This window comes from Salmo salar, chromosome 11 (genome assembly GCF_965601325.2).
Source record: "Salmo salar chromosome 11, fSalSal1, whole genome shotgun sequence".
Classification (NCBI taxonomy): domain Eukaryota; kingdom Metazoa; phylum Chordata; class Actinopteri; order Salmoniformes; family Salmonidae; genus Salmo; species Salmo salar.
In genome coordinates this window covers 105,397,976-105,470,064 of record NC_138301.1, presented here as the reverse complement: position 1 = coordinate 105,470,064, position 72,089 = coordinate 105,397,976, and the positions used below count along the sequence as shown (strand labels likewise).

The 72,089-nt window shown below is 41.7% G+C and overlaps 4 protein-coding genes and 1 long non-coding RNA gene across 5 annotated transcripts in view; 4 read left to right on the top strand and 1 right to left on the bottom strand.

Annotated features, from left to right (window-relative positions):
• LOC106563472 (cornichon family AMPA receptor auxiliary protein 2) overlaps positions 1-8,107 on the bottom strand; it is an 11,730-nt gene extending 3,623 nt beyond the window's left edge. The window contains exons 1-5 of the mRNA XM_014129086.3: positions 7,225-8,107; positions 5,851-6,498; positions 2,011-2,079; positions 1,607-1,654; positions 75-187 (exon numbers count right to left, since the gene is read on the bottom strand). Of these exons, the coding sequence (XP_013984561.1) occupies positions 75-187; positions 1,607-1,654; positions 2,011-2,079; positions 5,851-5,931 (311 nt within the window). The 5' untranslated portion in view covers positions 5,932-6,498; positions 7,225-8,107. The remainder of the gene's footprint in view (positions 1-74; positions 188-1,606; positions 1,655-2,010; positions 2,080-5,850; positions 6,499-7,224) is intronic.
• A 715-nt stretch (positions 8,108-8,822) lies between these two features.
• LOC106563473 (WD repeat-containing protein 74) lies at positions 8,823-12,267 on the top strand. Its single transcript, XM_014129088.3, has 10 exons — positions 8,823-8,984; positions 9,192-9,298; positions 9,450-9,574; positions 9,914-9,977; positions 10,127-10,270; positions 10,384-10,485; positions 10,786-10,942; positions 11,277-11,419; positions 11,551-11,604; positions 11,713-12,267. The coding sequence occupies exons 1-10, from the start codon at positions 8,924-8,926 to the stop codon at positions 11,893-11,895; spliced, it is 1,140 nt and encodes a 379-aa protein (XP_013984563.3). The 5' UTR covers positions 8,823-8,923; the 3' UTR covers positions 11,896-12,267.
• Positions 12,268-15,629: 3,362 nt separating this feature from the next.
• On the top strand, positions 15,630-19,965 carry LOC106563474 (uncharacterized). Its single transcript, XR_001319265.3, has 2 exons — positions 15,630-15,974; positions 19,257-19,965. It is a non-coding gene; the product is annotated as an uncharacterized LOC106563474 (long non-coding RNA).
• A 12,240-nt stretch (positions 19,966-32,205) lies between these two features.
• Positions 32,206-59,982, top strand: ehd1b (EH-domain containing 1b). The gene is made up of 5 exons (XM_014129089.3): positions 32,206-32,953; positions 39,122-39,219; positions 58,277-58,689; positions 58,850-59,014; positions 59,169-59,982. The coding sequence occupies exons 1-5, from the start codon at positions 32,565-32,567 to the stop codon at positions 59,688-59,690; spliced, it is 1,587 nt and encodes a 528-aa protein (XP_013984564.1). The 5' UTR covers positions 32,206-32,564; the 3' UTR covers positions 59,691-59,982.
• Positions 59,983-71,870: 11,888 nt separating this feature from the next.
• Positions 71,871-72,089, top strand: part of LOC106563477 (adenylosuccinate synthetase isozyme 2) — a 7,961-nt gene continuing 7,742 nt past the window's right edge. The window contains exon 1 of the mRNA XM_014129090.3: positions 71,871-72,089. This exon is cut by the window's right edge and continues 39 nt beyond it. Within this exon, the coding sequence (XP_013984565.3) occupies positions 71,904-72,089 (186 nt within the window). The 5' untranslated portion in view covers positions 71,871-71,903.

Sequence of the window (72,089 nt, the reverse complement as noted above, 5' to 3'; positions counted from 1 at the left end):
TGTTGTGTCTTGTTGTGTCATGTCTTTTTGTATCGTGTTGTGTCATGTTGTGTCGTCTTGTGTCGTGTGTGTACCTCCAGAGATGGTAGAAGAGCAGGGGGATGTTTAGGCCCAGGGTGACCCACTCCCCAGCGCACATGAACATCAGGCAGAACAGCCCATGGATGGAGTACTCTGGCACCACCAGCTAGAAATAAAACATACAAATAGGGTGCACACCACACAAATGCAAATGTCGTTATCAGAAACACTTCAGGACAAAATGCTTTAAAAAAGCTGCAATTTTCATATGGAATGAGAGTGGCAGGGATCAGTTCTGATTTTCATTTGGAATGAGAGTGGCAGGGATCAGTTCTGATTTTCATATGGAATGAGAGTGGCAGGGGTCAGTTCTGATTTTCATATGGAATGAGAGTGGCAGGGATCAGTTCTGATTTTCATATGGAATGAGAGTGGCAGGGATCAGTTCTGATTTTCATTTGGAATGAGAGTGGCAGGGATCAGTTCTGATTTTCATTTGGAATGAGAGTGGCAGGGATCAGTTCTGATTTTCATTTGGAATGAGAGTGGCAGGGATCAGTTCTGATTTTCATTTGGAATGAGAGTGGCAGGGATCAGTTCTGATTTTCATATGGAATGAGAGTGGCAGGGATCAGTTCTGATTTTCATATGGAATGAGAGTGGCAGGGATCAGTTCTGATTTTCATATGGAATGAGAGTGGCAGGGATCAGTTCTGATTTTCATATGGAATGAGAGTGGCAGGGATCAGTTCTGATTTTCATATGGAATGAGAGTGGCAGGGATCAGTTATGATTTTCATATGGAATGAGAGTGGCAGGGATCAGTTATGATTTTCATATGGAATGAGAGTGGCAGGGATCAGTTATGATTTTCATATGGAATGAGAGTGGCAGGGATCAGTTATGATTTTCATATGGAATGAGAGTGGCAGGGATCAGTTATGATTTTCATATGGAATGAGAGTGGCAGGGATCAGTTATGATTTTCATATGGAATGAGAGTGGCAGGGATCAGTTATGATTTTCATATGGAATGAGAGTGGCAGGGATCAGTTCTGATTTTCATATGGAATGAGAGTGGCAGGGATCAGTTATGATTTTCATATGGAATGAGAGTGGCAGGGATCAGTTCTGATTTTCATATGGAATGAGAGTGGCAGGGATCAGTTCTGATTTTCATATGGAATGAGAGTGGCAGGGATCAGTTCTGATTTTCATAAAAGCCTGCTGGCCTCCAGGTGTTCCCTCCTTCAATCTCCCCTCATCGGCTCTACAGCTTGTCCATTAACACTGACAGAGAAAATTAGGGAGTGGTGGCAGTATAGAAAGCCAGGTAATTATAATGTGTGTGTGTGTGTGCGTGCGCGCGTGTCTGCGTGTGTCTGAGAGTAAGAGAGAGAATGAGAAGGTGGGCTACAGGCAGGAAGGGAAGATGTGAATCAATCCGTCTCAGCCCTGTAAATAGATGCGTAGATCTTTTCTCCCACAAGGTGTGTGTGTGTGTGTGTGTGTGTGTGTGTGTGTGTGTGTGTGTGTGTGTGTGTGTGTGTGTGTGTGTGTGCGCGCCTTGGAGCCACTTACTGACCTTCCGCAGCAAGTTGCATATTCTTTCAATATTCAGAATTCTTTCCCTCTGAAAAGTGAACAGAGAGAAAGGAGAGTCAGATACAGAACGTTATTGTGTAGCTATATGAGATGAAGGAACCCTCAGCAAAAATATCACTGGCAAAATAGAAGCTACGTTACATTGAGTAAATGCTTCACACATGATAAATAAATAGATCAAACATGATAAATAAACCATTCAAAATAAGACAAAGGTTTTTCTATTTGAATAAGTAGCCATGGTCTATGTGTGTCTGTCTGTCTGCCTGTCTGTCTATAGTGCTCTACTCTTCACAGCTGAGTGGCCGTGACTGTAGATGGGCTCATAGAACTGGGTCACACTTCACAGAACTCCAGTCCCTTTCATAAAGCAGGGGGCCTTACCGCTCTGGTGGGGTTGCTCTGATCGATTGGGTTCTTGAAGTCTGTGCACAGCTCGTCAAACGCAATAATCTAAAAACACATGTACAGTGGATAATATGGTTAAACTTTCTGTCATTTGCATTAGATAAAGATAAATGAATATTGAACGTAAATGGATGGTGTTTTCTTTCACATTCACAATGTGTTATTCTCGTTAAATTCCAATCATATCCCTTTTAGCCTCTTTTCACAAGATTTCTTATCATCTTAAAGAGGTAATCTGCAGTTTCTGCAACCATTTTTGGACTTGTAAATGAATGATATGTAGCCATTGATTCTTGCCGAATATAATTTATAATGCCTCATGAGTTTAGCTCAAATGTCATACCCCATCAGAACCCAAAATATAAGCTTGTTTTACTCCAATGTTTTTAAACAAAGTCGATGTAAACAAACACTATATAGCCTCAAAACATGGTTAAAGCTAGAATTTTGGTCAGTCCTTGCATCCATAGCTACATTTTTCCAGCTCCATCCCTCAGCTTTTTACCAAATGAGGGGCGGGGAGTTCTTTTGTTATTGTTTCAACTGCTGATTGCCGCATTAAGTTTGCAATTCCCATACCTGCATTCATCCTTTTATATCTTTCAAATTCTTAGTCTCTCTCGGTTTCTCTCTGTTTCTTAGATCTCCATCTAAGCATCCCTCTCTGCCTCTCAACATTCCTCTCTTCCTGTGACATCCATCTTTCCCTTTCAGAGACCAATGTAACTCTCCACATCTGTATTTTACTTTCAACAACACCTTTCCCCCTTATAGATCTAAACCACTCCCTCTTCTCGGCCCATGCTATCTGGGATCCTTGGAACGTCCCTACCCCTTTGAAGTTGAAATGTAAAATGGTTAAGGTAAGCGTTAGCGTTAGGTAAGGTTTATGGTTAGGTTAGGGGTGAAGGTTAGGGTTAGGGTTTAGGGTAGGGGTGTCCCAAGGATCCCGGAGAGCACAACCCCCTATTCTCTGTTTCACGCTCCTCTTCGTAGTAAACAGATACAGTTTCCATAGTGATCTGATGAGCCCCTTAGCGGGCACCATGGTTACTATAGAAGTGAACAAGCCATGTCATTGGTTGAAAGACACACAGCGATGGGGGGGGGGAGGCGCAAACCATGGATGGAGGCAGATGGGGGTAAGGGGTGGAACAAAATGATAGTTTGATAAGCATTCTAAATAACATGGTTCGTTGCTGACGCATACACACACTCTATACCACCTTTTACCTTCCCCTTCTCTCACACAGGCACATACACACGCATCTCTCCCACAAACACAGACACATACACACACATTGACTGACTCACATGCAGTGCAGTCTCACCCACTAGTCAATTTAGTAGTCAGTACTTACAGTAATTTCAAACCAGTCTTTTGTAATGATCTGATAATGCTGTGTTGAATTTGAAATGAACAATGTCTCCCTCGACAGAAGGCTATAGCTGAGAGAGATGAGCTCTGGCCTTTGTGCAGTCTGTGTCTGAGGCTTTAGACATGTAGAATACTGATTGTGAAGAAGTCTCCAGTGACGCCTGTACAAATTCCTATCATAGTTCTGCAGTCAGTAGGCTGGTCCTTATGATGAGGGTTGCATTAATGCACCTATATCTCTCTCGCCCTCCATCTAATTGTCTCCCCATTCATACTCAAATTGAAATTCCTTTTCACTAGCTCATATTAATAAACTTCCTGTTTGTGGTGCCATACAGTGCCATCGGAAAGTACTCAGATCCCTAAAGTTTGTGCTCCCGAGTGGCGCAGCAGTCTAACGCACTGCATCTCAGTGCAAGAGGCGTCACTACAGTCTCTGGTTTGAATCCAGGCTGTATCACATCCGGCCGTGATTGGGAGTCCCATAGGGCGGTGCATAATCAATCAATCAAATGTATTTATAAAGCCCATCTTACATCAGCTGATGTCACAAAGTGCTGTACAGAAACCCAGCCTAAAACCCCAAACAGCAAGCAATGCAGATGTAGAAGCACGGTGGCTAGGAAAAACTCCCTAGAAAGGAGCATTGTCCGGGTTTGGCCTTAGTAGGCAGTCATTATAAATAAGAATTTTTTCTTAACTGACTTGCCTAGTTAAATAAATAAATGTCCACATTTTGTTACATTACAGACTTATTCTAAAATGGATTTAAAAAATAATAATCCTCAGCAATCTACACACAATACCCCATAATAACAAAGCGAAAACCGATTTTTTTGATGTTTTTGCTAATTTATTTATTATTTATAAAAAATGTAAAAAAACATTATTTACATAAGTATTCAGATCCTTTGCTATGAGACTCGAAATTGAGTTCAGGTGCATCCTGTTTCCATTGATCCTCTTTGAGATGTTTCTACAACTTGATTGGAGTCCACATGTGGTAAATTCAATTGATTGGACATGATTTGGAAAGGCACACACCTGTCTATGTAAGGTCCCACAGTTGACAATGCATGTCAGAGCAAAAACCAAGTCATGAGGTTGAAGAAATTGTCCGTAGAGCTCTGAGACAGGATTGTGTCGAGGCACAGATCTGGAGAAGGGTACCTAAAACAGTTCTGCAGCATTAAAGGTCCCCAAGAACACAGTGACCTTCCTCATTCTTAAATGGAAGAAGTTTGGAACCACCAAGACTTTCTTAGAGCTGGCCGCCCGGCCAAACTGAGCAATCGGTGGAGAAGGGCCTTGGTCAGGGTGGTGACCAAGAACCCAATGGTCACTCTGACAGAGCTCTAGAGTTCCTCTGTGGAGATGGGAGAACCTTCCATAAGGACAACCATCTCTGCAGCACTCTACTCCTCAGTAAAAGGCACATGGCAGCCCGCTTGGAGTTTGCCAAAAGGCACCTAAAGACTCTAAGATCATGAAAAATAAGATTCTCTGGTCTGATGAAACCAAGATTGAACTCTTTGGCCTGAATACCAAGTGACACATCTGGAGGAAACCTAACTAGTCAGGATCAAGGCAAAGATGAACGGAGCAAAATACAGAGAGATCCTTGATGAAAACCTGCTCCAGAGCGCTCAGGACCTCAGACTGGGGCAAAGGTTCATCTTCCTCCAACAGGACAACGACCCTAAGCACACAGTCAAGACACCGCAGGAGTGGCTTCGGGACAGGTGTCTGAACTTGAACTCGATTGAACAGCTTTGGAGAGACCTGAAAATTGCTGTGCAGCAATGATCCCCATCCAACCTGACAGAGCTTGAGAGGATCTGCAGAGAAGAATGGGAGCAACTCCCCAAATACAGGTGTGCCAAGCTTGTAGTGTCATACCCAAGAAGACTCGAGGTTGTAATCACTACCAAAGGTGCTTCAACAAAGTACTGAGCAAAGGGTCTGTTTTTGCTTTGTCATTATTGGGTATTGTGTGTAGATTGATGTGGGGAAAAAACGATTTAATCAATTTTAGAATAAGGCTGTAACCTAACAAAATGTGGAAAAAGTCAAGGGGTCTGAATACTTTCCGAAGGCACTGTACATGTGCTTATTATAACAACAGAGAGAGAGAGAGAGAGAGAGAGACACTTACAGTACTGATATTAATAAAATAAATTGTGAGTCACAGATGGGCACGTGGGCACACATTCACACCAACCACTGGCTAGACTACAGTGATTACATTGTCTCATCCTACTATTACATTCAGTAGTCTTCACCCAGAATTCTAGGTATTTCTCAGACCAACCAATTCTTTATTTCAGGTATGAGTCACAAAGCAAACAAGAGAATATTGCTGAAACATGGTTTAACCGCCATCACCCAGAGTTTATAAACATGATTAAGGTGAGTGAGTGTGTGTGAGCTCAACTCACCTGCCAGATGACGAAGAAGATGAGTGCGGCACACAGCACTAAGGTGAGCATGTAGCAGAAGGCCGCGAAGGTGAAAGCCATGGCTGTGTCAGCCAGCCTGACAACGAGTTGGGTCGAGAGAGGGGGAACTTCCCCTCCTCTCTCTCTCTATTGATGACTATCTCTCCTTCCTCAGGAGGTTTTTGTCTGTTCTTCCACTCCCTGCCCTTGACTCTATGACTCCCTTCCCTCTTACGTTGTATTGAGAGCCCGTATTGTCCAGGTGAGGAGCTGAAGTACTGTGTTGAAAGAAAAAATACCTGCTCCACTCTCCAGTCTATCAGCTGTGGTCTCTCTATTTCTGCTTATCTAGGTTGCTCCTTCTGCTTGAGTTCCTCTTTCCTTTTCATGAGTCTGTGCAAAATATTTTCTTCTCTGTCACACATACAATTTGCAAAGCGTTCAACAGGCACAGTTGTTCATGGAGAACAGCTCCAGCTGAGTAATGTTCTTTCCTCTGGTCCCAGCCTCCTCTGATTCTGACAGACAGGGGTTTTGTGCACTTTATGTGTCTGTTCCCTCCCCCTTCCAGTAACCTCCACTTTGCACAATATCCACACACCTTGCTCACAGTGACACAGCTAGTAAGTGGCTCCCTGACACACTGGACTGTATGTAAAGTAAAGAGAGGAATGATTATTGTGAGGTGGGAGACAGTATGGCTTGTGGTTGTTATAGCAGAAGTTTGTAGTGTTATGGCTTATTATTATTATTATTATTATTATTATTCAGTTGCTTAGAAAAAAATCATGATGGCACATATTTCAAGAACAATATAATTGTTAGCGCACATCTGTAATAGGCAAATGTATTTATTTATTTACATTTTAACTACAAACATTGATAGTTGTAATTGGTATTAGAGATTATTCAAAAGAGATTTGTTTTTGGTATATTCTGATATTTCTGTTTTTAAATGGAGCAGATATGCTGTCAAGAGAGAAAGGACTGTTTTGTAGGCATATAATAATTGTCCACTAATGTAAAGAGAGAGGATATTTTGTTTTTCATACAATAACAGCAATTCATACATGTGCCCCATGAATATTCTTACGATGACAGTTATTAGTGATAATTTATAATAACAAAATAAGCAAAGATCACTATCTTACAGTCAAATGATCAATTTGATAATAATAGCTTGCAATGATTTGAGAAATGGTGCTGTAATGTATAGAGTAGAATATAAATAAACAGCAATATGATAGAATACTTAGGCACTCCACACTGAGGTCTCAAATCAATAAAGACTGATGAACGATGTATCAGGATAATGATAATCTGTGATGATGACGATGGATATTTTGATTGATCTTAATATTGATCAGAGTGTACCTGTGTTTGGTGGTAGATGCGTCTATCACTGAATATCCAACTCCTTCCTCTTCCCACTCTGTCAATTTGGGTCGACACCATGTCAGTATTCTCTGCCTTGCCTTTCTCTATCTATCTCAGTCGCGTCCATCAGATTTCTTCACGCATATGCTTTTCAGTGCTCACTTGCAGGGTGGAAAAACAACATTTAGAGAATCAACAATGTTTAGATGTTAAGACATTTTTGGTTCTTATTTGGGTACAAGTCTTTTTCTTAAGAAAGGAAAAACATCACAGCCCTTAGAAGTCTCTAAGTTAATTAATTCCCCTCTTTCTCTTGTCCCCCTCCATCCTCTTTCGCTTTTCTCTCTCCAAAGCTCCCCCTTATGTTTTCTCTTCTCTTTCTCTAAAAAAAGAATGGAATGATTTTCAAAACAGAGCGAGAAAGACTCTCCCTCATGTTCTGTCCTCCTCAGTCTCTTCTTCTTCTCTCTCTCAGACGGTCTGATAAAGCAAGATTTGGATCACCCTAGAATATACCGGCCAAGTGCATTCAACAGTCTCTTCCTCGCTCTTTCTCTCTCTGTCCCTCTCTCCCTGGCTTTGAACCGTTGCCGTATTCCCTTGTTCCCCAGAGATGGTTGAGGGGGCAGGGGAGGCTCCAAATATTTTTTTTGTCGGCTTCCCTTGTTTGTCTCTATCTACCCCTCCCTCTGCTCCCTTTTTCTCTCAATACCGCTCTCTCTCTATCACTCTCTCTTTCTCCTCTCTCTCTCACTCTCTCTGTATCACTCTCTCTCTATCTCTCTCTCTCTCTCTCTCACTCTCTCCTGCTCTCTCTCTTTGTCTCTCCCTCTTCCCCTCTCATTGTGTCATGATGCCGTGTCTCCTATTCTTCTGTAATTTCCAGAAAGATGAAAAGGCTCTCTCTCTTTCTTTTAAGTATATGATTATTTCTCTTACTTTCTTTCCCTCCCCTTCTCTGTTCTCTCAAAGCTACCTCTATCTTTCTGTGGTCTTGCAGTTTTCGCTCTCATCCTTTTCTACCCTGCTATTACCAGTCTCTCTGGCACTCTTATTCTCATTGGAGTATTTCTACAACTTTTTAATTCCCACAGTTCTTTGGCTTTGGATATTAAAGTGCCCATGCTGTTTTCCCCTAATCCCTATCCCTGTCCCCTCTTTTGTCACCCACTAAATCCATGCCAATAGCTCATCTCTAGTAAATCCTCCAGGGTGACCTGAAGTCCAATTTTCTCTTCTCTTCCTTCTCCTCTGCCTGTCCCCTGCTCTACCTCACTCCTGAGTGCCACTCTAATGATTACAAACTTGAACATTTGAAAAACACCAATAGCATCAGAAAAAACACCCTTTTGAAAATGAAGTCAGTGAATCTTACATAATGTAAAAACAACAGCAAAATGAATGTGTTCTCCTTTAGTGTCTTGTGGGTTGCTTCTGTGTACAGCCCTTATCTATTAGTCTGACTGATACTGTAAATATTATACTTTGTCTGCAATACTGGCTGTGGATTTTGAATAGATGCAGTGATGTAAAATGTAAAGTTCAAGAGCACCATCTCCTGGAAATTGTATACAAGATCATTTTGGTCGGAACAGAAGTACGATGACTAGTGTTTCCCTACGGAGGACATTCTGGACACACCATAACGTGTTAGAATTTTGGTTTTGTTTTCTTGACAATCTTTTCGTTCTTTTTCATGGCAGACAAAAGTCAAGTGTGCTCAGTATGGGTGGGATCGGAAACAGGGATATTAAAGGGTAAAAATGATGTATCTCAGTAAACTTAACCATGCTGTGCTTATGTGATGGTTTGTTAGCGCTAGCTAACAACCCCACGTGTTTGCTAGCTAGTTGTAGCTAGCTTGATAGTACATTACCCAATGCGACACAGATTGTTTTGGGAATGATGATCATCATCAGGATATTTAAATGTCTATCATTTACTCTGTCTGTCTGTTTCGTTAGGAGTGAGCCTATCCAAAAAACAGGCTTTCAACTTCTGTGAGATGAGCTGCCTGAGCCGGGACCAGGAAGTGTGTGTCCTAGGCTGGGGAGATCAACATGAGACTGAGGTGTGTGTGGGGGCTCTAGAAAGTAATGGAGCTCTTGATGATGTCTGATCTGTTGGTCATTGATGTGTTGGCTAAGAGTGGACGTAGGTCGGAAAGTTTGCATCATGAGTGTTGTGCCATTCAGTTATTTACCTGAGTGTCTCTGTTCTAGGTACTGGTGGGGTCTGTGAATGGCACAGTGAAGACATTTAGCACAGAGAAGGGCATCTTCACTGAGACCAGACAGTGTGGGGAGAGCACCCAGGGCAGGTTCACAGGACTTGCTGTCACAGACAGGTATAGTCTTGTAGATGAAGACAACAAAACCGTACACACCAGCAGCTTCCGGGTCATGTGTTGAGGATACTGGGGTGTATTCATTTGTCGCAGGCTGTAGTAAAACATTTGGTCTGTTTCAATGTTTTGTAACAGAAACCATAACAGAAAATGTTTTGCAACTAAAACTAGAGTTTCTATTGGACAAATGATCCCTCCCCGTTTCGTTTTCTTCCTACAGTAAACGGTTTCCATTGCAAAATGTTTTGCAACAAGTCAATTGTTTTGCTACGGTCTGAGACTAATGAATACACCCCTGATGTTGACACTGAACTACACACTCCCTTTGTGTCTCTGCAGTGCTCTGATCACGTGTGTGGAGGCAGGACTGCTGAGGGTCTGGAAGGAGGGCAGCACAGACACAGTGAGTGACACTGCCAGAATACCACTTGGGCCCCCTAGGGGTTGTTACATTGCTGATGGATACTAGATACTTATTCATGAACAAGGTTCACTGTCTGCCATTTTGTGCACTGCCAGTTCCTTGAACATAACCTCTGTCCCTATATCCAGGTTGAGATAAATGCTGGGACGAATGTTTGTCGGATGCGGCAGAATCCCTCACAGCGCAACCAAGTGGCCACAGGAGGGAAGGAGAATGGCCTAAAGGTCTGGGATCTGGAGAGGCCTGAAACACCCATTTTCACCTCCAAGAATGTAAGAGTGTTAACAACTACATGTCAAGGAATTACAGTGGGAATGTCTACATAGTATGTTATTATTGTTAGGCGATTTTGCATTAAGACAGTGCTGTGTTTTTGATGTTGCAGGTACGTAATGACTGGCTGGACTTGCGAGTGCCAGAGTGGGTCAGAGACATGGTCTTCATCCCAGACTCCAACAAGATCGTCACCTGCACAGGTCACCACCAGGTCTGTCTGCATGTCTGTCTCTTCCTGTATAAGCCCTGCTCTTAGACTAGGTCTGCTGGTGTTCTCACCCACTGACCCAGAGAAAAGTACTCAAATCATTTTTCCAGCTGCAGTTTGCTCAGTAGTGTGAAAAGGGACTCTTAAAGGTTTTAATAGTCCCTTTTCTGTAAAGATTTTAATTCATATTGGTCAAGTTCAGGTACCAGGATGAATGACTTGGATCACGTCTCTTTGCCTCATTTATCTAATGACGTTACAAAAGTCATCTATTTTTACTCATCTGTTTGTTCTCTCTGTTAGGTGCGAGTGTATGACCCAGCCTCTCCCCAGAGGCGTCCGGTTCTGGAGGCTCATTTTGGGGAGTACCCCCTCACAGCCCTCTCCCTCCCTGCCAACCAAGACAGTGTTGTAGTGGGCAACACACATGGAGAACTCGCCATCTTAGATTTGCGGAAAGGTGAATGAGGCAAAGGATGTCTACTTGTTGACATGATTGTGCATTTGCTTAGCCATCTGCTTAGAACATTTCCATGTTAGCCTCTATCAGTTTGCTCATGTATTTATTTGTCATTGTACTACATTAGAGAGGCATTTTGCTATATTTGCTCTTTGAAGCGTCTATTTGGCTTTATCGTTCTTTGCCTGTAGTGATCAGAATGATTGTCTTCTGATAGTCATGTAGAGATGGAGCTTTGTATGTGTGCGAGTGCATGTTGCGTGAGATCCTCTCCTTGACTACAGTCTGTTGGTTGTATAACCCTGCCGCCTCTTCTCCTCTCCATTCGCTGCAGGTCTGGTGCGTGGGTGTTTGAAGGGGCTGGCAGGAGGAGTGCGGGGGCTGCAGTGCCACCCCTCTCTCCCTCTGGTGGCTTCCTGTGGTTTGGATCGCTTTCTGAGAGTACACAGCCTGGAGGACCGCTCCCTACAGCACAAGGTACACTATCTCTCTCTTACACTCTCAGTACACTTGAAGCCAGCTACACAAACCATCATTAGGGAAGCATCCTAGAGTTGTTTTTAATAATTGTGTTCAAGATGTTCTCTCTCTCTCCGTCTCCCTTGCAGGTGTATCTGAAGTCACGACTCAACTGTGTGCTTCTGTCCAGCAAAGATCTAGAGGTAGGGGAGAATTTAAAGTGCTATGAATTATACTTTTGCTGTGAACATGTGATATTGCTGCAACAATATACTGTAGTGTGTTTACAGTCTCTCCGTCCTCCATTTCAGCTGAGCAGTTCAGCAGTAACCGGAGATGTGGAGGAAGTGAAAGAAGAGGGAGGTGAAGTGGATGAGGTGTGGGACACTATGGAGATGATAAATGACCAGGCTAAGAAGAGAGCAACAGAAGAAGAGGAAGCCGTAGTTACAGGTGTAGAGAAGACTACGAAGAAAAGAAAAGTGGTCAAATGACCTGCAGTGGAGAGCTTAAGGAAAGGGCTGTGTTCTCTATGAGAAACGCAGAAGCTCTAGAGGTCTGCCAAAAGTCTGTGTTGCGGATGTACAGACTGTTTTTCTGTTGAGTCTGTACTGAAATAGCTGTAGTTTTCCTATTAAAACTAAACTCACTCTGGAGTTGTTTGCATGCCCTTCTATACCAACTTCCTTGAAATGTAGCTAACATAAATAATATAATATTTTTGGCACACAAAAAAGTGTATTGTATGTACAATATCCCCAGGGCTATTACAATATCCATAGAACCCTGAACAGGACTGGTTCTTTTAAGTGTGTGTGACAGCGAGAGTGCAACGCCCCTAATAAAAAGACCGATGGCGTCTGGTACCATTGGTCGGCTTGTTTCTGTTTTGGTGTCAGCTGGAATGGAGTAGAAGGTACTGATTAGGAAAATCACTCAGCATGATGGGTGTCTTTTTAAAGGGGGGCTGAACTTCCTGATATGACCTCGTTTCTTGGCTTAGTCATTAAGAAATGCAACGGCCGTGACTGAAGCCAAGCGAGTTGTCTTGGGGGTGTGGTTTAATGTGTGTGTTCGTGCGTGGTGAGCGTTTGTACATTCACTCTGCTAAGTTCAGTAGTTACAGTCACTCACCCTCCTAGATAACTTGAAACAGTCCAACCAGGTCTTGTCTTGAAGTCGCCTAGGCTAGCTAATGCTAGCCAACTTCGCCAATTAGTTTGAGCCGGCTGGTGTGTGACCGTGGCAAAGTCGGTTTGAAGTTGGATAGCCTATCTCTGGGGGTCATTAGGAACAGTCAATCATTTACACAATGTAAATGGGACAATGTGTTCATGTTGTACATATTTTAGTTGTCGCTTTAATTATTTGTATATGAATTTCTACAATGTGTATCGTTTTTAGTTTTTTTAAGAGCTATTGACATGTAAATGTTGTCCCTTGTACATTGTGTAATTGACTGATGCTCCTTAACTAGCACCATAGGGTTATCGACTATCAAACCAAATATACTTGGGTTAATTTGACCAAATGGACCATGGGTATTATGATCGGGTCGTGTGAAGCTGCGCTCAGAATTTATGATTACTTGGGTGCTGTGAGCAGGATTAAAATAAACCCAGCCAAAGGAAAAGTGTCACGGTAACCTTCATTCTGTTACAGTACCCTTCATTCTGTGACATACCATGTTTTCCTATCTCACAAATCTCCGTTTTGGAAGAGACTGACTTTATGACCAAATTTATCGTATTTACACTAGTAAATTTTGACACTAGTATAAATGTTTCTGACTTGTATCAATTCCACATAGGCCGATTTCAAAATTAGAAGTTGCTTTTTAGGGGAGGTTGCTCTTTAAAACTGAAGTTAGCCCAGAAGTGTTTTATAATTTGTGTTTGTCAGTTTGAGTAAATATATCTCTGTTAATTGTTTAGATTTTAGCCAGCAGTGGTGTGTTCTGTGGAAATTGATGTTTGTAAGCCTAGGGGGTAAGGGTCTAATGAATGATTCAATTTAATTGCTACCTTATTCAAGAGATAGGCCTGTCTTACATTTAGGGAATCAAGGTATAATAAACCTTGGTGTAACGATAAGTGTTGGTTGAATGGATTAGTTATAACCATGATTGAGCAATCACTTGTGTAACCTATCACTGTGGTTGACAAAGTACATTATTGCAGTGTGAGTTTCATTAGGTTTTATGTCTTCAAATTGACATGCTGGGATTTAAGAGTTGCTTGTGACCTTGTGGGTGTATTGAAGACAGCACCACGTTTCTCTAATGTCATGGAGAGCAGTGTGTGTTAGATAAGATACCTGTGTTCGACTCATTCTGAGACTGGACTCTGTACACAGACACACCCATTCCTTAACTCCCGATAAGATAAGACCAGACTGAATAAAGGAGGAAACAACTTAAAAGAAAGAAGAGTTTTCTCTTTATTTGTCAGTTGAAAATAAATTGCTGCTCAGCATTTACTTTCAGTTCAAAAATGACATTCAAGGATAAGTACTTTTTTTGGTCCCAAAAGAAATAATACCCTGAAGAGGTGTCATGTTCTCTCAGGGAAATAACACATCCACACGGGCTTTTGCAACATGCCATGTGTCTAATAAAATGTGAATGACGTTTGTCACCTGATTGTCGATAGACCGCAATAAGGACAAGTTAGAAAGGGTAACTAGTTTAGGTTCAGATGGCACAAAAAGGAAAAGATTGTTGCTAAACTGGCCAAATGATGTACTTGATCCTAAGACCTCATAGGGTGGAGGAAGGAATGTTTAAGTATTACAAAACCTATTGGAGGGGAGGGGGCCTCAACACAAACCATGTGTTTGTGAGACTCATGTTTTCAGTGTCCTCATATCAATGGTGTGGAGCTTATTTAGTATTTTCTTTCTGCTCGTCTAAGCAGGGATTCATATTTTTTATACATGACGATAAACGATGCTGTGGGAAGTTTTCATTACAATCATCTCTTAGTTCTCAGTAGACATTCACACTTTATGAGGAGAGATGAAATTTTACTGCAATGGCCTGTTGGATTAAGTAGGAACTGAGAAACCAGAGGATGTTGCTGAATTGAATTGTAAAAGGTCTGTGCTATTAGAAATGAAGTAAAATATATATGTAACTTTAGATATGTTTTATATCTCTGCACTGATAAAAGAAATGTGTACCCTTTAACCCTGTTGATAACAACCATTAACACTTCAAAAGCATTTTTATTATGCTATTATAAAATCTGTTTCCCTTGTTCAGTGTTTAGAGTCCAGAGTCTTGTGCTTCCTCCTGCACTATTGCCTCATGATCTCACTGAGTTTCATCTTTTCTTACTCCAGTAATTAAGAGCCAGTGAGTGAGTGAGTGTGTGTGTGTGTGTGTGTGTGTGTGTGTGTGTGTGTGTGTGTGTGTGTGTGTGTGTGTGTGTGGGGGGGGGGGATATTTTTGGTTTTACTATCCTTGTGGGGACCAGAAGTTCGGACATTTCGCTGGTCCCCACGAGGAAAAGGCTATTTTAGGCTTAGGAGTTAGGTTTAGGGTTAGAATTAGGATTAGGTTAGGGTTAGGGGTTAGCGAAAATAGGATTTTGAATGGGAATCAATTGTTTGGTCCCCACAAGAATAGTTAAACAAGCATGTGTGTATGTTGTGTGTGTGTGTGTGCATGAATTTGTTTCACCCCTTTTGCATTTCTTTCACAGTATGTAACAAACATTTTTGACAAAACGCCGCCAGCTTGTCGACCACTGAATAGTTTGGGATGTTTCTGACTTTAGTCTAGTGACTCCAAAAAACACAAACTAGAACAAAAGTTTATCCAACCACACCAGTGTTTTTTCATTGAAACATTTTATATTTTCGCTCAGAGCACTGATTCAGAGTTGGTGGAGAAATCTGACATTGATCAAGGTGCAGAGTTCCACTCATTTGTATACTTTAGTACGGGTTTAATGATAAATCAGTGCTGCCACATAACATGGAGATCACACTGATGAGCCAATGAGATCAAGTGCATTCATGGGAAGTCACGTTGAGGTCAAATAATCATACATTCAGTGGTAATGACAAATGGAATGGTGGATTTACAAATGCGTTTTACAATGTGTGCTATGCTGTCATTGGCACCGTTTTTGTGTGTTGACTGTGTGTTTGTGAATGGAACAAACGAGAATTACGAGTGTGTTTCACTGTAGCCCTACCTTGAGTGTGAGTCTGTGGAATCAGGATGTTGGATTGAGGGGCAGGGCATTGAGACTGTTAAATATTGACTGGGAGTGTAATAATTAACTTGGCTCCCACTCCTAATCTCTCTTAAACTGGCCACTCTCTCTGCCATGGCATTGCTGACAAACGCACCCTAAACTCCTTCTCCTTTCTACCTCTCCTCTTAGTGAGGCTGTCTTTGTATATGTTCATCACTGTTTTGCCTTCTATCAGACGTTTCTGCTACATTAGACTGCTCTTTCCTTATTTATGCCTTTCTATCCTTGCACCCCCCAAAAGCTGACGCTCCCTAACCTCTGGCCTCGTGCTCTGAAAGCCACCGGGCCAGGCACGGCTGCATCTGAAGGTGAGTACTGCGCTTGTATGATGTTTGTCTGTGTGAATGTGTTAGCACATATTCAGGACTTACATTTCCTACAACTGTACATTCACAAGACATGTTAGATAGGATAAGAATAATGTTAAGGCCTAGTTCAGTCAAAAACGTGATTATCCTGTGTTTCATATATATTTCCACATTATGATGTTGGAATAATACTGTGAAAGTAAAAATTATGATAATGCTTTTTTAATGTAAGAACTGCTTGAAAAGACCGGCTAAAATTTCAGCCTGTTTTGTAAGGATGGCGTTTTGGCCAATTCGTTAATAGACCAATAAGAAAGAGAGTTCCAAACCTCTCTGCCAATAACAGCTAGTTTTCCCCTCCCCACTCAGACCTCTCCCAGACAGTTCTAGCTAAATTCTTGCTTGAGAAATTGCTCTTTGCTAAGAAGCTATTTTTGTTTCTTTTTGACCATTTTAATTGAAAACAATCACAGTAAGGTAGTTAATTATAACCCAGAAATGATTTGATATTGAGATAAAAATGTCTGCATTGGACCTGTAAAGGCATGAAACTGAGATTCCTATGTATCCATCCACAAAAGGTGTCAACCCATCCCATGCCAACCTTTGTTCGTAAGATAAACTCTCAACATCAGTCTTTGCCTTAAAATGGAAAACATAACGTTATTATGTTACAAACCTCAGTACTTGATTTTTCTACTTCCAGTTTCAAAGGGTAAACGGCTGTCCTAACAAGAGGCTGTTTGAATAAGGGGACAAGTTTCGCCACATAGGCCTACAAACATCATTTGACATTCCACTGTTTTATACAGTGACAGCTGGAGTAGAGCAGTTTCAGGGAAAACAGATGGTTTAAAATCAGTTCCCTACAAACAGAGAGTATTTCAAGATATACATTTAACAGATTTAATTATATTTCTGTCATTCAATGTGTGTGTGTGTGTGTGTGTGTGTGTGTGTGTGTGTGTGTGTGTGTGTGTGTGTGTGTGCGTGTGTGTGACAGAGAGTGCAGGAGAATGGCATGTAATACATTATATCTATTTTAAAGCATTTGAACTAACCCTAAGCTGGGCCAGCGTTTAAACATGAAGACCAATTGACAAAGTTGTTAATATATAAGAAGAAGAGACGCTCTTGCTGCTGGTGATTCTCTGATCCACCTCTACGCAGACGACACCATTCTGTAAACTTCTGGCCCTTCTTTGGACACTGTGTTAACAAACCTCCAGACGAGATTCAATGCCATACAACTCTCCTTCCGTGGCCTCCAAATGCTCTTAAATGCAAGTAAAACTAAATGCATGCTCTTCAACCGATCGCTGCCCGCACCCGCCCGCCCGTCTAGCATCACTACTCTGGACGGTTCTGACTTAGAATATGTGGACAACTACAAATACCTAGGTGTCTGGTTAGACTGTAAACTCTCCTTCCAGACTCACATAAAGCATCTCCAATCCAAAATGAAATCTAGAATCGGCTAAAAGATTTCGCAACAATGCATCCTTCACTCATGCTGCCAAACATACCCTCGTAAAACTGACTATCCTACCAATCGTTGACATCGGCGATGTAATTTACAAAATAACATCCAACCCTCTACTCAGCAAATTGGATGTAGTCTATCACAGTGCCATCCGTTTTGTCACCAAAGCCCCATATACTACCCACCACTGCGACCTGTATGCTCTCGTTGGCTGGCCCTCGCTTCATATTCGTCGCCAAACCCACTGGCTCCAGGTCATCTATAAGTCTTTGCTAGGTAAAGCCCCACCTTATCTCAGCTCACTGGTCACCATAGCAGCACCCACTCGTAGCACGCGCTCCAGCAGGTATATTTCACTGGTCATCCCCAAAGCCAACTCCTCCATTGGCCTCCTTTCCTTCCAGTTCTCTGCTGCCAATGACTGGAACAAATTGCAAAAATCACTGAAGCTGGAGTCCTATATTTCCCTCACTAACTTTAAGCATCAGCTGTCAGAGCAGCTTACCGATCATTGCATCTGTAAATAGCCCACCCAACTACCCCATCCCCATATTGTTATTATTTTTTTCTCCTTTGCACCCCAGTATCTCTACTTGCACTTTCATCTTCTGCACATCTATCACTCCAGTGTTTAATTGCCAAATTGTAATTATTTTGCCACTATGGCCAATTTATTGCCTTACCTCCCTAATCTTACTACATTTACACACACTGTATATAGATTTTTCTATTGTGTTATTGACTGTACGTTTGTCTATCCAATGTGTAACTCTGTGTTGTTTGTGTCGCACTACTTTGCATTATCCTGGCCAGGTCACAGTTGTAAATGAGAACTTGTTCTCAACTGGCCTACCTGGTTAAATAAAATTAAAAATAAGAAGAACGTAGGCCATTGAGCAGAAGCTTTTATCCAAAGCGACCTACAGTCATTTTGACATTTTAGTCATTTAACAGACGCTCTTATCCAGAACAACTAGGGTTAAGTGCTTTGCTCAAGGGCACATTGACAGATTTTTCACCTAGACAGCTCAGGGGTTCGAACCAGCAACCGTTCGATTACTGGCCCAACGCTCTAAGTTACATTTTACATAGGGTTGGCCCCAGCAGGAACCAAACCCATGACATTCAGCATTGCAAGAAACATGCTCTACCGACTGAGCTACATGGCCAACACACAATGATAAATGGATGAGAGATAGAACATGTGAAAAAGGCAGTGTTTGAGAGTGTGCCTGACAACAAGTGCGATGAGTCAGACGGGGGCGTGAGGGTCAGTGTCCCCGTTTTTTAATTGCTTTATTGTTTTGTTTTTCCCTAGATAGAGAGGTTTACTGCAAGGAAAAGTCTTCAGAGATATCAGAGCAGGAGAGGGAATGCTGAGCATGATAGGGAAGAGAAATAAAATAAAGAAATGAGTAACAATATTCCATCAGGAATAAATGATCAGTATACCAAACACTAAATACATTTGATGGTGAAGTAAAAGTAGGATTAAAAAGGGAACATAGTTATTGAGAAGCCAGACACACCATTATGTTCAACTTGTGTTCACAATCCTCAATGCACCCTTATGTTGACAGCCACCATAAAAAGCCTGTTATCTAGACAGGCCTTGGCCCTTGTGTGCTATGATGTTGACTATAGCCAGTCATAAAGATGGTAGAGGGGGAATGACAGGTCAAAGTCAGTTGCTATTGCAGGCTCCTCACATGTACCAGTACCGAATGACTAAGTCAGAGTCCTAGACTTAACCCCACGTAAATTCCCTGTAATTGACCTTATATGTACTTCTGTTTCAGGTATTTCAAAGTGAGATATCATACGCCCACCAGAAACAACTGAAGGTGTGACCTCAATATATGGGCCTAGCTCAATGTTGCATGAATGCAGTAATATCGTTATCCTGTAGGAGGCAGAGTGTGCTATGAACAGCTTGTGGACAAATCTGGTGCTTGCTGGCTGTAACAGCAACTCCATGTGGAAGTTGTCTGTGTTCCAGTGGAGATGCTGTTACCTGCAGAGAGTCACCCCCTAGCCAGCTCTGACATAGAATCAATGTTTAGAATATCACAGTCCTTTCGGTTGAACTCAGTTATATCTGCTTTTACCACATTGTCATGGATTTTTTTATGATAAATGTTGTATTATTTAGAACAGTCTCTAGATCATTCAAGAGATATGTGCTCCTTGTTTTCTATGACAACATCATGTGAAGATATGTATGCCCTCCAAACTTTGGTTTGAATTCAGAGTAGGGATGCATGGTGATGACCTATGAATTGACAGCCAGTGTTTGCAACACAACTGCCTGTCAGTTCTGTAGGCCACTGCTGTGTCTATCCTACTGAGCACACACAGGGGTTTATATGGAGCAAAGGAACTCATTGATATGTTTGATAAATTGTCAGAAACCTATGATAATATTCTGTATAGTATACATTTGCAAGTTATTTGAAGACAATACAATTGTTTTGTTGCTAACCTTGGAAATAAAGACTGAAAACACTCTCTGATTGTTTAAATAATATAATTAAGCAATAAGGTCTGAGAGGGTGTGGTATATTGCCAATATACCACAGCTAAGGGCTGTTCTTAAGCGCGACGCAACACGGAGTGCTTGGATACAGCCCTTAGCCGTGGTATATTGGCCATATACCACAAACCCCCGAGGTGCCTTATTACTATTATAAACTGATTACCAAAGTAATTACAGCAGTAAAAATAAATGTTTTGTCATACCCGTGTCAACCAATCAGCATTCAGGGCTCAACCACCCAGTTTATAATACCTGTTATAAGTGCATGAAAGTTAGTGAAAAAAAATGTCTCTCTAAATTCAAGAATTTTACAGACGTCTTAGTATTCCTGAGTGTTGCCACAGGGTGAGGGGTGTTTTAACACAAACCTGCCAGGGAGGGGCTATTAAAAGTGAAAGCAAAAATATTCCCAGATGTACTATTATAAGACTCTCCACTCCCACTCCCACACCTTTTACCCAGCCTTACCTTATCTCTTAGCTCTACTAATCTTCCTAAGGTCTCTTCAGTTTATATGAAATCACCATTGTGCTGGGGAAACACCCAAAAACGTCATGAACTTACTTTAATTGTCACATTGCGGTCCCTGGATGAGTCACTTCAGGAATCTCACAGTGATATTACCAGTCAGAGGAGTTTCATAGTGCACTTAATAAGAAATATATTTTGTGTGTGTGTGTGATATGTCAACAGTGTCAATAGTTTGACCTCAACAGTAAACTCCATGAAGAAAGAGGACTGACTAAGTAGAGTTAGAAAAATGTAAGTGTCACTGTCACAGTGATACAATAATACCAAATCCAGATTTTTTTTAAACCACATTGTAGAACACTGAAATTGAGTTTTGAGACACTAAAAACAATTATAGTCACACATGGTACAGGTGTCATCTATAATGCATGGAAAACAGAAAGGAAAACACAGCACACTGCTGCTCATGTTCCCAGGTGATATTTATTTAGCCTGTGGATCCAGAAAGATTCCCTTTGAATAAGTTTCCGGTAATAAATGTGTCCAACAGGTCTATTTCTTATACATGTTCACCTACCCTAGGTAAGGGATTATCATTTGTCCCAACACAGGCCAAGGACTTTGATACATTTATAGACTTTCAAACATTTTCTACCGTTTGAGATTGACTGAGTTTTTTGGTAATGGGGTTGCTACCTATGCACCTGCCAATGTTAATCTATTGAACGATATTAATAACCAGACAGGAAACAATGCTAATGTTTTTCCCATTGATAACCTGAATGACAATTGATAACCTGACTCTCGCCCTGAGGACATGATAAGGGAAAATACATATTTTAAGAGGAAAAGCACATTTTTACTACCCAAAAGAAATCCCTCTCTTGAAACATATTTCCGCCTAGTTGAGAAAGATGTACATAATCTCCTGGCTAAGAAAAAACAGTACAAGGTATTCCACAATATGTCCAAAGCAGAGAAATAATCTCTTATGGAACTGAAAAATGACTCCAGTATCATTATAAAACCTGCCGACAGAGGTGCAATAGTGATACTAAATGCAGCAGACTATGAAAAGGAAATTCTGATGATGAATTTTACAAAAGACTCCCAAAGGACCCTTCTAATCAATTGAAATCGCTGATCCATGATAAAGTGTCACAGTTTTTTGAATGAAGGGGAAATTACAAAGACAGAATATGAGTTTATGAAAGTTGACTGTCCAACCACACCTGTCATATACGCTCTACCCAAAATTCACAAGAGCATGACACCACCTATACCAGGCAGGCCCATTGTGAGAGGTAACGGATCTCTGACAGAGAATATCTCTACCTTTGTAGACCATTTTGTGAAACCCTGGGCGATCTCCCTCCCCACATACACTAGAGACTCTATTGATTTTGTTAATCTGTATAAATCTGTGGACCATATACCTGAAAATTCTATTCTGTGTACTTTTGATGTTACCAGTCTATATACTAACATCCCCCATCAGGGCGGCCTAGAGGCCCTCATGTTCTACCTCAATGAACGTCCCCCTAATGCTCTACCCAGCACCAATTGTATTGTGGACTTCGCTGAACTGGTAGTAACCTCCAACTATTTTCTCTTCAGAGGAGACTTCCTCCAGACCAAAGGGACAGCGATGGGGAGCAATATGGCTCCTAATTATGCTAACCTATATCTACGAATGTTTGAAAAGCAGGTGGTGCTGAATCCAGACCTTAACCCTTTTCTCTCCAATATTCTCCTAATTCTGAGATATGTGGATGACATTTTCGTGATCTATACAGGCACCCAGGAAGAACTTTTGGAATTCCATGCTAAACTCTGTGAATGAACACCTTCACTTCACCATTAACTATGACCTATCACAAATCAGTTTTCCTGATGTGATGGTTATTAAGGACAAAACATCCCTCTCTACAGATCTCTACAGGAAACCTACAGACAGGAATACCCTCCTTAAAGGTGACAGCTTTCATCCACGTCCACTTATTAAAAGTCTCCATATGAGTCAGTTAAGTCGAATCAGAAGAATATGCAGCTCTGATGCCTCTTATCAGAAAGAGACCACAGACCTTACTCAAAGGTTTAAGGAACGGGGGTACAAAGACAATTGGGTAAAACATGCCAATGATCATTTTGAAGGACTAACACAGTTGGAAAACCTTCAACCAAAAGTCAAAGAAAAAGCAGAACATGTCCCATCATGCTTCACCCAATACTCACCATTGGGGAAGGCATTTAAGGACATTATCTGGAAGCACTAGTACATTATTGATACTGACCCACAATTAGAAACCCATTTTTAAATATCCCCCACGTATGGTTTTTAAAAGACCCCCAAACGTGAGAGATATTGTGGTTAAATCTGATTACCCTCCAGACTAAAGGGAAACTTTTTTGGACAAGGAGGGTAATTACAAATGTGGCCAATGTGCTCAATGCAGCTTTACGTACAAATGCAACTAATTTACCCACCCCCACACAGGACAAAGATTTAAGATCAAGGGCCTGATTACCCCTATGTCCACGAATGTTATTTACATGTTGAAATGTCCTTGTGGTCTGTTTTACATAGAGAAAACCCATAGAAGCCTTAAGACACGGATCAGTGAGCACTGCAGCAATATACGGACAGGTGAGACAAAACATCTGGTTGCTGCTCATTTTGTACAAGCTGGACATCCTATTAGTTTTCTGAGATACACTGGAATAGAAATGGTCAAGATGTCACACAGGGGAGCGGACATTGAGAGGAAACTTCTTCGAAGGGAATCTTTCTGGATCCACAGGCTCAACACACTGTCTCCTCTTGGCCTTAACGAGGAGTTTGACTTGAAATCATTTTTATAGTTTCAATATGTCTAAATTGTGTTTTTTTAATCCTAATTGAATATTGTACGTGTATGTATATTACTGTAAATATTGATCACGTTCCCTGTGTATGATCATGTTTTTTGATACATTGAATGTTAACATTTTTTACCTCCTGTTTCAGGAAGTGAGGGCACTGAGTACTGCCCCTATATATATATATATATATATATATATATATATATATATAGGACCTTCCACCCTCACCTGGGATATGGATGCCTGATGAAGACATAAGGGTCGAAACGTTGTTGTAAATAAATATCACCTGGGACCATGAGCAGCAGTGTGCAGCATTTTCCTTTCTGTTTTCCATGAGTTTGCCTATAACTCCAGAACCTGCGGAAAGTACCTGGATGTACAGTTGAAGTCGGAAGTTTACATACAGTTAGGTTGGAGTCATTAAATCTCGTTTTTCAACCAGTCCACAAATTTCTTGTTAACAAACTATTGTTTTGTCAAGTCGGTTAGAACATCTACTTTGTGCATGACAAGTAATTTTTCCAACAATTGTTTACAGACAGATTATTTCACTTATAATTCACTGTATCACAATTCCAGTGGGTCAGAAGTTTACATACACTAAGTTGACTGTGAGTCAATTGGAGGTGTACCTGTGGATGTATTTCAAGGCCTCAAACTCAGTGCCTCTTTGCGTGACATCATGGGAAAATCAAAAGAAATCAGCCAAGACCTCAGAAAAAAATTGTAGACCTCCACAAGTCTGATTCATCCTTGGGAGCAATTTCCAAATGCCTGAAGGTACCACGTTAATCTGTACAAACAAGTATAATACGCAAGTATAAACACCATGGGACCACGCAGCCATCATAACACTCAGGAAGGAGACGCGTTCTGTCTCCTGGAGATGAACGTATTTGGTGCGGAAAGTGCAAATCATTCCCAGAACAACAGCAAAGGACCTTGTGAAGATGCTGGAGGAAACAGGTACAAAAGTATCTATATCCACAGTAAAACGAGTCCTATATCGAATTAACCTGAAAGGCCGCTCAGCAAGGAAGAAGCCACTACTCCAAAACCGCCATAAAAAATCCAGAAACGGTTTGCAACTGCACATGGGGATAAAGATTGTACTTAGGCCAGTTAGGATCACCACTTTATTTTAAGAATGTGAAATGTCTGAATAATAGTAGAGAATGATTTATTTCAGCTTTTGTTTCTTTCATCACATTCCCAGTGGGTCAGACGTTTACATACACTCAATTAGTATTTGATAGCATTGCCTTTAAATTGTTGAACTTGGGTGAAACGTTTTGGGTAGCCTTCCACAAGCTTCCCACAATAAGTTGGGTGAATTTTGGCTCATTCCTCCTGACAGAGCTGGTGTAACTGAGTCTGGTTTGTGGGCCTCCTTGCTCGCACCTTCTTTTTCAGTTCTGCCCACAAATTTTCTATAGGATTGAGGTCAGGGCTTTGTGATGGCCACTCCAATACCTTGACTTTGTTGTCCTTAAGCCATTTTGCCACAACTTTGGAAGTATGCTTGAGGTCATTGTCCATTTGGAAGACCCAAGCTTTAACTTCCTGACTGATGTCTTGAGATGTTGCTTCAATATACCCACATACTTTTCCATCCTCATGATGCCATCTATTTTGTGAAGTGCACCAGTCCATTCTGCAGCAAAGCACCACCACATGATGCTGCCACCCCCATGCTTCATGGTTGGGATGGTGTTCTTCGGCTTGCAAGCCTCCCCCTTTTTCCTCCAAACATAACGATGGTCATTATGGCCAAACAGTTCCATTTTTGTTCCATCAGACCAGAGGACTTTCTCAAAAAGTACAATCTTTGTCCCCATGGGCAGTTTCAAACTGTAGTCTGGCTTTGTTATGGCAGTTTTGGAGCAGTGGCTTCTTCCTTGCTGAGCAGCCTTTCAGTTTTTTTTTATATAGGACTCATTTCACTGTGGATATAGATACTTTTGTACCTGTTTCCTCCAGCATCTTCGCAAGGTCCTTTGCTGCTGTTCTGGGATTGATTTACACTTTTCACACCAAAGTACATTCACCTCTAGGAGACAGAACGCGTCTCCTTCCTGAGCGGTATGATGGCTGCGTGGTCCCATGGTGTTTATACTTGCGTATTATACTTGTTTGTACAGATTAACGTGGTACCTTCAGGCATTTGGAAATTGCTCGCAAGGATGAATCAGACTTGTGGAGGTCTACAATTTTTTTCTGAGGTCTTGGCTGATTTCTTTTGATTTTCCCATGATGTCACGCAAAGAGGCACTGAGTTTGAAGGTAGGCCTTGAAATACATCCACAGGTACACCTCCAATTGACTCACAGTCAACTTAGTGTATGTAAACTTCTGACCCACTGGAATTGTGATACAGTGAATTATAAGTGAAATAATCTGTCTGTAAACAATTGTTGGAAAAATTACTTGTGTCATGCACAAAGTAGATGTCCTAACCGACTTGCCAAAACTATAGTTTGTTAACAAGACATTTGTGGAGTGGTTAAAAAACTGGTTTTAATGACTTCAACCTAAGTGTATGTAAACGTCCGACTTCAACTGTATGTTCTTCAGCTCTTATCTATAATGCATTACATGATTTATACACATGTATGCATAAAGAATAATTAGGCACTCATAAAGAAACCTCTCCATTGGAGGACAAAATGTCATGCTTTGGCGCAGGCATTTACATTATTGTTACTATTAAAATCTTTATTTTGGCTTGACATCTGACAAAAAAGAACTTCCCTAATTTTGTTGTATAACCCACAGTAAAACAAGGCATGAACTTCAGTTTCAGTAGAACCATCTTTAGAAAATGTACATACACATTTATCTAGGGAGTGTTTGTTTATCAACCAGTCGGGGCCACTCCACACAAAAATGTTGCTAAAGTATGAGAAGCACACAATAACATAAGCGGTGGGGGAAAAAATACACTGTCACGACTTCCTCCGAAGTCGGTCCCTCTCCTTGTTCGGGCGACGTTCGGCGGTCAACGTCACTGGTCTTCTAGCCATCGCCGATCCACCTTTCATTTTCCATTTGTTTTGTCTTGTCTTCCCACACACCTGGTTTCAATTCCATCAATTACATGTTGTGTATCTAACCCTCTGTTCCCCCCATGTCCTTGTCCAGTATTATTTATTGTAAGTGCTTGTGCACGTTATGTCTGGTGTGCGTCGGGTTTTGTACCCATTTATTGATTGTCCTGTTTCTTGGTGGTTTTTATTATTAAACTGCGCCGTTGGAAACACAGTTTTTGCTCTCCTGCGTCTGACTTCTCTGCCCCCAGTACGCACCCCTTACATACACAATATCTTTGGGGAAATTTAACACTCCAAATTAGCCTAAATAATTCCCTAAATGTACTTTTTTCTCCTAGGAATTTAAAAAATATATTTTTTAATTCAGGGTTTGTCATTATATAGCTCCTTCCTTGTTTTAGGCTATACTGCTTCCATTTAATAAATGTGAATACAAACAGTCTATTATTATCTGCCCTGTTGTCAGGCCAGAATGGTTGGGGTTTCCCTTGCAAATTCATAAAGCATATGCTCATCAGAATTGTATAAAGGGGTATTTTTATTTAGTTAGTGTGTTCTAGCTAGCTAGTGTGCATGTAATGATGTAATGCATGTAGTGACACAATACTAATAGAGAGAAATATTAATGACGTCTTTTTGTAGGCACTAACTCCGCCATGAATGGAGTTTTTGGATAAACGGCAAAAAATAAGGTCTGTGGTAAACACAGGCTTATGAGATTTTGTCCATTTTGGTCCATTAGATAATCTTCATCAGCTAATGTCACGTTTTGTGAAATTTGAAGCATTTATTTAATTTAAAAAAGCACATAAAGGCTTCATTACTCATAAAGGTCATGTTAACTGACTGATATTATCTCATAGAACAAAACGTATAAGATCTCCCAAACCTGTGTTAATCTCAGAATTTATTTTTGTCATCTATCCCAAAATGCTATTCTTTCCTCATTCATTTAAGACTCACCTTTATTCACCAAGTACATTTACACATACTCAGAAGTTTACTTGGTGATGTGGTGTTGCTAGTGACAGACAACATTTACAGACAGAATACAGACAACGGAGTTTAAACAAAGTTTACATACATTATATACAACTAGGTAAAGTGAGCATAGAGCTGTAAAGAGAGAGAGCAGACATACAGATGTACAGTGGGTATACGGTTGATATACAGTGGGTATACGGTTGATATACAGTGGATGTAGAAATGTACAGTTTCAGTATGAATATATCTAAATACAGAGAGATGAACAGAGTGCAATGCAGTATAGTGCAGTTATTTTGTGTACAAATCAGAGATGGCTTGATGCGTTGTCCAGAATAGAGTTCATAGTTCTTTAGATTATCTTTCCTGTACGCTTCCTTGCCCTGGAGTCGTGCAGGACTTCGATAGAGGGCAGGTGGCAGCCGATGACCCTCTCTGCAGACCGGACAGTGCGTTGCCATTTGTCCTTGCAGCTGCAAGATGTAGACCCAAAACAGATGGTGATAGAGGAGGTGAGGATGACTCAATGATTGATGCATAAAACCGGATCAGGAATGACTGGGAGATTTAGTTTTTTCAGCTGCCGCAAGTAGAACATCCGCTGGTGTGCCTTCTTGGTGACTGCTGTGATGCTGTCTTCCCACTTGAAGTTGTGGGAGATTATGGTCCCCAGGAATTTGAATGATTCAGCCGTGCTAACAGCTGAGCCATCAATCTCGAGGGGGAGAGATGGTGGCTGGCGTTTTCTGTAGTCAACCACCATTTCCATGTTTTTTTTCTGTTCTGAGTTCCAGGTTATTGTGACTGCACCAGGCCACTAACCGGTAGACCTCTCTATGTTACAAGGACTCATCGCCGGCGGTGATGAGACCGACCAGAGTGGTGTCATCTGCAAACTTCAGTAGTTTGACCGATGCGTTGTTGGAGGTGCAGTCATTGGCGTTGAGTGAGTATAGTAGAGGTGAGAGCATGCATACTTGTGGTGCATCAGTGTTGAGGGATAAAGAGTACGAAAGGTGTTTTCCCAGCTTCACGTGTTGTGTCCTGTTGGACAGGAAGTCAGTGATCCACTGACAGATGGAGCTGGACACGTTCAGCTGAGAGAATTAGTTTTATAGCAGTTCTGGGATGATGGTGTTACAGTTTTTTCTGATTGCTTAGGCACTATCTTTGAAACTATAGACTATTTTTGCAAAACTCTACACACTAACCACAAACCCTTTCACTAAACCAGCAAAACAGTATACATCTCTTGCAAAAGCAAACAATTCTTGCAAAACTCAATACAATACACACAAACCATAATTTGAATAAGCACACGAAGCTATGCACTGAAAGTATAAATTAAAAACACTTGGCCTTTTCTTTTTCTGTGTGCAGGGCATAGCAGTTTGCAAGAAAGTTTTGTCATTCATGTAGTAAACACACATACACACAGGTATCCAAATGTGTAAAGTATTGATGTGTATTCCGAACATAACACACTATCAATACAAATAAGGTATAACGTTTAAAAAAAAAAAGTTTTAATGTTCTAACACTCCTCAAACAACAAAAGCGCAGTAGGAGAAAAGAAAAACATTTGTGCCAGAAAAAAAAGAACAGAAAGAAATAGGCTACAGCTCGCCTTCTTTGTGGGTCTGGCCGTATCCAGGCCTGGCATGACCCCTGATTGATGTCTCCACAAGCCTCCTCCATTGCCTGTAGAAGGGGCTGGCGATCATACACCTTCCAACGCCATGCAGAGAAGAATTCTTCAATAGGATTCAAGAACGGAGATTATGGGGGGAGATTGAGTGCGATGAAAAGTGGGTGACCTGTGAACCAATTGCGGACCACAGCAGCCCGGTGGAAACTAACATTGTCCCAAATTATAACATACCTGGGCTGCTCTGGCCCCTGGTCATTAGGGATCAGTCTGTTGTGGAGGGTGTCCAGAAATGTGATAACGTGTGCAGTGTTGTATGGGCCTAGGATTGCATGATGGTGAAGGACACCGTTTTGACTCATAGCCGCACACATTGTTATGTTGCCGCCACGGTGTCCCGGGACGTTGATGATGGCACGGTGCCCGATGATAATGGCCCCTTGTTTTTGCAAGGTTGAAACCTGCCTCGTCCACATATATTAGCTCATGATGCACTGCATCTGCTTCTAGCTCCATGTCTCTCTGAAAGAGACAAGATAAAACAATGTAGCACAGTACGAAAAGACAGGAATCAGTCAATATGATGTAGCACCATACACTTCCAGATCCAGTACCAATGATAGGATAGTATAACTTACCTGCACATATTCATATCTCAGTTGTTTTACACGGTCTGAGTTTCTTTCGAAAGGAACTTTGTACAGTACAGCTGCTTCATCCTGATTCTATTGAGTTTCAGTAGACGAGACAGTGCATAGAGACTCACTCTGTTGACGTTTTGGAATATGGTGTTATCTGCCATTATGTGGTCCTGCAGTCTGATGCAGTTATTTGCAAAGACCATATTTAAAATGTGGGTCTCCTGCTCTGGGGTGAACAGTAGACCTATTCCACCAGATACTGGTTTTCTTGCAGTTAATTAAAAACATTTGAATGGTTTTATTGATAGATCCTTCTCATTATGAAAGTACAGTACATATTACTGTACCAGTAAGACTACAGCACTTACAGTTACTTACCGGTTCTCATTTCGAAATATCCGGATTATACCTGCAACAATATAGGGGCTCAGATTTGGTTGAACCCGTTGCCCAGCCTCCCTCATGCTCATCCCATGCTCATCCCATGGTTGACAACATGTCTTCCCTGTGGCTCAGTTGGTAGAGCATGGTGTTTGCAACGCCAGCATGGTATGTGCATCTCCAGGGTTGTGGGTTTGATTCCCACGGGGGGCCAGTACAAAAAAAAATAAAAAATGCATGAAATGTATGCATTCACTACTGTAAGTCGCTCTGGATAAGAGTGTCTGCTAAATGACAAAAATGTAATGTAAATGTCAACCACAGTCGCTTGGATTTCATCAGTTATTGTGTTCCTGACACCTCTTCCCCTTCCTTGTTCTCACGCCTCTTACTCTCTGTCCAATATTGGCCTCCATTGTTGTCCAAACCAAATGTTTACCTGTGGCCTATTTATAGTGCTCAAGCTCTGATTTGTAAGTGAACTCATTATCTGAAAGTGTTTTCACATGTGTCAATGTGGAAAGGCAATTGGCGAAATAGTGTAGCAATGTAGAGACTAATGTTTACAGTTTTGCTGGAAGTGTGTTATTAAATTGCAAACTGAGTGTAAAGCAGAGAACGTGCATTCTGTTCTGCACACTTGGTAAATGCATTGGCTACAAGTGTTAATGGTTTCAGAGATAGTGCTTCAAGAATCACTGTTAGTGTTTAAGCATTCAGAAATTTTTTTAAATGCAGAGCTAAAGTCCACAAACAATATCCTTGCATACGTCTTTGGGTTATTGAGGTGTCTGAGAATGTAGTGTCGGCCCATGTTGACAGCCTCCTCCATAGACCTGTTAGTTCTGTAGGCAAACTGCAGTGGGTCGAGAGGGGTGTCAGTAATGGTTTGGAGATTTTCCCCATAGGAATGGATGAACAAACCAGAGATAACTCATTTGTGTTTTTTAGGACTGGCGAGCCCATTATATTGATCACATGCTCTAGTGGCTGCTCTAGTGGCCAGTCTAAGGATGAAAAAAAATATATATTCAAAAATGAGAGGCAGTTGGGACCATTCTAGCCAATGAGAGGGCAGATACACGTGTGAACAACGTTCACAACTCTGACATGTATTTTTAGCATGTATCTAACTGGGCAAGTCCGTTAAGAACAAATTCTTATTTACAATGACAGCCTACCCTTGGCCAAACCCTAACCCGAACGAAGCTGGGCCAATTGTGGACCACCCTTTGGGACTCCCAAGCATGGCCAGTTGTGATACCAGGATCGAACCAGGGTCTGTAATGACACCTCTAGCACAGAAATGATGCGCCACTCGGGAGCCCCAATATAAAGTATTTTTTCCTGAAAGTTGCCGGGATGTCACGTGTCCGTACTATCAAAATCAGTCCTCCTCATACTTATAACTTCTATTCGATCAAATAAACCCCACGTTGCAAATAAGCCATTCCATTTTTGTTAACCAAATTCGACACTCTCGTTGACCTCCATACAAAAACTCATCGCTAGGTGAGTGGAAAAAACGGCAACTGCTGGAGAAGACAGATTTTGGGCCCAATTATACCTCTCGCTTTGCCTTTTACTCTGCTATACAGGCGTCATATTGAATCGATTCAATTATCCTGAGCCGCAAACACCGGTCTATGGCCAGTGAGGTGAACGGGCAAAAGTGGTAAGGGAGGAGTGCCCGTATCAAATCTAACAGTAATCTGCACCGCTCGGCCATGTTGTCAACAAGGCAGCATGGTGCATTGGCCAGAAACATACATCTCTTTCACATAAAATATATGTTTGAATTTTAAAACTAGTTTTCATTGGGAAAGCAGATAAAGCGTTTTTTTTAAAAGCAATCACGTTTGTATGTTAAAACAGAATTATACTCATTACTCATCGTGCATAATGACATCACTTTTGTTTTGAGCCGACTTCGCCGTTGGCTTTGAACGGGGCACCTGGCTCACGCCCGGGGCTTAGCCCTTTTCCAAAACGAATGCAATCAACTTTCACCCTGTGCAAAACACGCTTACCCGGGCGCCCGGGCAATATTAATCGAATCCCCTCACTATTATAAGCCTTCTGACGTTCCACTAGGGAGGGCTCGAGACCTGACTGTAGAAGCACGGTTGTCTGACAAGAGACGGTTTCTTGGTCTGCTGCTAGCATTGCGGTTTGAGTTCCAGAGTTGGAGCAAACGTATTTGATAGCTTCATTAATCTATTGTAAAAGTAAATAACTTCGAACAGATAAACCGTCTGTTAATTTGCACAAACTGTGGTAGCTAGCCGAAACCCTCAGACCGTTATCACATTCTTCTGAGTGAAGAGGAGACACTGAGCTAGCTAGCTATTTAAGACACTTACAAAGCTAACCGGCTGGCTGGCTAGCAAATTTACTAATTCAAACTTTCTACCTCATCGGGGACAGACACAGAACCGTTGTCCAGCGATATCAACAGCTGTACTTCATTGAACAACTACCGTTGCATTGAGACAACAAGTACATCTGCAATATTTGCGAATTCGGGCACCATGTTTAAAAGGGATGGCAAGAAGGACCCAGAACTATTCCAAAATGTCTCTGAAGGGCTGAAAAAACTGTACAGGACCAAACTCTTTCCATTGGAAGACACCTACCGCTTCCACGATTTCCATTCACCCGCTTTGGAAGATGCCGACTTTGACAACAAGCCAATGGTGCTCTTGGTTGGCCAATACTCTACAGGTAAAACCACATTTATCCGGCATCTAATGGAGCAAGATTTCCCCGGCATGCGGATAGGGCCCGAACCGACCACCGACTCCTTCATAGCGGTCATGCATGGAGAACAGGAGGGGCTGATTCCAGGCAACGCTCTAGTAGTTGACCCCAAGAAACCCTTCAGAAAACTCAACGCTTTTGGCAACGCTTTTCTTAACAGGTGAGTCCCAGTCCAGTGTAACTAGTTAGCGAAATACTAGTTTATTTGGACAGCTAACTGGGAATATTTTATGAATCCCCCAGCCAGGGAATTAAAAAGATGGCCTGAGCTAGCACTGTTGGTGGATAGCTAACGTTAGCTAGCTCTTCTCTATTGATTCTTTATTTGCCCGAGGATTATTGGATAATCATGCAACTTTTTTCTCTCTCCATATATTCATATTTGGTATTTATTCTTATCCTCGGTTCAGTGTGTGACAGTATGGAGGGGAGTGACTGTGTTTGTGTTGAACGTTGAAGAGCCACCTCTGCTCAGCCCATGTCCTTTGACTGAGACTGATCAAGTTTACTAGCGGACCCCCCCCCCCCCCCCCCCCCCCCCCCCCCATCTATGCTTTCATAATGCTCCCACACAGAGCTGTCATGGGAGTATGACGAATATTATTAAGGTCTCTTAAAAAGTGAGATGGGGTGTGGTCAATAGGTCCATCCTGATTTGACATGACCTTGCAATCAACTTCTGTACATGAATGCAAGAGCTGTCATAGCTTATGTAAGAAATGAGAATCAACTCTGATAGTAGCTAGACTATTACCCTTACTCTGACTGAGAAAATGTGTGATCTATTAATTACACTGTACATATTGTAAGTATGATAATTGTATTGCAGAATGTTTCCTCCCCTCAGAGGACCCATGGACACAGCCTCTGTCCTGGTACAAGCTCCGGAAGCGGCTGTCGAGTTTGATCAAATATTAACTGGCGCTGCTTTCATTGTTACATTGCTTCCCACATTCATGCAGAATACCTGGAAAGACAGGGTCGAGTAGTACTTTACTAATCCCAATTTGGGACATTATTTTATCACTTCAGCATCAAATCGGTTCAGCATCAAATCGGTTAAATTACAAAGACCGGACCCGTATCGGTGAAAATAAAAAAACGCATGATAAAACACATATGACACCTGCGTGTTAATGGCCAATAAATATGTTGTCTATCCTCCTGGGAAACTGCAACAAGTCATTAAAAAGGCATACATTTGTAATTTACACCAATTCTACAATGTTGTATCCTGACCAACTATTGTTTTATTTAATGTGTAACTGATGTCAGAAACATACTCATAATCTTTAGTGGATTGTCAGTGATATGGACCTTTTGCTTCACTAAAACTATGCTAAATCATGACCATTGGTCTATGAATCATTTCACTTGCAACAGTCTATGGCGATTCCATGCCAGTGGGAGCGGAAAATATTTTTGGAATCTCAGATTGTTCCAGCAATTCTCACAGTTCCTCCCGTGAGGTTTCTATGTTTGACATGCATTTTAACATTTGTATCACAAACCATTTGAGGAAATCATGATGGAAGTAGCCCTCTTTAGACCTATACATTCAAATCAAATTGTATTTTTCACATGCGCCGAATACAACACCTTTATCATATGTGAACCGTATATGATACAGACATCTTGGTGTCATACTACTTAGTGTGCGCTAATTTATGGAGTCTGTCTAGATTATGAAATGCACCTTTTCACATTCATTTATTCAACATAAAAAATATGAATGTCAACTCAAATGGTTTATAGCCATGTTTCCATCCATTTGGTGACAGATTTTCAGGCGACTATTCAAAAATCCATAAGTAGAACGTTTGTATTTTCCCACCAGTGGTGCGTTTCCACCAAAACGATAATTAAATAAATCACGTCCCTGAACCTGCACTTGACTCCCCTCTACCGATAGTTTTGTCACAAACCGTTGTGTTAAATGGCAAATGTGCCTACTCTGGACTGGCCTTGGCACTTGTGCTCTAGCCAACAGCGCGCAGATACAGTGGGTAGGCTAGTCTACACGAGAACATTTTTCTGTCGAAGGGTTGTCAAGCATTGATCATCATGTCAACAGAATAAGACCCACCTCCATTTTCTCACATAATTAAATATATTATTTAGGTTACACATTGAGCTGTGCTACTGTAGCTACATTTTGTGACTACCTGGACTGTGCATCACTTTATCCTGCATTCCAGTAGTGCATATGGAAAATAATGTTTTTTGGGTGGCAGTTGAAAAGCAGATGCTGTATTTGACATGTGGGCTTATCTTTTGCTTTGTGTAAAATGTTTTTATATATATTACACTCACACACACTCTTATGGATTTTCAAATATTAGAACAGAAGGAATGACTGTACAACCCCCCCCCCCCCCCCCCTTACTTAAAATTGCCTTTGAAAGTTGAGGTGGATGTGTCATGTCACATGTCAGTGTTTTTAGCACTGTGTTCAGAACCTCTATTTTCAATCAGTTGTGCTTTTCCCTTGGGTGTGACCCAAGTTGACACTAGCCTGCCACTTGAGGAATGGGATCCTCTGTATTGAATGTTGTCATGCGGAGGGAGTGGGGACTGGGGTTTTAACAGTAGGAGGGAGTGGTGATGCTCTCTTGGGGAAGCGCTGATAAAAACCTACAATAGCGGTACTTACCAGCTGAGTTTATACTTGGCTCTATGCAACTGTTACCCCCTGCCCTGAAACATTTGGCCCGTTAATTGACTATTTTAGTGCAGGGGTTCTTAAATTCTTTCTGTGTCTGTGGAAAGGACAGAGTCAGTCCCTTACTTCAGCTTTGCCTTGGCAGAAAGAACTTGGGTACTGAATCAGCCGTTTCTCCTTCAAACAATAGGCAGCTCGTTCTGACCCGTAACGTGTTTCCTTTCTCTCTTGGCAATCATGCATAGCACTGTCATCCATAACCTTGCCGTTCTAGCCAGCCCCACTCTGCTGCATCTCTCAACCTCTAAACCCCCTAACAGTCCTCCAGATGCATGATGAACCTGTCAGGGTGGTGTATGCTGCTGCTGTCAATGCCTCCCAGAGCCCCCTTTCTGTTTTTGAGTTTGCAGCTCACACACAGAACACGTCCGTTGGCAACAGAGCCAAGGGAACGCCAGGAATTCGGGATGAGAGTGGATGTGGGAAAAAAATTGAGGGAGCGGAGACTCTGAGGAGGAGACCCAATATGGATGGGGCTTTGGAAAATCTAAGGGAAACATCCAGGAAGGTTGGGTGTGTCGTGAAGATAAGGGCTGCCTCTGGCTGAGTGATATGTGGAGGGTTGCAATTGAGGGGTTAGTGTTTTTAATTTTTTGTTATTTTATTTTATGACTGCAACCGGCAAGTATGTTTCAGGATTGGGTGATGGTGGCTGTGTGAGCGACATGGAGTGGTTTAGTCAGGAGTTATGCACACGCATCCAGATACACTGAGGAAACTGTTTCCATGATCAGAGGAGGTAAGGGGTTAGAAAGATAAGACCTCTGCCACAATAAGGGAATTCCTGCCACTCTGTCACATTGGGGGGAGAGGAAAGCGAAAATCACTTTTTACGGTATGCTCTGCTTTTTGCCATTACTCTCATTTCTAAGAAAATGAGCTCATGTACAGGTTCACTATATCACTCCACTGAAGGCCCTTCACACAAGACTCTACTACATTTGAATTGCCTGACAACTGCTAGATAAGTCTGTCTCGTCTTGTAAATGTCTAGATTGCCAACTAAATGTACTGACTGCCTCTGAGGGCGGATGAAAAATGAAAGCTACTTCAAGTACATGGTGTTCAAATAATCATGCAGGAGTCATGTGTTTATTGTTCTCCGGTGTTAAGGCCTAGCTAGCTGCCAACATTTCCACAAGTGATTTTTGTTGAGCTCTTTCTCTAAATAGTTTTATAACAGAGTGGACAGAAAGTGTGTGGGTGTGCTTGTTGTATTGAGTGTAGCATATGGTTTTGTGCCTTGATTTGGAGAGTCTCCAAAAACAATAGTCAGTCTATTTCTAGAGGAGCTGGACAGCTCAGATACAGCTCCTCATCTATTGTCTTGTAAGATGTCGGAGGATGTAGGTTTGCATCAAAGCTCAGTTCCAGTAATTTACTTGTCATCCGAACTTATAAATAAGCATAAATTAGATCAAATGTGTTGATAATGTGAAGGGAAAAACAGGATCAACTAAACTATATAAACGAGGGAATGTTTATTGGTTACTCAGGAGGTAGAGGGGAATTCAGATATGCGAAATAAATTTGACTAGTTGTGGAAAATACTGGCGATTTTAAGAAAAGGTCAGGAGCAAGTGCTGCATGCCAAACAGGTGCTGTTAGATTACAATATCATTTTTCTGAACATTTGGAACATTGTAAACACTAAATCAATTATAAGCATACCAGAATTTTCTTGTTTTTGTAAAGCCTTTATTACAGAAAAAACAGTTGCATTCATTTGTGAATTCAATTTCTGAAGTGGAACGGTTTAGGCCTATTTATTGTTTAGGCTAATTATTCAATGGTTGCTTTATTTTTAAACTAAAATGCTTGATTGCATTTCAAACTGACTCGTGTGATGACATGAACAAATAATTGATTGATACAGAAGCCTAGAAGTATTGAAATATAGGCCTAAGTTAGGGTATTGAAACTAAACAGGATGTGCTCTACAGCTCGATGGTGATTATACTAAGCCTGCTAATGAATGACATTACTTATTTTAATGATTGATGATGACAACAGACAAATTTGCGAAATTGTTTAAACGACGTGTTGTGTGAGGCTTGGTGCTCACGGAATCAGTAGGTTATTAAACAAACACTCACACAGGCTTTAAATAGTTTTTTTTCCTCCCCTCAATCCACACACCACCACATAATGACTAAGCAAGACCAGGTTTTTGGACATTTTTGCAAATGTATTAATGTAAAACACACATTTACAGAAGTATTCAGACCCTTTGCTATGAGACTTGAAAAATTGAGCTCAGGTGCATCCTGTTTCCATTGATCATCCTTGATGTTTCTACAACTTCATTGGAGTCCACCTGTGGTAAATTCAAATGATTGGACATGATTTGGAAAGGATCACACCTGTCTATATAAGGTCCCACAGTTGACAGTGCATGTCAGAGCAAAAACCAAGCCATGAGGTCGAAGAAGTTGTGCGTAGAGCTCCGAGACAGGCTTGTGTCAAGGCACAGAACTGGGGAAGGGTACCAAAACATTTCTGCAGCATTGAAGGTCCCCAAGAACACTGGCCTCCATTCTTAAATGGAAGAAGTTTGGAACCACCAAGGCTCTTCCTAGAGCTGGCCGCCCGGCCAAACTGAGCAATCGGGGGAGAAGGGCCTTGGTCAGGGAGATGATCAAGAACCTGATGGTCACTCTGACACAGCTCTAGAATTACTCTGTGGAGACCTTGAGAGGATCTGCAGAGAAGAATGGGAGAAACTCCCCAAATACAGGTGTGCCGAGCTTGTAGCGTCGTGCCCAAGGAGACTCGAGGCTGTAATCGCTGCCATAGGTGCTTCAACAAAGTACTGAGTAAAAGGTCTGAATACTTATGTAAATGTGATATTTCTTTTTAAATATATGAGAAATGTATAAACTTGTTTTTTTCTTTGTCATTATGGGTTATTGTGTGTAGATTGGTGGAAACAATTCAATCCATTTTAGAATAAGGCTGTAACGTAACAATGTGGACAAAGTCGAGGTCTGAATACTTTCCGAATGCACTGTATATATGGATGATTTAGAAAGCCAGGCACTTAACATTTTAGGGTATTGATTATAGACATAAGTTGGTTTCCTCTCCTCACTGTTCTTAGACAATTAAGGCAAGGGCTGTTTTCTCGTCTCCTAACTCTTTGTTGGTGCCTCCGCCGCATGGTTCTCAACACCAATATGCTTGTTAACTTTGCTATTATGCACATAGCAGCATGGTCTAGGAAGGTGCCAATTCAACAGCGCAATAATGTTTCAGAACCGTAGACAGCTACCACTATCCAAAGTGGGAGAAAGCGCATTTGTTATAGAATATCATTTTTATTTGTGTTGCACCGTTCTTACATAATATAACTATATACAATTTCAGTAGCACGTCTTATACTAATAGATCACATCACTAATGTGCCAGCCCCACGGCATTCACAATGGATTAGTCCACTCAGACAGGCACCAATCAAACAGGTGTCAGGTACACCATGATTTTAGTAAAAAATTATTATTGCAACTGCTCAACTGAAGAAATGCCGGCCGGTCGACCAAACAATCAACCATTCGACTAAATGGGTTCTGCCCTACTACATATAAACGCTCTGTCTCTTTCTTCCAGGTTTGTGTGTGCGCAGATGCCCAACGCTGTATTGGAGAGCATCAGCATCATCGACACCCCAGGAATCCTGTCTGGAGAGAAGCAGAGGCTCAGCAGAGGTTGGTCCTTTACCTCCTATTTTTCATTCTTTTACTTCCCCATCTTTCTTCACTTTCTGCATTCTTCTCTCTCCCCCCTCTCAATGACTGTCCTTTATTCCTCTCCCCCCTCTCAATGACTGTCCTTTATTCCTCTCCTGCTCTCCATCTAATCTCTCCATATTCTGTCTCATTAGTTGTTGTTTTTTGTGCCCTTGAGAATTCAGATTCATACTGTAGGCATTTCGGACACACCCGTAGTGAAGCAGAGGAATGAAATTGAATAAGTTGCATTAGCAGAGCATAACACAGCATGTATTTTTAGCCGTCCTGTTTATATTACTGCAGAACAGCCTACACTGATTTCTAGGCTGAATTCCTGTGTGTGTGATCTGCGTCAGAAGACAACTACCTCCTATATATGGTCCTAGGGCAAGTGCATTGGGTGGAGATATAGCCTAGTGGTTTTGTTCAGGAAACAATTGTTCACCTTTTTGTTTAGAGTGTAGGGTGTTAAGCGGTGTTACCTTCCTGTTGGGAGTGTGTGTGTGCTGCAGAAGAGAGGATGTCAGAACCTCTCCTCGCCCCTGCCCCCCTCATGTTGTACACAGTGACAGAATGTGTGTGAGTGCCATCCCACTCCAAGATAAATGTCCTGACAGAGAGGAAGGCCATCAGGGTCCAGGAAACAGTGGGAGCCTCAAGAGGGACAGGGCTGGAGGATGGATGGTTAGGGCAAAACACTGACTCCTGGGCAGGATGACGGGAAGAGTTGCTAGTTTAACTCAATGTTGAGCCTGGAACTTTTTGACTTCATCCAAAGCATACATTGAGTTCTAGGTATGTGTTTTTACACACACTTTCAGGGATGGGCAACAGACTAGTCTTGTGAGGCTTGTGGGTGCCCTAGAGCACGTGTTTGTGAGTCTCCCCTTTCCAGCTACACCCTGACTGGTTCACCCTTCACTTTTCACCTTGGTGCTAGCACTTTCATATGTTCTACCCTGGTTAAATAAAATGAATATCCTGGTCCTTACACCTTAGAAGATTAGTCACCTTGGGTGTGAGGATGCTAGCATAACCACCACAGGGTCACCCCAGGGTAAAACAGCCTTCTGGGGACAGAAAATAGATGCAGTGGTAGGTAGGTGAGAAAACAGGGAGGCTTTTATAGTTGGTCTTTTACTAAAACCTTGGTGGTATAAAAGTTGACTTGTCACGTTAAATTAACTCTTTGATGTTGGGAGTGCTGAAGGCAGGAGATCGAAGGAGTGTTTGAAGTCCAGCGGAGTTGATGAGAGTGGAACGATGGTGTGCTGTACCGTCCTTGACTTTAGATGGGAGAGTCGGGGACTGGGACATTGCAACAGGGCTTTCATGCACTTACTGGAGAGAGTATTGAACACCTCAGTACCCACGAGTCACATGAGCACCATGGTGAAGTAAAATTGGGCAGGCCAGAATGTATTTGAATTCACATTCTGACACAGTATATTGAACCAGGATTGATGAAACTGGGGTTACAACAGTTTGTAGAGTGCTTATTGTGATCAGAATACATTTTTCATTAGGCAATAGTGGGGCCAGTTGCAACAATGGGGAAGCCCTGCTACAATCATTAGTCACTGATGGAAAATAGGTTGTTGGTTGCATTTTCCCCAAGCTGTCCTCTTATCTCTCTGTAACATGCATACTACACAGACACGGGCTAAAACACACATAGGAAACACGCATAGGAAACCCACACCATAGTCAATGCAGGGTCACTGCAGTACACTTCCCCATTGTCCCTGTGACTGTGGCACATGTCCAAATTGAACGCTGTCAGTCCATCTCCCTTCACAAATTCTCTCATCCCATTCCAAACTACTTTCCCTTTCATCCTTTTGTTTTCATTTTCATTGAATAGCTCTGTTAACAGAATGGTTTGTTGGACATTATTTCTTTGCCCAAACCTAGCTGAAATTCCAGATGTCTGATTTTAAACGAGGCTACAGCATCCATTTAGTGACCATTAGACTTTCCACCTTTCAGACTGAGTACGTTTGTAGGTGCAACAGTTTGTATTAAATGTATAATTTATCACTCTCACATGCTCATTTCTGTCTGATAAGGACCAACGATGTGCTACATTGTTGTAGCATTTCTGACAATGCTAACATCTTTTCAGACAAATCTGAGTTCTAATACTGGACCAAAGCAATTAAGTTGAGCATTAACCGTGCAAGTAGCTAGTTAACACCAGTCGGATGAGAGGCAAGCTACACGCAAAGGAATCTAACTAGATTTTGCTATGGCAGGTTTTTCACATGGCTGAAGTCATTTGTGTACCGTAATTTCCGGACTATTAAGTGCACCTGAATTAAAAAATGTTTTTTTATTTTGAACATAAATAAGCCGCACATGTCTATAAGCCGCAGGTGCCTACCGGTACATTGAAACAAATTAACTTTACACAGGCTTTAACGAAACACGGCTTGTAACAAAAAATAAAAAATTAGCAGTAAGCTTTAGTTGTCTTTTTGCACTGAGTCAATTCCTCAAGCTGCTGTTTCCAACGTCTTATCATTGACTCATTAAGACCAAGCTCCAGTGCAGCAGCTCGATTTCCTTTTCCAACAGCCAGATCAATCGCCTTCAACTTGAAAGCTGCATCATATGCATTTCTCCGTGTCTTTGCCATGAGGGTGACAAAATTACTACCGTAATCAGAATGATGGGAAGTTTGAGAGTGCTCGATTTAATCTAAACAGTAAACAAAGTCGTTTGACATTAACCCGTTCGGCAATTTCATTGGTCTAATGAAAGCTTCATGCCGCCAAAAAACTGAGCACATCACAGAATGTGTTTAAAAAATAATAATAATAATAATTTGAAAGTGGGAAAAATCCATATATTAGCCACGTCATATTAGCCGCGAGGTTCAAAGCGTGGGGAAAAAGTTGCGGCTTATAGTCCGGAATTTACAGTAAACTGTTGGTCTTTGACACTTGCGTGTAATAAGCACAAATAGCATAGCAAACGTCCTTGGCTTATGTTGCCAGTTGGCTAGCCAACTAACTTTAGCCTGTAACGTTAGCTAGCACCAAGGCTGTAATGTTAGCTGAATGGACAGATCATGCCCCGGCACAATCTAGCTATCCTGCATTCTTCCACAAACAAATCACAGCTAGCTAAGTAATGTTCCTAGTCAATGCGCAACTTTGGGAAACTGCCACGCATTATGCATGCAATGGGGATTGATTAATTAACGTTAGCTAACGTTACTCCATACATTAGTCAATCCTGCTTTTCTTCTTGTCCTTATCCAAGTTTGCGCCTATTGATTAAGTGTCGAATTACTTTTCAATGTATTCCCTAAAAACCTTAAGCCGCCATCCAAGTAAAAAGCAGCCAGAGGGTGAGGGTGCACCCAGGTTATACACCAACATCGTTGCTTGCGCTACCTTTGCACAGTCAAAAGAACGCAATACTTGGTTAGCATGTGACTGTTTTCAACACATCAACTGTTTTAGACTTTACTTCTCTTGCATGGTTAAAACAAAGTTCAATCAGTACTGAGTGAATGAAGAACAAGTGTCCTGTCATCAACAGACTTTCCATTTTAAATAGTGTCAATAATGCGTTCATGACAGGGTTTGTAGCGTTTTAGATGGTAGACGGCAAATCGGATGTCATTGTTTTCAATGCTAGCACAATGGTAAATGCCTTTGAGGTCAGCCACCACGGTAGACGGGTCTTGCCGCCAGAGTTCAAATATTTCCACTTTTGCCGTCTGCCATAGTGTCGTTTTCTACCGGATGTTGATTGGTTTGTTTACCGAAATCACCATAGCAATGCATACTGGCTTGCTTTTGACGTCAGTCTTTCATGCTTTCTTGTTCCGCTATGCCGACTGGTATATATATATATATATTTTTTTTTTGCGGCCTTCGTCTAAATGCAGCATAACACGGAACCCAAACCGACTGGCGTGTGCGCCATCGTGCATAAATGTATTTTGTCCTCCCCCACCAAACGTGATCACGACACGCAGGTTAAAATATCAAAACAAACTCTGAACCAATTCTAATCATTTGGGGACATGTCGAATGCATTAAACATGTATGGCAATTTAGCTAGCTTGCTGTTGCTAGCTAATTTGCCCTGGGATATAAACATTAAGTTGTGATTTTACGTGAAATGCACAAGGTCCCCTACTCCGACAATTAATCCACACATAAAACAGTCAACCGAATCTTTTATAGTCATCTCTCCTTTTTCCAGGCATTTTCTTCTCTTGACTTTATAATGCAATTGGCAACTTTCATAAATTAGGTGCATTACCGCCACTGGCTTCGTTAGTCTTTCAGTCACCCACGTGGGTATAACTAATAAGGAGATGACACGTGGGTACCTGCTTCTATAAACCAATGAGGAGATGGGAGAGGCAGGATTTACAGCGTGATATGCGTCAGAACTAGAACTGACTTCTAATTTAGCCCTTGGCAACGAAGACGCTCATAGGCGCGCGCGAGCAGTGTGGGTGCAATAATTGAATAACATAGATGTCTACATTTATTTTGCAACGCTCGCACATGCGACGGGAGCGGTGTAGTCAGCCTGTAAGCGTTAACGTTACAGTCATGGAATCTGAAGGGTTGCCACAGTCAAAATTGGTTATCGTAAAAATTCATAAATATTAGCTTTTTGGTTTTAATTTATGGTTGGGGCTAGGCATAAGGTAACCTGTGTGGTTAGGTCTAAAATCAGATTTTAAGATGCGAAATGGTAGAAATAGGCAGGGTTTTAACCATTTCTCTTTCGTGTATAGTTTTGACACCCCAGTCCCAACATGCGCGCGCGCACACACACATGCGGTGTGTGCTTATTAGGTGGCTCTTCAGAGCATTGCAGAGTTGCAATGGACAGGGACTGTGTGTGTGTACTAGTGCGCGCGTCTTGCCAATAGTGTGTGATTGCAGCCCGCAATTCAGACCTCGAGCATCCCATTGGGTTCCTGATATCTAACTAGCTAGCACAGTGTCCTTTGCTCCTGCATGCCAACCACCTGCAAAGTCTACTGGTGTGCGAGCTAGCTAACAATCCCGCCTGCTATGTACTGAAGTCCTACTTAGCTAGCTAGCAACCAGTGTCCTTCGCTAACACCTACCAAACACCTGCCCTCGCCGTCGTTCACAGAACTGCAGGAAAACAGTGCCCGACAGGCTGGGGTGAAGGACACTGTCTACTGTTGTCCTAGATGGCTACCAACCAGCGTTGTTGCCCCCGCCTTTTCTTCTGTGGAGTTTATCGGCAGTTGGCATCCAACGTTATGGTGAATTACCATCTACTTTAATGGAGTGCTCCCACCAGTGTACCGGAGTCCTAGCTTAAAAATTACCAATAGAAGTATAATTAATGCCCAGATGCACTCCACTCCTACGGTACATCCCAGGGACACACTGCTTAGTGGCAGGGTGGTGGATTGTGTTCCCTGAAATGTGTACACCAGCTGATTGATGGAGCACAAGGCCCTCTCTGCACTAGTTTCTTCTGGAACATCCAGCTTCTATGCTGTGTGATATCAGAGAAGACCACCGTTGTCCCGGGAAACCTTTGGATGACCAAATCCGTGCATTTGCCACACCAGTGCCGTCCCCTAGGTGTATCCCAAATCGTTTACATGGGGGGGGGGGGTGACTAGGATGTCATGGGGAGAAGTAGCACAGGCAGTCTGCTGGCGCAGAACACAGCGGTTCGTGCCACTTCATGCCTTGCTCTCCGAGCCACCTAATGTGACTTGTCAATAATGTATGTAAATGGTTGATGGGTAGGCTACATATAGATTTTTATTTTCCAGGAGCTTGCTCGATTTTGTCTTTTTCCAGTTAACGCCATATTGACTTAAATGGGTTTCTGGTTTTTCGCATCCCTCTGAAAAATCTGCTATTTTACTATTAAATAAATATTAATTACTACACTTTCTGTTGCCATTTGTCATTGTATTTTTACTTATGTATTTTAGTGTTATAATATAATCACCTGCCGATGTAAAAACCATGGATATTCAAAACAAAAACATTTAAGTGAGAAGTACGCATCAGTCTTAAACAAAATAGGAAATTCACATGAGCACCACAATGCCTACTTCACTCATGCTCTACCAAGGTTTTCCAGCACACAGCTTTGACCTCCTACAGCAGCTTTGTTGGTCTATTGTACTTCAAAACAATGTGTATGCAGGTTGCTTAGGATTCAAACCTACGCAAACAGCCGAATTCTTCAGTGGAATAACTTTAGTGTCCTGTTATTAAAATGTTTATAAATTGGGTGGTTCAAACCCTCAATGCTGATTGTCTGAAAGTCGTGGTGTATCAGACCACGGGAATGACAAATTACTTTTTACTGTTTTAATTACCTTGGTAACCAGTTTATAAAAGCAATAAGGCACTTCCGGGGTTTGTGGGATATGGCCAATATACCATGGCTAATGGCTGTATCCAGGCACTCCGCGTTGCGTTGTGCAAAGGAACAGCCATATACCACACCCCTCTGTGCCTTAATGCTTAAATATACACAGTCAACAAAACCAAAAAATGTAATATTGAGTTGCACCCCTGTTTTTAATAAATTGGCAAACATTTCTAAACCTTTTTATGCTTTGTCATTATGGGGTATTGTGGGTAAATTGAAACCATTTTAGAATAAGGCTGTAACGTAACAATGTGGAAAGTCAAGGGGTCTGAATACTTTCCAAATGCACTGTATATAGATGTCCTAGCCTACCCCTTTCCGGTAATGAATTCAATGCAGTATTAGCTTTATTTAATTATGCGTTATGCATAATAAGCTTAACTTATAGCCACTCTCTTGCGCAAGCACCTGTGCTCTGCTGGCCTCTAGTTTAACAAATGCTCCTTAGCTCTTGGAGTCCCATGCAGAAAAAGCTAGGCTAGAATAGCTTGCTGGACATTATTTTTCTTAAACCAATAGACTATTCGAAGAGGGACACAAGCTCTTTTTTTTGCCTAATGTTAAATACAGCAGCCCAATAGAACTCACAGGTACATTGAAAGGAGCGAACCCGTGATGGCGGTAGGCTATAGCAGTTATTTATTTAGACCCATAACCATTCAATCTTCCTGAAGAGAAGTGAAAGTCTTCTGCTTCTAGTCCTATATTATTATTCAAGGATGTCATTCGAATGAAGATGAGGACAAACATATTTAACTTCTGAAAGCGAGGAATGAATGAAGCAACAATGGAGAGAAGGAGCAAGGCTAAAAACACTAGGGGAAATATTGTGTGTGTGCGTGCGTCAGCCTACTAATTATACAATTGGGCCCTATTATATTTCACTAACCTATACTTGTGATTTTGTAGGCCTTGTGCTTCACCAGAATCGCATGTTCTCTTCTGCTTTGTCATAGTTTGAACCATGTGTAATTCCACTCCCTAATACAGTTCACACTCAAAGATTAGCCTACTGGAGCTAGTTTAATTTATTTACCCAAGAGGGCATATACACTATATATACAAAGGATTTTTCAGCCACAACGGTTGCTGATCGGTGTATACAATATAGCACACAGCCTTGCAATTTCCATAGATAAACATTGCCAGTAGAATGGCCTTAATGAAGAGCTGTGACTTTCAACGTGGCACCGTCATAGGATGGCACCTTGTCAGATTTCAACGTGGCACCTTGTCAGATTTCTGCCCTGCTAGAGCTGGTTATTGTGAAGTGGAAATGTCTAGGAGCAACAACGGCTGAGCCGTAAACTGGTAGGCCTCACAAGCTCACATAACGGGGCCTCTAAGTGTTGAATGAAGCGCATAGCCCCTTAGTTCCAGTGAAGGGGAAATCTTAATGCTACAGCATACAATAATATTCTAGATGATTCTGTGCTTCCAATGTTGTGGCAACAGTTTGGGAAAGGCCCTTTCCTGTTTCAGCATGATAATGCCCCCGCGCACAAAGCAAGGTCCAAAGAGAAATGGTTTGTCAAGATCAGTGTAGAAGAACTTGACTGGCCTGCACAGAGCCCTGACCTCAACCCTATCAAACACCTTTGGGATGAATTGTAATGCCGACTGCGAGCCAGGCCTAATCACCCAACACCAGTGCCTGACCTCACTAATGCTCTTATGGCTGAATGGAAGCAAGTCCCCGCAGCAATATTCCAACATCTTGTGGAAAACCTTCCCAGGAGAGTGGAGGCTGTTGTAGCAGCAAAGGGGGACCAACTCCATATTAGTGCCCATGATTTTTAATAAGATGGTTGAGCATGTGCCCACATACTTTTGGTCATGTAGTGTAGCTAGCTACATCTATTGGCTTTTTTTGTGTGTGTAGTGTGCAGTAGCCTATATCCTTTTGGCCATGTATTGGATAACAGCACAATAATTTGGGATTGGGCTCATAATGTATTTAATACAGTTGACGTTGGAAGTTTACATACACCTTAGCCAAATACATTTAAACTCAGTTTTTCACAATTCCTGACATTTAATCCTAGTAAAAATTCCCTGTCTTAGGTCAGTTAGGATCACCACTTTTTATTTTAAGAATGTGAAATGTCAGAATAATAGTAAAGTGATTTTATTTCAGCTTTTATTTCTTTCATCACATTCCCAGTGGGTCAGAAGTTTACATACACGCAATTAGTATTTGGTCGCATTGCCTTTAAATTGTTTAACTTAGGTCAAATGTTTCTGGTAGCCTTCCACAAGCTTCCCACAATCAGTTGGGTGAATTTTGGCCCATTCCTCCTGACAGAGCTGGTGTAACTGAGTCAGGTTTGTTGGCCTCCTTGCTCGCGCACACTTTCAGGTCTGCCCACACATTTTTTTATGGGATTGAGGTCAGGGCTTTGTGATGGCCACTCCAATACCTAGACTTTGTTGTCCTTAATCCGTTTTGCCACAACTTTGGAAGTATGCTTGGGGTCATTGTCCATTTGGAAGACCCATTTTGCAACCAAGCTTTAACTTCCTGACTGATGTCTTGATGTTGCTTAAATATATCCACATAATTTTCCAACCTCCATTATGCCATCTATTTTGTGAAGTGCACCAGTCCTTCCTGCAGCAAAGCACCCCCACAACATGATGCTTCCACCCCCGTGCTTCACGATTGGGATGGTGTTCTTCGGCTTGCAAGCCTCCCCCTTTTTCCTCCAAACATAACGATGGTCATTATAGCCAAACAGTTCTATTTTTGTTTCATCAGACCAGAGGATGTTTCTCCAAAAAGTACGATCTTTGTTCCCATGTGCAGTTGCAAACTGTAGTCTGGCTTTTTTTATGGCGCTTTTGGAGCAGTGGCTTCTTCCTTGCTGAGCGGCCTTTCAGGTTATTTCGATATTGGACTCGTTTTACTGTGGATATAGATACTTTTTTACCTGTTTCCTCCAGCATCTTCACAATGCCCTTTGCTGTTCTGGAATTGATTTGCACTTTTCGCACCAAAGTACGTTCATCTCTAGGAGACAGAACACGTCTCCTTACTGAGCGGTATGACGGCTGCGTGGTCCTATGGTGTTTATACTTGCGTACTATTGTTTGTACAGACGAACGTGGTACCTTCAGGCGTTTTGGAAATTGCTCCCAAGGATGAACCAGACTTGTGGAGGTCCAATTTTTTTTTTTCTTCCTGAGGTCTTGGCTGATTTCTTTTTCTTTTCCCATGATGTCAAGCAAAGAGACACTGAGTTTGAAGGTAGGCCTTGAAATACATCCACAGGTACACCTCCAATTGACTCAAATGATGTCAATTAGCCTATCAGAAGCTTATAAAGTCATGACATCATTTTCTGGAATTTTCCAAGCTGTTTAAAGGCACAGTCAACTTAGTGTATGTTAACTGCTGACCCACTGGAATTTTGATACAATGAAATAATCTCTGTAAACAATTGTTGGAAAAATTACTTGTCATGAACAAAGTATATGTCCTAACTGACTTGCCAACACTATAGTTTGTTAACAAGAAATTTGTGGAGTGGTTAAACAAGTTTTAATGACTCCAACCTAAGTGTATGTAAACCTCTGACTTCAACTGTAAATGTCTCATCAGGCTCAAGTAGAATCAAGTTTTGCATTTTCATGCTGATCAAAGCTCTAATCAACTTCAGACATTAATGTTTTAATATTCTTTTGAATGACACTTCCGGTTTCTGTGGGAAATCCTGGGTTACCAAGAAGAATAGTGATTTTATTTTCGAGATGAACTTATTATTTTATATTTACAGTACCAGTCAAGTTTGGACACTTGGATATTTCTTAATTTTTACTTAATTTTTACTATTTTCTACATTGTAGAATAATAGTGAAGACATATACTATGAAATAACACACAGTGAATCATGTAGTACCCAAAAAAGTGTTAAACAAATCTAAATATATTTGAGATTCTTCAAAGTAGCCACCCTTTGCCTTGATGACAGCTTTGCACACCCATGGCATTCTCTCAACCAGCTTCACCTGGAATACTTTTCCAACAGTCTTGGAGTTCCCACATATGCTGAGCACTTGTTGGCTGCTTTTCATTCACTCTCTGCTGTCCAACTCATCCCAAACCATCTCAAATGGGTTGAGGTCAGGTGACTGGAGGCCAGGTCATCTGATGCACCACTCCATCACTCGCCTTGGTCAAATAGCCCTTATCCAGCCTGGAAGTGTTTTCCAGTAGTTCTTTTTTGTTGTTGTACTCCTGTCCTTCCTCATCTATTTCTGATGTCCATCTGGTTTAATTTCTATTTGCCATATCTTTCAAACTGTTCTTTCTCAAAAGTTCTTAACCCATATACGTTTTACATTAGTTATCTTATTATTTGCTGTCATTTGTCCTAACCTTCAGCTCCATTCAACCCCTCCCATCTATCTCTTAATACCATTGATATTGGATTTCTATTTTTCAACTGTGCTGTGATGTTTCACAAAAGTTCTAAACGGTTCTATTCTCATTTGTTTCTACAGATTTGTAAAGTTAATACTTTTTAGCATTTTTTAAATTTATTTTATATTATTGATCGATTGACTTTTCAGATCACCCAGTAGTGCTATCTGCAGGGTTAGCTCCAGGTAAATATTGCAATTCTTAAGCCATTTCTGGCCCTGTGACCAAAAATGGACAGTACCAAAACAAATTATCTAATGATTCAGTCTCTTCGCAGCAAAATCTGCAGAGCTGGGATGGTTTTTACCCCCATATCAATAACGTTCTATTGGTTGCAAGAATTGTGTATAATTTAAATTGAAAAATTCAACGTTTTGAGTATCAGTTCATTAACCATGTGCGTCAAAAATATCTTCCCAACTATTTTGCAATCTATGGCACTGCTATCAATTTTCTGGTCCTTAAATGAAACTGGTATTTTTTTTAATCACAATTTTCCTTAACCAGTTATGCTTTTTAATATAGGACTGACGGATAAGTCCCCCCCACTTTCCCGCTTTCTTTTACATTTGGAACGTTTGTAAAATTCTGGGGAAAATATTCAACCCTACTACTGACCCAAAATATTTAGATTTATTTTTCTCGCAATAACATGTATTTCTAAATAAGGTTTAAGAAAATATAGGCAGGCACCACATTACTGCAAGAAAAGAAGAAAAACGCTCAATCAAGCATGATGTAAGTATAAAAGCAAAGCATGTTGTCATATAATTTAACCTTCATACACCTGCATTGTTTGAATTACAATAGACCAACATAGCTACTGTAGTAGGTCAAAGCACTGTGCTGGAAAACCTTGGTAGAGCATGGGTGGAGTGTAGGCATTGTGGTGCTGATGAATTTCCTTTTTTTGGCCTCATACCGATGCCTACATCTCACTTAACACCACTACAACAACAAAAATGTTATCTGCCTCAAAGTGATACTTGTCTCATTTGCCCTGGCTTAGACCTTGCAAGGGCAGTTAATAATCTCAAGTCTTCTGACTCTATTTGTCCACTAGCTCAGCTCCACGGCTGCTTTACAATTCTGTTAATCATAATACTATGGCCTGCTTGACTAGGCTATATGGAAAAAAGAGTAGGCTATTTAGCTACCTTTCTTTTAGGGTGCTAGAGTGGACTTTTCCTAATAAGGGCACTGCTATTTTGCCTCAGGGTTACAGTAGTGAATCTAGGTTACTACTTCATCTGTGACGGTCCGGCAGCTGAATGAGGCGACGTCCTTGCCACTCTAGCATGTCCTGCAAGGTTCACTTAGACAGACCGTTCATTATTTACTGTATACATGTTCAAGGTCCTCCTCTGTGACTCCCAAGTTTTCTCCCGGTTTCGGGTGTCACGGGCATTCTCTCTCTCACGCTTAGACAATTCCTGGCAAATTAAGGCTGGTAATAAAGGGGTTGCTGTGTCTGCTGTCAGCAAGCGAGTTGGAAGAGATTTGAACCCATGTGGTTAACCAGTGACAACAAACAGCTTATGCAACGTGGCTGGTTCTTTAAGGAGAAAGAGTGTTCATGTCCACCACCCTATGCCTGTTTCTTTTATATTTCTGAAATGTATTAACTTCAGTTTTTTTAGTTTATTGAACGCATGCATACATTCACACACAACCCACAATGAATTGTTTGACCTCAGGCCATACAGGATACCAACATGTTCTATCAAAAGCAGGCCCTGTGCCAACAAATAAGTAATTATCCATTGTATTGTGGAATTCTAATTTCCATTCCATGAACATATTCCTAGATCCTTCCTCTGTTCCAAGCCTTTCTATTAACTGGAGAGGGGATGCCATGCGTATGACCCCCCCCATTAGTGTGAAAAGCTAGCCATTTCCCAAGGGGACACAGAGGAGATAGTTATTACCCAGGCTCCTGTTCTATCCACCAGGACATTGATAATGACCCTGTCTATTGTCAGGGGTGAAGGAGTTGAGTTGTTGGGGACTACCATGTACCAAACAACCAGTAATGTAACTCATGACAAGGCCAGCGGTGTTCATGACCAACAAGTACACGTCAGTAGGACCACATAGTAGGAAGTGATGCCAGGCAGGGGGTGGTTAACTGTCAATCTTTTGAAAGCATTCTTCCACCCCCACCCCACATGGATCAGGTTTCACTAGCATGGTTTATTAAGTTCAGACACTTACACAGTTAATATCTAAGCCAAACTGATGGAATGCACTGACAATAGGTTATGAATGTGTGGATGTCTATCTGGACAGTATTTTGAGTAAGCTGTGTAGGTGCCTAGGCGCATACAAACAGGCATGCTGCTATCAAACAGCTGGGTATGTCTATTTCTGAGCCCTGTAAGGATTGTCTCAAATTTCTAACCTATGCTTCATATAGGCATCTGAGTATGATGCGGACATTCTCCACCAGCTCAGCATACAGTGATCATTCTCACCCTAGGTAGTGCCACATTCTCTATTACATCATTTTGAAATGAGAAATCATCTCCCCTAGTTTGGTATTGTTTTCAACTCCATGCGTGTGTTAATAGCAGATAGTTGCTGATAATTTTGGCCATGTTGTGTATCTTCTCTGTGGACACCTGCTCGTCGAACATCGCATTCCAAAATCATGGGCATTAATATGGAGTTAATTAATATGGTATTTGTATTTATTATGGATCCCCGTTAGCTGCTGCCAAGGCAGCAACTATTCTTCCTAGGGTCTAGAAAAATGTAAGGCAGTTACAAATGTTTTAAAACATTACAATACATTCACAACATTAAGTGTGTGCCCAATATGTGTTGCTTCACAGTCCCAGTTGTTCCTTAAGGTGTTTAAAATATTTGTTTAAATCATTTTACTGCTTTGTTACTTGATGTGGAACAGAGTTCCATGTAGTACTGTGCACCTACCATAGTCTGTTCTGGACTTTGAAGAGATCTCTGGTGGCAGGTCTTGTGGGGTATGCATGAGTATCAGAGATGTGTGCCAGTAGTTCTCGCCTCCAATTGAGCCAGGAGAGCTTGACATGCATATTATTGTTAGCTATCTGTGTACGTCCAATGTCCCCCCCTTTGCTGCTATAACAGCCTCTGCTCTTCTGGGAAGACTTTCCACTAGATGTTGGAACATTGCAGCGGGTACTTGCTTCCATTCAGCCACAAGGGCATTAGAGGTTTGGCACTGATGTTGGATGATTAGCTAGATGTGCTGCTGGAAAACACAACTGAAAAATTCCTTCCATTAGGTGCACTTTCACCTCCACCAATAATTGGCTCCATAGTTGGGGGCAATTCTACTCTAGTTATTGCAAGACAAGCAGAATTGACCCTGACCGTATCTGTATCAGGCAGATCAGTGAATAAGTTGATAAATAATGCCATTGTTTGAAACAGACTATGGGTGGGCCTGATATACAGTTGATTGGCTGGTAAGAGTTGAGGTTGAATATTCAGAATGTCCCTTCTCTCTTGTGATTGAGCTCACCTTGAAGTGTTCAACTTTATTTCACCAGAGATTGATTGTTCAGTTACAATGTGGTGTGGCAACAATTAACCTTCAGGTTAAATGTGAAGAATTGTGACCTGCTGGGCTTTTTGATCTTAGTGTAGATTTGACATCCCTGACTTTATTACCAGCACATCCCTCAGAGGGAGTAGAGATAAGCGGAGCTGTTCTCGTGGACTTTGCCAGGTAACGCCCTCATTGGATCGGTCCAGAGATCACACATCCTGCTGACGTTGACACAAAACCCAGACTGACGGAAGAATACTTTCCTGTGATTCACTACAGCCAACTATTATTACTCTTTGTGCTTATTATCCTAGTGAATAACAATCCTAACAAACTACTGTACTGGTTAATTGTCTCTTGGATCTTGTCAAAAAAGTTTGACAAAACAACTTGCATACATACAGTTGAAGTCGGAAGTTTACGTACACTTAGGTTGGAGTCATTAACTAATTTTTCAACCACTTTCTTGTTAACAAACTATAGTTTTGGCAAGTCTGTTAGGACATCTACTTTGTGCATGACACAAGTAATTTTTCCAACAATTGTTTAGACAGATTATTTCACTTATTCACTGTATCACAATTCCAGTGGGTCAGAAGTTTAAAGGCACAGTCAACTTAGTGTATGTAAACAGCTTGGAAAATTCCAGAAAAATGTCATGGCTTTAGAAGCATCTGATAGGCTAATTGACATCATTTGAGTCAATTGGAGGTGTACCTGTGGATGCATTTCAAGGCCTACCTTCCAACTTAGTGCCTCTTTTGCTTGACATCATGGGAAAATCAAAAGAAATCAGCCAAGACCTCAGGAAAAAAAATTGTTGCCCTCCACAAGTCTGGTTCATCCTTGGGAGCAATTTCCAAATGCCTGAAGGTACCACGGTCATCTGTACAAACAATAGTACGCCCGTATAAACACCATGGGACCACGCAGCTGTCATAACACTCAGGAAGGAGACGCATTCTGTCTCCTAGAGATGAATGTACTTTGGTGTGAAAAGTGCAAATCAATCCTAGAACAACAGCAAAGGACCTTGTGAAGATGCTGGAGGAAACGGGTACAAAAGTATCTATCCACAGCAAAACGACTCCTATATCGAAATAACCTGAAAGACTGCTCAGCAAGGAAGAAGCCACTGCTCCAAAACCGCCATTAAAAAAGCCAGACTACGGTTTGCAACTGCACATGGGGACAAAGATTGTACTTTTTGGAGAAATGTCCTCCGGCCTGATGAAATAGAACTGTTTGGCTATAATGACCATCGTTATGTTTGGAGGAAAAAGGGGGAGGCTTGCAAGCCGAAGAACACCATCCCAATCGGGAAGCACGGGAGTGGCAGCATCATGTTGGGGTGCTTTGCTGCAGGAGGGACTGGTGTACTTCACAAAATAGATGGCATCATGAGGGAAGAACATGATGTGGATATATTGAAGCAACATCTCAAGATATCAGTCAGGAAGTTAAAGCTTGGTCGCAAATGGGTCTTCCAAATGGACAATGACCCCAAGCATACTTCCAAAGTTGTGGCAAAATGGCTTAAGGACAACAAAGTCTAGGTATTGGAGTGGCCATCACAAAACCCTGACCTCAATCCCATAGAAAATTTGTGGGCAGAACTGAAAAAGTGTTTGAGCAAGGAGGCCTTCAAACCAGACTGTTACAACCGGCTCTGTCAGGAGAAATGGGCCAAAAATCACCCATCTTATTGTGGGAAGCTTGTGGAAGGCTACCCAAAACGTTTCACCCAAGTTCAACAATTTAAAGGCAATGCTATCAAATACTAATTGAGTGTATGTAAACGTCTGACCTACTGGGAATGTGATGAAAGAAATAAAAGCTTAAAATAATTATATTATTCTGACATTACACATTCTTAAAATAATGTGGTGATCCTAACTGACCTAAGATGGGGAATTTTTACTAGGATTAAATGTCAGGAATTGTAAAACTGAGTTTAAATGTATTTGGCTAAGGTGCATGTGGACTTCGACTTCAACTGTACATACATACTAACACAACATTGAACAAATCTATAGACGCACAACAATTACGTACAGTGATATTAGTCGACCACCAATCCTTCGACAGAGGAAGATCGAGCTCTACGAACACACAGGTTGACGGGCTTCTCTTCTGGTTTAATCAGCAGAAATGTGATTTAAAAAAATTAATTCATTCATTTTTACTAGGCTATAAGTAAGTAGCCTAGTTATTGCATAAAAAATAACAGCTCTGCACCATTTTACAATGGATCTCTTTTTAATGTGTGAGGGAGAGCGAGAGAAACAATGAGATCGGATGAAGACAGCTGTTTCTCGCTGCTCAAATGGAACGCTGAGTCAGACTGTTCTCTGCATTGTACTTCCCAAGCACATTTTAAACTGTGGAGGTTGATAGTAATTGTGGCCTTTCCCTTTAAACAGTTTTTTTAAGTCTCCGGCACAGCGTGCCAAGGCAGAGTCAGTGCCCTGCTGCCCTCTAGTTCAATTCAGAATGAACAAATAAATAACCGTTCTAAACAGAGGTGAGGAAGAGGTCTCTTTGTGGTCCCAGTGTCTCCCCGCTGCACAATTAATGCGCCAAAGGCTCTTTCCTGTTTGTCTTTCAGGGGAGGATATTGTGTGGGGCGAAGCCATCCCTGTTGTAGAAAGAGTGAATAGAATTTACTGTCATTCATTTAAAAGATAAGTGTGAATCAAGTTTGATGGGGCAAATTTGAATGTATAAAGTGTCTCATTCAGAACCAAGAATTTCTTACGATTTCCTTTGAATGTTGATCGTAAACGCTTAAACATTGAATTCTATTTTGGAGTGAAGTAAATATATATTACACACACACACACTGAATAAAAATATAAATGCAACATGTAATGTGTTGGTCTCATGTTTCATGAGCTGAAATAAAAGATCCCAGAAATGTTCCAAAAAGCTTATCTCAAATGTTTACATCCCTGTTAGTGAGCATTTCTCCTTTGCCAAGATAATCTATCCACCTGACAGGTGTGGCATATCAAGCGGATGATTAAACCGCATTACATAGGTGCACCTTGTGCAGGGGACAAAGGCCACTAAACTGTGCCGTTTTGTCACACACAACAATGCCACAGATGTCTCGTGTTTTGAGAGCGTGTGCAATTGGTGTACTGACTGCAGGAATGTCCACCAGAGCTGTGTATGGCGTTGTGTGGGCGAGCAGTTTGCTGATGTCAACGTTGTGAACAGAGTTCCCAATGGTGGGGTTATGGTATGGGCAGGCATTAGGTACGGACAATGAACACAATTGCATTTTATTGATGGCAATTTGAGTGCACAGATACCATGATGAGATCCTGAGGCACATTGTTGTGCCATCCATCTGCCGCCATCAACTCATGTTTCAGCATAATGCATGGCCCCATGTCACAAGGATCTTCTCACAATTCCTGGAAGCTGAAATGTCCCAGTTCTGCCATGGCCTGCATACTCACCAGATGTCATCCGTTGAGCATGTGTGGTATGCTCTGGATCGACGTGTACGACAACGTGTTCCAGTTCCCGCGAATACCAACAACTTCGCACAGCCATTGAAGAGGAGTGGGACAACATTCCACAATCAACCAACCAATGCATATCTGTATTCCTGGTCATGTGAAATCCATAGATTAGGGCGTAATGAATGTATTTGAATTGACTAATTTCCATTTACATTCAAGTCATTTAGCAGACGCTCTTATCCAGAGCGACTTACAAATTTCCTTATGAACTGTAAATCTAAATTGTTGCATGTTTTATATTTTTGTTGTGTGTTTTTATATAGGGTAGACCTAGTGTCCAACAAATTGTGCTCCAGAAAACAACTATGAATAAGACCTGCCGCTTATCTTTTAGAACATGAGGGTGAAATGTGAGGCCCAAATTCGCTTGTATCATCACATCAATTTCATAAGGCTTTACTAGGTGTGTCACGTACAATGAACTGGATTCTGCTTTATCCATTTCTATGCTCTGGAGGTCATGGGTGAAGGGTCAGTGTCGGTGTCACACTGTGAGAAGAGGGAGGAAGATGGAGGGTGTTTGGTTAAGGTTTTCCTGGCACAGGAAAAACACATTTTGTGTGTCTCATTGTGAAATATACCTGTTTTTGGATCTGTAGCTGGGGGGTGTCTGTTGCCGTGTGGAGAGGGTTCATGGAGATAGGTTAAGCTGGAATCTGAGTTTGATTTGAATAGAGAAACAACCACAATCTTACTATAGTCTAGTCTAACTGTCACACACCAAAAAAAAATGTTCAGAAAACCACTATGGTTAACATTATTTCCTTGGATCATAATTTTGATTAAAGATAAAACTATTGATGTTAAACTTAAAGTTTTGAACCACTGTGTTCATATTCAGAAAATGATCTACGTAATGATGTTGAAACTTGCAATTTTGTTTCCTGGGTCACATACCTTTTCTGAAGCATTTTTTGTGGGTGGCCCATGAACTCACACCAATAGAAATCAAATTGGTGTTGATTTATGTGAATATTTCCACTCTTTACATAATCAGATGCCATAAACTTGTTGGGTTGGAATTTGTTTGAATGCGTCTCACACAATTTTCATATGATTTAAATCTTAACCTTTTTGATAAAAGGATTTAATTCATTTTTTTTTTTTTTAACAATTCTCTTTCCTCTTCAGGTTATGATTTTGCTGCAGTGCTGGAGTGGTTTGCAGAACGCGTTGACCGCATCATCCTGCTCTTCGACGCCCACAAACTGGACATCTCAGATGAATTCTCTGAGGTGATCCGCGCCCTGAAGAACCATGAGGACAAGATGCGGGTGGTTCTGAACAAGGCTGACCAGATTGGCACGCAGCAGCTGATGAGGGTCTATGGCGCCCTCATGTGGTCTCTTGGTAAAATTGTTGGCACTCCAGAGGTGATCCGGGTGTATATCGGATCTTTTTGGGCTCAGCCGCTCCTGGTCCCAGACAACCGGAAGCTTTTTGAGGCTGAGGAACAGGACCTTTTCAAGGATATTCAGGGGCTTCCTCGGAATGCTGCTCTGAGGAAGCTCAATGACCTCATCAAGCGGGCTCGCCTCGCCAAGGTGAGACCTAGGTCTCAAATGTTGGGGCTTGTTAACAGTAACGTTAATCTCTGAAAGCAATTACTCTACTGCATTATATCACCCTCATTGTGCTGAAATCAAAATTGATCAGTGGTTAGCTGTTTAGGTCCAGATGTGATTTAGTCTTCCCTCCCTCCAGGTCCACGCTTACATCATCAGCTCTCTAAAGAAGGAGATGCCCAATATGTTTGGGAAGGATAATAAGAAGAAGGAGCTGATCGCCAACCTGGGGGAGATCTACACAAGGATTGAGAAAGAGCACCAGATCTCACCTGGAGACTTCCCCAAACTAGCTAAGATGCAGGTACACAAATATACATTATTTTTTCCAGTGGAGGTAGTACTTCTGTTAACCAACGTGGCCATGTAAGTAATGATAGCGGTAGTAGTGATGAGCATTGCAGATACCTTCTTACTTGACTAGAATTCCCCTGACCTCCAACTTTATGAATACACAGGAGATCTTGGCAAACCAGGACTTCAGTAAGTTCCAGGTGGTGAAGCCCAAGCTGCTGGAGGCCGTTGAGGACATGCTAGCCAACGACATCGCCAAACTCATGACCCTCGTCCGCCAGGAGGAGGCAGCCATGCCCAGCCAGTCAGTCCAAGGTGGTGCCTTCGAGGGCACCATGAATGGGCCCTTCGGCCATGGCTACGGCGAGGGTGCAGGCGAGGGCATTGATGAGCTGGAGTGGGTGGTGGCACGAGACAAACCCACCTACGATGAGATCTTCTACACCCTGTCTCCTGTCAACGGCAAAGTGTCTGGTGCCATGGCCAAGAAGGAAATGGTGAAGTCCAAGCTGCCCAACACAGTGCTGGGGAAGATCTGGAAGCTGGCCGACGTAGACAAGGATGGTTTCCTGGACGACGAAGAGTTTTCCCTTGCCAATCACTTGATCAAGGTGAAGCTTGAGGGTCACGAGCTTCCCACTGACCTGCCAGAACACCTTATCCCCCCCTCCAAAAGGGGACTGTAGAATTGGAAATCGGTCATATATGGCATTGGAATAGGCCTGAACAAATAGAATGGTGTTTGGGAGAGTGGGGTGGGTGGGATGAGTTGAAAGGGTTAGTATTTTGGCCAAGGTAATTGTGACCATTAAGTGGGTGTTCGATAGCAAACCGCCTAGATAAGGTGTTGTGGGGTATGGGAATGTGATATAAATTGTGGTGTTGGGGTTAAAGTAATGTTAGACTGTATCTATATGACAATTGGCATAGTCCATTCAAAAATAGAAAAAGAGAAATAAACATTTAACTTATTCATCACCTGTGAATCCCTGATCTTTATTACTTATATTTCTCATCTTTATCATAAGGCCTTTGATGTAATTTGTGCACAGTACAATCACATTTACATTTCCACATTGGGCCATGTCCAAAAGTGAATTCAATTCATCCCTTTGATAAAAAAAGTCTCATAAGAGGGTTTGTATACTTACACAGGTCACTCAACAAATCAAACGATTAAAGAAATAAGGAGCGCTCATAACAAATATGCTTCCATTAATCTTCCATTAAGTTCGATATGATTTGTGTCCGAGTTTAGTCAATTGTTTATTCTACTTAAACATTTAATCATATATAATTTCTAATCAAAACAATGTGTATGTTTTAGCTTTTCTAAAGCCATTATAAAGCAAAGTGTTCTTAAGAGTCTGAAAACAAGAGTTGCAGAAGCACAGACACCCATAGAAAGAAAAGCCTGAGCCTTTGGGGTAAAACACTGGGGTGAATCCTCAAAGGAAATGTGGCTTTAAAGTCAGAAAACAAGAGTTGCAGAAGCGCAAATATAGGTCACCCCACAATGAATGATAACAATAGACAAGGTATTAGTGTTTTTCCCAGCATGCCAAACGCTTCTGCTTTGTTCTCTTGTGTAGACTCGACTGACATGCAGATGGTACATCAACCTTACATTATCTGAACTTATCATTATTGAATGATAAGTTCAGATTGTTGTGCCTCGTATTGTCACTGACTTGTAGATTTATTAGATCAGACAAATGTTTATCTTGGACAACATTGCCTAGCTCCTGGTGTCTTTTGTAACAGCTGTCTCCTGTAAACCATATATTTTGTCAAATTTTGAAATATGTGACATTTAAGCTACATTTTATGCCATTTTTCAGTCTATCATATGGATTTTTTTCTGATATCGTCCAGATCTAGTTGGGCATACAGTATGCATTGACAAAATGTCTGATCAAGTATATTTATGGAAAACCAATTAACTGATTGTAGGGGACAGTACTAGCTTCAAAATCCCAGTTTGATCCCTGGCAGTCACATCTTTGGTTAGCCTTCAATGACAGTCGCTGTAGACGTTTTTGTAGAAGTGCCTCAACTTTACAGCTCTTAAATGTTCATATATACATTGTTTTTAGTCTATTTTGAAATAAAATTGTATTATAATACATTTGTTTTTCATAGACTTTGTCTGTTTTGATATGACTGGATAAAACATTGCTAATTGTCCTTGTTCATTCCAGTGCAGTAGTCCTTATAATTAACTATTTGAAAATGTACTAACTGTTCAAATGCATTAGTAAAATACACTATTTGTACAAATATGCTTTAATTTTGCCAAATGTTCAGTGGGAACATGTGAACTCATGCAGCCAATGTTAGCTTGCTGTAGTGATGCACGGTTTGACAGCATCAGCATGCTTCAGTTCAGCTGGCGGCTAGTCGAACCGAACAAGTTTGTTCACATACTCCCTTAAGACCTTAACTTGAAAAAAGCGACGACAGTACAGTTTGTCCATTTTGATATGCTGTAGCCAGTACACACTTCCTTAAGGTAACTGAAATCTGTTACTAATTTGGAAGATCTCTTAGTTGTTAAATTTTACATCAAACTAAGATGTTTGGTGCAGTATTTTAATGGTAAAAATGTGCATGAATACGTGTTGTCTCTTCTATAGTATAATGGCATTTGCATATAATTGGATGTGCAATCCGCCACCTACTGTGCAGGTGGATAATAAGGATTCCAAAAAGGAAATAGTGTGGTGGGCGGGAAATGTAAATATACAAATGTGTTTTTACTTAACAAAATCAACCTGCTTTTTTTGTAAAAAAAACATTTCTAATCAGGTCCTACACATGCTCAAAAGTATCCTGTGAGGGTGGAACATTTCCTAGCGACAATAGTCCTTGCAGTGCTTCTGCTGTGAAGTCTTGGAGCCCCAAACATATCGGCTGCAGATATGTCCAGCTTCTTGAACTTCTTAGACACTTGTGCTGTACAATTAATCATTGTGGCTATAAATGCTACAAAATGTAACATCACTTGATTGATTTAAAACATCAGCAACTGGTTGCAATGCATCCACCGCCATATCTTCATCAACATTGTGGCCTCTTGCTCCTCCTTTGTGGAAGCGGTGAAGAGTTGATCTGCTGTACAGCCCTGATCCTTGACACCTCAACCTCTTTCACCCAAACAGGGCACTCGAGGAAGTCCAGAGTATGATCCCCACCACAGTGGCAACATTTTCTATTCACAGATTCTTCAATACCATACTTCTGCAAACATTTGACACGTGACCATATCTTTTACAATTCCCACGCTGTAGTGGTTTGGACACGTGGTCTCCGTTCAGGAGGTTTCCTCAAACAGTATCTATAGGCGCTTCTCCTTTCTTCCATTTACAATAAGCACCTGACCACACCTGGGATTTTCTGAATAAGGTACTACTCATCTATATCTAACAAGACTCCAGCTATAACAACTTTGGCAGGCGCTCTGGTCTGAAGATCAGTACATGTTACCTCTGACGTGGGCAATTTTGCCAGATCCAGTGCAGCTTCTTCTGTTCTTCATTGACACAATTAACCAAAACAAGGCCGCTTCTAGTCACCTTGATTGAACCCACCTTTCCCACTGCTCTCTTCACAGTCCTCGATAGTACAAATACATTTCACAAATGAACCTCCGTGTCTTAAACGCAATAATAAATGCATTATTGGACCGGTCCTTGTCTTCTACAACTTTTGCTTGTTCTCCACTCATTGTCACACACTTAATTTGCCGCACTTTCAGATTCAAGCAACAATTCCATGGACGCTGCCATTTTGGAACCGTCATCCATCTCCCTGTCATAATATAATTCTGTTATTTATATTGTCATTGTCTCTCATTGAATGACAAATACTTACTGAAGAATCCCTGCTGTTGACAAATCACTGACGAGGAGGCTTAGACTTGGCTCACGAGTGGTGCAGCGGTCTAAGGCACTGCATCTCAGTGCTAGAGGCATCACTACAGACCCTGGTTAGATTCCAGGCTGTATCACAACCGCCTGTGATTGGGAGTCCCATAGGGCGACGCACAATTGGCCCAGGTTACGGTTTGGCCAGGGTAGGCCGTCATTGTAAATAAGAATGAGTTCTTAACTGGCTTGCCTAGTTAAATAAAAAAATGTTGAAAAAAAGACTTCAGCTCCGAACATTGTCTTGCCTCCAGAAAAATGTTTGTGTGCCAGAACACTCACCGAAGTTCAAAACTAACAAAAACGTCACAATGTCGTCATATGGGTTGGCCGTCATTGTAAATAATAATTTGTTATAAAAGTCATGTTTGGGAAAGATTTGGTGAAGTTGTAAAAGAGGATGATAGCACTGCCTATGTGAGATACTATAAAAGTTAGTCACAAGACGGGGACTTCAAATGGGTACTGTATGGGTCAAGGGTACTGTAGCCTACTGTTCAGATGGTTAAAATGGAAACTAACAGCACCCTTAAGTGAAAAGTCATTTTTTTCTGACAGCGAAAAAAAGCTATGTGCATACTGGCAATCCTTAGGCAAACATATTTGAAGGGAAATAAGTTAGCAGAACTCTGTTATTCAATAAAAACATAATATTTAGAAAGGGGGCGTTAGTGGGGCAATACGCCCTCCCTTTATGGGGCAAAATATGGCGCCGACAGATGGTCACCTCGCTTCAGGTCCTTAAACTGCAGTAACACAAGCATTTCGCCACACTTGCATTAACATTGTGTATGTGACCAATAACATTTTATTTGAAAATAATTATGCATTTATTTTATTTTTACAAATTAAAAACGAAAAGCTGATATTTCTTGAGTCAATCCCTTTTAATATAGCAAGCCTAAATAAGTTCAGGAGGAAAAATTAGCTTAACAAGTCACAAGTTCTGTGGACTCACTTTACGTGCAATAATAGATTCAACCACAGACCAGGGAGGTTTCCCAATCCCTCACAAAGAGGGGCACCTATTGGTAGATAGGTAAAACATTTTTTTTAAAGCAGACATTCAATATCCATTTGAGCATGATGAAGTTATTAATTATATTAAAAATACTTTGGATGGTGTATCAATACCAGTGGCAACCCGTCATTCAGGGGCAGAGCCACCTGTTTTGAGCCCCACCTGTTTCGATAAAAGACATTTGTTTTTTGTTGCCTGTTTTGCATGTTATTTTGTCATTAACACGTGTCATATACAGTGCAGTATTCAGACCCCTTGACTTTTCCCACTTTAGGTTACAGCCTTATTTTAAAATTGATGAAATAAATGTACCTTCAGGGGTCATTCAATTCAATAATAAAAAAGCCGTTTCTGGCTAAAGAAACAAGACTAACAAGGGAAATCCATGAACTAATAGTACAGGTAGATGGCAATAAAAATGATACTACAGAGATACAAAATAAGTTAGAGGAAAAACAAAAAGAACTTGAACTTATTCAAGAACGATCTAATGTAATCCATTACAAAAATAAAGCAGACTGGATGGAATATGGAGAAAAATGCACAAAATTATTCCTGAATCTCCAATACAGGAACGCTAACATCAAGAATTTGCAGAAACTCGTTACTGAAGACAGAGTCATCGATGATTCTCCGAATGATATTTTAAATAAAACTTTTGAATGAGTGAAGCTTTTAGAGAGAGGTTTAGTGCTTTTTATATTTAATCATCTCAACCCAGCCAATTCATATTCATTATATAGGTAGGCTCATTTTATTTTGTCTGGTTTAGCGTCCCAGATAAAGCGAAATATTTTTGGCTCATATGATTTGAAAAACGAATCATCAGGAGTTGGCAGCGCCATAAGTAAATTAGTAAACTGAGATATGACTAAGTTAAATCAGGGCAATTTTTCCATAAAGAGACAGGTATTTACCTCTCCATGGTTGCAGGAGCTTGTCTATTTTAGTTTTCCATTGAAATTAATTGTGGAGAGCTTATTTATATATTTTGTGATATGAATACCGAGTATGTCTACTTCACCATCAGCCCATTTTATAGGTAAGCTGCAGGGAGGGTAATGTAAAAGTTGTATTGTTTAAGGATCCAATACGTAATATTGTACACTCATCATAATTAAGTTTTAGTCCAGAGAGTACAGAAAAGTTATCTAGATCTGCCGATAAGAATACGGTGATTGACGGAGTCGAAAGCCTTGGCCAGGTCGATGAAGACGGCTGCACAGTACTGTCTTGTCGATGGCGATTATGATATCGTTTAGTACCTTGAGTTTTGTTGAGGTGCACCGGTGACCAGCTCGAAAACCGGATTGCACAGCGGAGAAGGTACGGTGGGATTCAAAATGGTCAGTGATCTGTTTATTAACTTGGCTTTCGAAGACTTTAGAAGGGCAGGGCAGGATGGATATAGGTCTATAACAGTTTGGGTCTAGAGTGTCACCCCCTTTGAAGAGGGGGATGACCGCGGCAGCTTTCCAATCTTTAGGGATCTCAGACGATACGAAAGAGAGGTTAAACAGACTGGTAATAGGGGTTGCAACAATGGCTGCATATAATTTTAGAAAGAGAGGGTCCAGATTGTCTAGCCCAGCTGATTTGTACGGGTCCAGGTTTTGCAGCTCTTTTAGAACATCTGCTATCTGGATTTGGGTGAAGGAGAAGCTGGGGAGGCTTGGGGAAGTAGCTGGGGGGGGTGCGGAGCTGTTGGCCGGGGTAGCCAGGAGGAAAGCATGGCCAGCCATAGAGAAATGCTTAATGAAATTCTCGATTATCATGAATTTATTGGTGGTGACAGTGTTACCTAGCCTCAGTGCAGTGGGCAGCTGGGAGGAGGTGCTCTTATTCTCCATGAACTTTACGGTGTGCCAAAACTTTTTGGAGTTAGAGCTACAGGATGCAGATTTCTGTTTGAAAAAGCTATCCTTTGCTTTCCTGACTGACTGTGTGTATTGGTTCCTGACTTCCCTGAACAGTTGAAAATTGCGGGGACTATTCGATGCTAGTGCAGTCCGCCACAGGATGTTTTGTGCTGGTCGAGGGCAGTCAGGTCTGGAGTGAACCAAGGGCTATATCTGTTATTAGTTCTACATTTTTTGAAAGGGGCATGCTTATTTAAGATGGTGAGGAAATTACTTTTAAAGAACGACCAGGCATCCTCGACTGACGGGATGAGGTCAATATCCTTCCAGGATACCCGGGCCAGGACGATTAGAAAGGCCTACTCGCAGAAGTGTTTTAGGGAGCGTTTGACAGTGATGAGGGGTGGTCGTTTGACCGCGGACCCATAGCGGATGCAGGCAATGAGGCAGTGATCACAGAGATCCTGATTGAAAACAGCAGAGGTGTTTGGAGGGCAAGTTGTTCAGGATAATATCTATGAGGGTGCCCATGTTTTCGGATTTAGGGTTGTACCTGGTGGGTTCCTTGATAATTTGTGTGAGATTGAGGGCATTTAGCTTAGATTGTAGGACTGCTGGGGTGTTAAGCATATCCCAGTTTAGGTCACCTAACAGAACGAACTCTGAAGATAGATGGGGGGCAATCAATTCACATATGGTGTCCAGGGCACAGCTGGGAGCTGAGGGGGGTCTATAACAGGCGGCAACAGTGAGACTTATTTCTGGAGAGATTAATTTTTAAAATTAGAAGCTCGAACTGTTTGGGCATAGACCTGGAAAGTATGACAGAACTTTGCAAGCTATCTCTGGAGTAGATTGCAGCTCCAGCCCCTTTGGCAGTTCTATCTTGATGGAAAATGCTGTAGTTGGGTATGGAAATCTCAGAATTTTTGGTGGCCTTCCTAAGCCAGGATTCAGACACGGCAAGGACATCACGGTTGGCGGGGTGTGCTAAAGCAGTGAATAAAACAAACTTCGGGAGGAGGCTTCTGATGTTAACATGCATGAAACCAAGGCTTTTTCGGTTACAGAAGTCAACAAATGAGAGTGCCTGGGGACACGCAGGGCCTGGGTAAACCTCCACATCACCCGAGGAACAGAGGAGGAGTAGGATGAGGGTACAGCTAAAGGCTAGCAAAACTGGTCGTCTAGTGCGTTGGGGACAGAGAATAAAAGGAGCAGATTTCTGGGCGTGGTAGAATAGATTCAGGGCATAATGTACAATCAGGGGTATGGTGGGGTGCAGGTACAGTGGAGGTAAACCCAGGCACCGAGTTATAAGAGAGGTTGCATCTCTGGACGGGCTTGTTATGCTGGGTGAGGTCACCGCATGTGTGGGAGGTGGGAAAAAGGAGGTATCTGAGGCATGTTGAGTGGGACTAGGGGCTCCGCAGTGAACTAAAACAATGATAACTATCCTAAACAACAGTGTACAAGGCATATTGACATTTGAGAGAGACATAAAGCGAGGCATAAAGCAATCACAGGTGTTGATTGGGAGAGCTAGCTAAGTCAACAACGGGTAAGACAACAGCAGCTAATCAGCTAAGACAACAACAACAGGTAAAATGGCGATGAATGGGCAGAGAGGGTCGGTTAACTACAGACAGGGCCTGAGTTCGAGGCTGGGGCCGACAGATAAACAAAAATAAACAAAATGGAGTACCGTGATTAATGAACAGTCCAGCAGGCATCAGTTATGTAGCCAAGTGATCATAGGGTCCAGTGAACAGCAATAGATGGAACAGGGAAGCTGCGGGGTAGTCGTTATTACGCTAACACGTGGGAGACACGGCGTTTAGCAGGGATTACAGCCTCGAGTCTTCTTGGGTATGACACTACAAGCTTGGCACACCTGTATTTAGGTTTGAGATTCTCCCATTCTTCTCTGCAGATCCTCTCAAGCTCTGTCAGGTTAGATGGGGAGCGTCGCTGCACTGCTATTTTCAGATTTCTCCAGAGATGTTTGATCAGGTTCAAGTTCAGGCTCTGGCTGGGCCACTCAAGGACATTCAGAGACTTGTCCCGAAGCCACTCCTGTGTTGTCTTGGCTGTGTGCTTAGGGTCGAGGTCCTGCGTGCTCTGGAGCAGGTTTTCATCAAGGACGTTCATATTTGCGTTGACCCAGTCCCTGCCACTGAAAAACACCCCCTCAGCATGATGTTGCCACCACCATGCTTCACCATAGGAATGGTGCCAGGTTTCCTCCAGACACTTGGCATTCAGGCCAAAGAGTAGAATCTTGGTTTCATCAGACCAGAAAATCTTGTTTCTCATGGTCTGAGAGTCTTTAGATGCCTTTTGACAAACTCTAAGCTGGCTATCATGTGTCTTTTACTGAGGAGTGCCTTCCATCTGGCCACTCTACCATAAGGCCTGATTGGTGGAGGGCTGCAGAGATGGGATAACCTTCCAGAACGACAACCATCTCCACAGAGGAACTCTAGAGCTCTGTCAGAGTGACCATCAGGTTCCTGGTCACCTCCCTGACCAAAGCCCTTCTACCCTGATTGCTCAGTTTGGCCAGGTGGTCAGCTCTAGGAAGAGTCTTGGTGGTTCCAAACTTCCATTTAGGAATGATGGAGGCCACTGTGTTCTTGAGGACCTTCAATGCTACAGATTTTTTTTGGTACACTTCCCCAGATCTGTGCCTCGACAAAATCCTGTCTCAGAGCTCTACGGACAATTCCTTCGACCTTATATAGACAGGTTTGTACCTTTCCAAATCATGTCCAATCAGTTGAATTTTTCACCGGTTGACTCCAATCAAGTTGTAGAAACATCTCAAAGATGATCAATAGTAACAGGATGCACCTGAATCTTATGGCAAATGGTCTGAATACTTATGTAAATAAGGTGTTTTTTTGCAAACATTTAAAAAAACTGTTTTGTAAATATTTCTAAAAACACTTTATACACTTTGTCATTGTTGGGGTATTGTGTGTAGATTGCTGAGGATAAAAATGAATAAAAAAAATGGAATAAAGCAGTTGGGGCTGGGTTATTATAAGCAATTGCAGGTGGGTCCGGGTGAACAAACAGCTGACCCGTGCACCACTAGACAAGTGCCTGTTTCAACTGATCACTTCCTTTCCCGCCAGGGTTGCCATATAGGCGGGTTCCAGAAAATTGGTCTGTATTGGTTGTGGGTTTTTGGGCTCCTTCTAGGTTACACCGCGGCCGCCATGGCATTTCAATGTGATCTGCTGCTGCTGACTGTCAGGCAATTTCTGATTGATTGATTGAGTGAGTGAGGAGGGCCGAAAGCCTTTTAGCCATGATCGCAGAGCGCTACAGCAGGCAGCTGAAGACAGAGAAGCACGCCGTGAAAAAGTTTTACAGTTGTAGGTTTTATTTATCTATGCAATTCAGTTAAGAACAATTTCTTATTCATAATGACGGCCTACCAAAAGGCCTCCTGCGGGGATGGGGGCTGGGATTCAAAATAAAAAAATATAGGACAAAACACACATTCCGACAAGAGAGACACCACAACACTACATAAAGAGAGACCTAAGACAACATAACATGGTAGCAACGCAACATCAGCACAAACATTATTGGGCACAGACAACAGCACAAAGGGCAACAAGGTTGAGACAACAATACGTCACGCGAAGGTAAGTTATTTAGATTGACATTATGGTGACACCTATTTCCAAACCTTTTTCCATAAACATGATCAAGAAATAACGCTGACAATACTGGAATGCAAATGTAGGCGCATTAGATGAATTCGGTCGGACGTGATTTGCATTCCAATGTCGAATTTACTTATGGAAAATCGTATCAAGCGATGGGTTTTATGCATGCTCTGTTCTAGCGCTGTGCAAGTGGACATTTGAAATGGAAGTTATAAGGAACTCCCTCGCATGCTTCTGTTGTGGAGAAAAGTCCACAATGAAACTGACATTAAATGTGGAGTATGATACATGTGCGTTAGAGCACTCACCTCTGTCGCCTTGAAGTGCTTTGAAAGGCTGGTCATGGCTCACATCAACACCATTATCCAAGAAACCCTAGACCCACTCCAATTTGCATACTGCCCTAACAGATCCACAGATGATGCAATCTCTAATGCACTTCACACTGCCCTTCCCCACCTGGACAAAAGTAACACCTATGTGAGAATGCTATTCATTGACTACAGCTCAGCGTTCAACACCATAGTGCCCTCAAAGCTCATCACTAAGCTAAGGACCCTGGGACTAAACCCCTCTGCAACTGGATCCTGGACTTCCTGACAGGCCGCCTCCAGGTGGTAAGGGTAGGTAACAACACATCCGAAACGCTGATCCTCAACCCCCTCAGGGTTGCGTGCTCAGTCCTCGCCTGTACTCCCTGTTCACACATGCCTGCACAGCCAGGCACGACTCCAACACCATTCAATTTGCTGATGACACAACAGCCTGATCACCGATCACGATGAGACAGCCTACAGGGAGGTCAGAGACCTGGCAGTGTGGTGCCAGGACAACAACCTCTTCCTAAATGTGATCAAGACGAAGGAGATGATTGTGGACTACAGGAAAAGGAGGACCGAGCACGCCCCCATTCTCATCAACGGGGCTATAATGGAGCAGGTTGAGAGCTTCAAGTTCCAGGTCACCAACAAACTAACATGGTCCAAGCACACCAAGACAGTCGTGAAGAGAGCATGACAAAACCGACTGGTTGTATCAGTGCCTGGTATGGCAACTGCTCGGCCTCCGACCGCAAGGCACTACAGAGGGTAGTGCGAACGGCCCAGTACATCACTGGGGCCAAGCTTCCTGCCATCCAAGACCTCTATGCTAGGCGTGTCAGAAGGCCCTAAAAATTGTCAAAGACTCCAGCCACCCTAGTCATAGACTGTTCTCTCTGCTACCGCATGGCAAGTGGTACCGGAGTGCCAAGTCTAGGTCCAAGAGGCTTCTAAACAGCTTCTACCCCCAAGCCATAAGACTCCTGAACAGGTAATCAAATGGCTACCCAGACTATTTGCATTGCCCACCCCTTTTAGGCTGCCACTTTAATAACTCTACCTACATGTACATATTACCTCAATTACCTCGACTAACCGGTGCCCCTGCACATTAACTCTGTACCTGTACCCCCTGTATATAGCCTCCATTGTTATTTTACTGCCACTCTTTAGTCATTTGTAACTTTTATTTCTTATTCTTACTTTTGGAAGGTATTTTTTATCTATTGCATTGTTGGTTAAGGGCTTGTAAGTAAGCATTTCACTGTAAGGTCTACACCTGTTGTGTTCTGCGCATGTGACAAATACAATTTTATTTGGATATGTTGGCCTACAAATAGCCTAGCCTATTAATTTATATGCTAATGTAGCCTTATCCTACCATTTGACACAATACGTATGTTGAAATGATGTTATCTCTGGAGTCATTGCAAATCAATTTGTGCCAACTATTAATGTCTGTTTGTTTAGTTAATACAATTGTAAATTATCACTTGTGATCATGGTCACAGCTCTATCGCAATTGCCAGCTTGTTGTTAGAATGCATTAGATTGACGGTAAAACAAAACAAAATGTTTTCAAGAATATTCAGTTCATATCCATATTATTAATATTTGTTCAGTGATTGAAATTCCAGCAACAATAGCAATGTTACCTGTAAATCTGATGTAGTTATGTACATGCCAAAAGGGATTTATTTATAATAACAGCATTCAAACGAGTTAATTTTCCATCAATGCAGGTCGATTTATCTGGTGAGTTTAATAAAGGCGAATTATATTTTGTCTTGCAACATATTCAAATTAATGTATTATGTCACGCTAGCTCGCAATAATATTATTTTGATGGAAAACTGAATTTTGATCATTTCGTCGTTACAAGTTACGTAGATATGAATTCTTAATTCGCCGTATTATGTTATGGAAAAGGGGTTTATTAGGTTTAATGTGTCAAACTCCTCTATTACTGCGAGAAAAGGGCTCGTTTTCAGGGCTTGTTGGTGGGTTTTGTATGGACAACAAATACATTTTTCTCAAACCTGGCAACCTCGTTTCCCGCTAATTTTATCTTCCGGATTTAAGCAAAGAGCATGGCAGCAGATAGCACAATGTGTAATGGCGAAGAAACGGCCTCCATGAACGGAGAGCCAGTTTTTAAGCGACATCGGGAGAGTGGACAGGTCGAGTCCCTGCGGATTCCGAAGGAACCTCGGAATAAAGTAACCGTGGTCCTCGGTGCGCAATGGGGAGACGAGGGAAAGGGGAAAGTGGTTGAC

What these genes read in the sequence shown, in the direction of transcription:
- LOC106563473 (XM_014129088.3), top strand. Translation starts at nt 8,924, where the DNA reads ATGGCAGACAAAAGTCAAGTGTGCTCAGTATGGGTGGGATCGGAAACA. An exon ending in AGGAGGGCAGCACAGACACA is followed by an intron (nt 9,978 to 10,126) that starts GTGAGTGACACT and finishes CCCTATATCCAG; the next exon opens with GTTGAGATAAATGCTGGGAC. An exon ending in TGTCCAGCAAAGATCTAGAG is followed by an intron (nt 11,605 to 11,712) that starts GTAGGGGAGAAT and finishes CCTCCATTTCAG; the next exon opens with CTGAGCAGTTCAGCAGTAAC.
- ehd1b (XM_014129089.3), top strand. Translation starts at nt 32,565, where the DNA reads ATGTTTAAAAGGGATGGCAAGAAGGACCCAGAACTATTCCAAAATGTC. An exon ending in GGCAACGCTTTTCTTAACAG is followed by an intron (nt 32,954 to 39,121) that starts GTGAGTCCCAGT and finishes TCTTTCTTCCAG; the next exon opens with GTTTGTGTGTGCGCAGATGC. An exon ending in CCAAACTAGCTAAGATGCAG is followed by an intron (nt 59,015 to 59,168) that starts GTACACAAATAT and finishes ATGAATACACAG; the next exon opens with GAGATCTTGGCAAACCAGGA.